Source organism: Mauremys reevesii, linkage group 1 (assembly GCF_016161935.1).
Source record: "Mauremys reevesii isolate NIE-2019 linkage group 1, ASM1616193v1, whole genome shotgun sequence".
Lineage (NCBI taxonomy): Eukaryota > Metazoa > Chordata > Testudines > Geoemydidae > Mauremys > Mauremys reevesii.
Window position 1 is genome coordinate 2,465,598 of NC_052623.1, and position 71,413 is coordinate 2,537,010.

Sequence of the window (71,413 nt, forward strand, 5' to 3'; positions counted from 1 at the left end):
GGCGTCCCTGATTGGTTGGTGAGGGCAGCAGGGGCAGAAGCAAGAGAGGCCCAGCTGCGCCTTGCTACATGTGGCGGCATGTTCAGGACCCAGAGCCAGCATGAGTGCGTGGCAGCCCAGAGATGGAAGGGACCCTGCAATGGCTGGCGGAGCAACAGGAGGAGATGCAAAAGGTGCTGTGAGCCTTCCAGAAATCCCACCAACTGGAGAAGCAGATCGTACTCTCCTGGCAGGTGGAACAGCTGAAAACCCTGCAGGACTTTATAAGGGAGCAAGACAATGTGCAGCAGCAGCTCCTACAAAACTGGTGAGTCCCACCTCAGCATCAGGGTTGGGACTGTGTAAGATGGGCCCCGCTGATGAGCCAGACTCCTTCCTCTGCACCTTTGAGTGGGTAGCCATGGGTGCCGGATGGGATAGGTTAACCCGGGCCCTGTGGCTGGCTCCCTATCTGTCCAGGCAAGGCTCAAGCGGCCTACATGACCTTCAGTAAGGACCTACCTTTATATTTAATATTTTAAATGTTTCTTTATTAACCTACCTTTATATTTTTACCATGGGCTTACTAAACAGTCTTCACTTTATAAAATTCCCTTTTTTCTAGCATTTCTCTTTTAACCTAACTTTATATTTAATAAACCTTCTAAAATTAGATTCTTTAATAAGAAGGCAAACTTGTCCTTTAAAATCATCTCTCCTTAATAAACCTAACCAAAAATATGTCTTTTCTTTAATAACTTGCCTCTTTTCTTTCATACTAAGCTTTTAAAAACAAAAATCTTTATTTTCCTTGAAGTTCTCTTTTTCCATTTTAATAACATTCCAAACTGGTCCTTACTAAACCTTACCAAACAATCTTTCTTCCATTTTATAACCAATCATAGAATCATAGACTTTAAGGTCAGAAGGGACCATTATGATCATCTAGTCTGACTTCCTGCACAACGCAGACCACAGAATCTCACCCACTCACTATTGAAACAAACCACAACCTATATCTGAGCCACTGAAGTCCTCAAAGCATGGTTTAAAGCCTTGCAGGTGTAGAGAATCCTCCAGCAAGTGACCCATGCCCCAGGCTACAGAGGAAGGCAAAAAAAAAATACCGAGGGCCTCCGCACACTGCCTCTACCAGCCTCTACAAATACAAAAACAAACACAAATAGCTACAAATACCTTCTCCTCTAACAGAACTCCCACTCAAACTCCCCTGTTTACAGCTCTGTTTGCTGGCTCCTGTGCCGCTGCAGCAGTCTGTTTCTGTTTTCCTTCTAAACCTAAAAAAGCATTTTTTTAAAAATTACCTTTACTTTAAGCTCTCTTTTTCTATTCTTCCAACCTTTTTCTCTAAATAATCAATTAAATGCTTCGAAGCACAAACACACAACAATCCCCCTCTTCAAACATAAAAAAATATTCAAAATGGCAAAACAGCGCCAAACCTCAACACCAATGGAAACAGGTACAGAGGGTGTTACATAATAGGATGGAGCGTGGAAACCTTTGAAAAATACAGTGTGATGAATGCTATTGAATTGTGTACTACTCCCTTTACTTTGAACAACCTTAGCTTGTGTTTGACTAAAGCATATTCCAAAAAGGCATCCAGGGCTAGATTCACAAAGGCACTTAGGTAATCACTGAACTTAGCTGCCATTTCCTTTCTCAAACCCTGGCTCATCTGCTGCCGAATTCTGTAGGAGCCTAAGGTTTTGCCAGTACTCTGCACAAAGCAACTTGAGTGCAGATGATGATCTACAGCTAATGAGCTCCTCAGAGTTTTCACTCAGACCTAAATTGTGGTGGGATTCTTCAATTAGATGTTCACCTGCCAATCTCCCCAGCATGTCTGATCTGTTAGGGGTTTTCAGACCTCACCTCCTGATGGGGCCTTGAAGGAAGGTACACATGTGTGTGTGTACATGTGCCTCCATATGTGTGTGTGTGTGTGTGTTTACATGTGTTTGTGTGTTTGCACACCCAGAGTATCCCATAGCCCAATGGTTTAGCACCTTCAACTTGAATATGAGAAACCCAGATTCAAATCCCTGCAGCACTGAAGGTTTGTTTTTACAAAGTGGAACAGCTCAGTCAGCCAGACTGAAAGCCCCACCAAGAACAGCCACTTTCCTGGTGCTCAGGGCACTCCCGTGATACATGGGAACCACTAGCTTTGGAGATTGTTTGGCCCATTCTTTTCAGTTTCCCCTAATAGAGCAACCTCAGCATAGCTCCCCAGGGACTCCAGTCACAATATTTAAAAATATTCTCTGTATTTTCCTTAACCTTGCTAGCCATTGATTTATCTCCGGTATCTTTTGCTTCCCATATCCATTTTCTATACTTCAGAACTTTTCGTTTCTGTTAATTGCTATCCAATTCCCCTAATTTAGTTGATGGATGATCTCTTCCTGTCACTGGACAGAGGGCAGACATCCATGCTCATCCTCCTGGACCTTCTTACATTATTTAACACTGTTGACAATGAGATACTGCTGTATCACCGGAGAGGCAGCAGGAGTCCAGAGGGATGCGCTAAAATAGTGTGAATACTTCTTGGATACACATGCCCAAGTAGTGGTAATAGGAAACTGCACCTCCTGTACTACACCCTTTTCTGGTGGAGTCCCAAAAGGGTCAGTTCCCTCTCTGGGGTTTTTCAACATCTCCGTGCGGCCTCTATTGGGACTGGTCATACAACATGTACTCAAATGCCAGCAATATGCAGGTGACACTGAGCTCCTCCTTTCCTTCTCATATGACTACATCACTATCACCAAGAAGGCCCAGTTCCTTGGCTGAAATGGAAGCCAAGCAAGACAGAGGTGATGCTGGTGGGCAGAGCAAAGCATTTTGAAGAGTTGGCAACCACGATGAATCCTTCTTTGACTGAAGGTTTGCACCCTCAACTGGGCAATTCAGTTCATAATCTAGGAGTGCTCTTTGATGCCTTGCTGATGCTGAGTTCTCTCATAACAGCTGTAACGAAGTGGGGGCGTTTCTTTGGTTTTTACATGTGGTCCAGTGGTTTGCATGCAGAGGGAGTGGGACTCAGTGTCCCTGGGTGTTACTGGTTTAATGAGGGGAGGGGAGAGGGAGTTTGTGGTTACAGAGGACCGGAGAGGGAGCTTGGGACCCCAGCCAATGGCCTGGAGGATGGATACCCCAGCGACTGGTGACCTGGTGACCCGGAGACACAGCTCAGGAGTCACAGCCAGAGTTCTGGACAGTGGAAAGACAATGGGCTGCGAAGAGAGGACTCCAGTGGCCTGACCAGCCACTTCCAGCCAGAGGGGCCAGTGGAGGGCTGAGAGGAGAGGAGTCCCAGGCCACCCTGTTTACGACCCTGTTTACCTAGAGAGAAGACAATGGACAGAGGCGGGGTTGGGGCTGGGGATATCGGAGGTCCAGCGGGGAAGCAGGGGGGCTCGGGGCTGGAGAGGGGGAGCAGGCAGAGCCCACCTGGATGCAGGGGGACTGGGATGTGCTGGGCTGAGGGAGGCCAGGCCTGAGGGTCAGAGAGTTTCCTGTGCTGGGTTCAACTCTCAATAAACCCTCCTGTGTTACGCTGGCTGAGAGTCACTCCGGGCTAGAGAACACGGGGCATCAACCCCTTCGGGGGTGAGGAGGCCCCGGGGGGTCCAGAGCGAGGGGACTCCCTGAGGGGTCCAAAGCGAGAGACAGACGTGCTAAGGCTCAGAGAGGTGCGGCTCCGGGAGGTGGAGGGGCCTGACTTTGAGAGAGAGTGGACCCCCGAGAAGGGCTGTCACACTAGAAGGGGCACCCCCCCACGGACTGCACAGGGCCACAAGTGGGCACGATCTGTGAGTCCGTGACAGCAGCATCGGTGAGTAGTGCTTTCTACCATCTCCGGATGTCTAGGAGACATGTTCTCATCCTAGTGGATGATGACCTGGCCTAAGTTATGTAGGCCTTTATCACTCCTGTCTAGACTGTACCAATGCAGTATACCTGGGCATGACGCCTTCACTGCTTACCAAACTCCAACTATTACCGAAGGCTGCAGAGAGTCTCCTCAGCAACACAGGCCACTGCAAGCACATCAGACCTGTCCTCCGCGCTCTACACTGGCTTCCCAGAGAACATCACATCAAGTGTAAGGTCTTGGTCCTGATCTTCCAGGTACTCAATGTCCTGGGGACTCACAGACCCTGAAGGTCCAGCAACAGCACTTCTCTGGCACAATGGGACTCTTGACAGCAGGGGTAAAGCTCGTCTGTGCAGGAGTCAGAACTTTCTCGGGGGACCAGAGCAAGGCTGCCCCAGGAATTCACTGAGCTCAGTCTCTTACCAAGGAGAAGGCTATGGAGTGAAGTGATTGCATTCTATACTTATAATGGGGAACAGAAATTTGATAACAGTGAGCTCTTAAAGCTAGCAAGCAAAGCTCTAACAAGAGTCAGTGGCTGGGGGTTTCAGGTGGACAAATTGAAATGCAACAAAGTGGAATTTTTTAACACTGATGGTAACTGACCATTGGAACAATTTAGCAAGAAATGTGGTGTGTCTCCATAACTGGCCACTTTTCAATCAAGGTGAGATGTTTTCCTCAAAGACCTGCTCTTGTTTAAACAGGAATGAATCCAGGGCAGTCCTATGGCCTCTGTGAGGCGGGGAGTCAGAGCAGGGTCCCACCTGGCCATATAATCTATAAATCTATATAGAGTCCCCTGCAAGGATAATATTTGTGTGAGCCTCATTCTGGGTCCTTGCCACACCGTTGGTACCACATTTCGGGTCTGGGCAGGGTTCAGAGGAATACAAGAAATTCAAAGCTCAGCAATGTTTGCTACTTAATGTGGCTTTTAATAAATGAACCAGACCGCCTGTGATTCTTTGTGCACCCCTACGTCTCTCTACATAACACTCCCAGCATCCTCCAGTGCACAAACCAACCCGTTGTGTGTCTGGTGCTTTGTATCTATTCATTCCATCATGAATTTGGGCTGAACTCCAGTGTGTGACTGAAGAATGGAATGTGTGAGCTCTGTATAAGGAGAAATGTTGGCCTCTTACTAAAACTTAGTGAGGAGTTTTGATTGGCCACCTCCCAGGGCCAAAAGGCAGGGTAAATGGAAAACCAGACCCCTGAGACTGACAGGCCCCTGGAGCAATGGGGAGAGGCCAATGCTCCTGTTCAGCATGATTTACAGGGCGGGCAGGCCAATGAAGAAGTCTAAGGAATGGGGGGTCTCATCCTCCATTTAAGCTGAGGCTGCCTGGGCCAGAGTGAGGCTGAGCTAAGGAGAGAGTGGGGCACAGAGCTGAGCTGGGAGCAATTCAGTGCTGGGAGCAGAGTGGGAGCGAGGACTCATATCCTTTCAATAGCCAGTTCCACCTGTTCGGTGTATAAACGAGGGAAGTTTCCCAAAAGAGGGGACCATTCCCCTACTTACATCTGTTCAGAATTATTCAAATGACTCTGTGACACTCTGTACGTCGGGGGAACATCCTGCAACCCCATGTTCATCCAATGCAAAGTTTGTCATATCGGGTGTCTTCAGAAGGCTCATGATGCGCTGAGCCTTGTTACTATAAGTAATGTTATAGGTTGTAATTTCATGTCTATAGTTATGAGGCTGAAAATGTGCCCTCATGGCTTAAAACAAGTCCAGGCAAAATTCTCCAGGAGCAGAGGGAGAGTTCACACCTCATCAAGGCATGTATGGGAGAAACCTATGCAGCAACAAAAGATTTGTTGGACTTTCAAGTGAGTCACCCCCCATTCCCTTGGTCAGTTTGGGACTATGATGAGGTAATGCTCATCTGACTCTGAGTGCAAAGCCAAGAGGGAAAAAAGAACATGATAAAAGGGAGAAACATTTACCATACTCTTTCTCTTCCACCTCCATCTACAGACACCACCACCAAGCATCTGAAAGAGGAGACCCTGGCTGAAGGATAAACAGGCAGCCTGTGGTGAGAAACATCTACCGTATTTTCCGGCGTATAAGATGACTTTTTATACTAAAAAACAACCCCCAAAAATCGGGGGTTGTCTTATACGCCGGGTATAAACAGCAGGCAGCCCAGAGCCCTCTGATTCCCGGCCGCGGCTGGGATTTAAAAGGCTCTGTGCTCCCCGCCGCAGCGGGCAGCCCAGAGCCCTCTGATTCCCGGCCGCGGCTGGGATTTAAAAGGCTCTGGGCTCCCTGCCGCAGCGGGCAGCCCAGAGCCCTCTGATTCCCGGCCGCGGCTGGGATTTAAAAGGCTCTGGGCTCCCCGCCGCAGCGGGCAGCCCAGAGCCCTCTGATTCCCGGCCGCGGCTGGGATTTAAAAGGCTCTGGGCTCCCCGCCGCAGCAGGCAGCCCAGAGCCCTCGGACTCCCCGCCGCGGCTGGGATTGAATAGGCTCTGGGCTCCCCGCCGCGGCGGGCAGCCCAGAGCGCTCTGACTCCCGCGCGGCTGGGATTTAACCGGCTCTGGGCTCCCCGCCGCAGCGGGCAGCCCAGAGCCCTCTGACTCCCCGCCGCAGCTGGGATTTAAAAGGCTCTGGTCTCCCCCCCTCGGAAGGGGGGGTAGTCTTATACGGCGAGTATAGGCCAAAACCTATGTTTTAACTGTAAAATTAGGGGGTCGTCTTATACGCCCAGTCGCCTTATACGCCGGAAAATACCGTAAGTTTGTAAGGGCACTGAAAGGGTTAAGATCAGCTTAGAATGTGTTTTGCTTTTATGTCTTTTGACCAAATCTGACTTCGTTTGCTTTGATTTATAATCTCTTAAAATCTATCTGTGTAGTTTTCCCCAACCTGAAGCACAGCAACACTAAATGAGAGCTGCTCTGACAGCTGAGAAGCGAGAGGTGACAGCTCTGTGGAAGCTTGTAATGTCATACTGTTACCGGTCAGTGGGGAATCAATTTGGAGTCGGTAAATCTACTGTGCGGTCTGCTGTGATACAAGTTGCCAGGGCAATCAAAAGAGTTCTGCTAAGAAGGACAGTGACTCTGAGCAACATGCTGGATGGAGTGGATGGTTGTGCCGTGATGGGATTCCCTATCTATGGTGAGGCTATAGAGAACGCATAAAGCAGGGACTTTCTTTCCAGACCGCAAAATAATTATTGGTGCTGTTGAAATGCCAATCGTGATCCTGGGAGACCCAGCCTACCTCTTGCTCCCATGGCTCATGAAGCCGTACACAGGCAGCCTGGACAGCAGTAAGGTTCAACCACAGGCTGAGCAAGGGCAGAATGGTGGTGGAATATGCCTTTGGATGTTTAAAAAGCCACAACATTGTTTGCTTTACTAGTTTAGTCCTCAGTGAAAGCTATATTCCCATTGTTATTGCTGCCTGCTGTGTGCTTCATAATATTTGTGAATCAAAGGGAGAAAAGTTTCCAGCAGGGTGGGGGGTTAAGGCAGATCACCTGTTGGCAACCAGTTTCAGCAATGACCCACAGTAATGTGACACTTATCTGTGTTGTTCCTTATGAAGCTTCCCCCTTCATTGCATGTCTTCCCCTGTAAACTACACCCCTGCTAACCACTGTGTGCTGAATGCATTTTCTCCCCTGTAAATTCCACCCTCACTAATCACAGAGACAGCAAAGAAAAGTAAGATAACCTGGAGCAAAAGAGCTGATAACACAGTGGGACAAGGACAGTTTGCTTACAATGGTACTGCAATAGCAATCAAAAGTGTGGGAATGAGGGGGCACCTTCTGATCCTTGTACCCTCCCCTGGAGTTGAGTGGAAGGGATACTGGACTTCTCCCCTCCCCACATACTAGGACATTTTGGAGAGGAGGATCTGGAACTTGGCAATGTTCAGCAAGTTCAGCATAGGCTGCAGCGGTACTCTAGAGTCCAGATGCCATTTTTGAACCTCAACCAGATGTCTCAAAATGTCGGATTGCTCCCTCATAATCCACAGCATCTCTTCCTGTGTGGCACGCTCTTGTTCCCTGAATGCTTTCCTGTCCTCCCTGTCCTCGTGCAGGTTGTCAGACAGTGTAATCCTACATAACATAAGAACATAAGAAAGGCCGTACCGGGTCAGACCAAAGGTCCATCTAGCCCAGTATCTGTCTACCGACAGTGGCCAATCCCAGGTGCTCCAGAGGGAGTGAACCTAACAGGCAATGATCAAGTGATCTCTCTCCTGCCATCCATCTCCATCCTCTGACGAACAGAGGCTAGGGACACCATTCTTACCCATCCTGGCTAATAGCCATTTATGGACTTAGCCACCATGAATTTATCCAGTCCCCTTTTAAACATTGTTATAGTCCTAGCCTTCACAACCTCCTCAGGTAAGGAGTTCCACAAGTTGACTGTGCGCTGCGTGAAGAAGAACTTCCTTTTATTTGTTTTAAACCTGCTGCCTATTAATTTCATATGGTGACCCCTAGTTCTTGTATTATGTATCCTCCATGTGCTGTGCTCCATCTTGTCACTCTTGGAGGTGCACATTAATGCATTGAACATGTCCTCCCGAGTCTTCTATTTCTGCCTTCTAATCTGGGAACGTCTCTGTCCTGTTGTGGAGGAGACGCCAATGGACAAGGTTTCAGCTGCAAAGAATACAAAGCACAAGGGTAGCGTTGACAGTCCACACACTGTTTCTGGTGCAAAGTTAATTCTTTTCATAAAAGAAACACCACTCAATGCACTTCCCTGCAAGCCACAACATCATGACAACTGCTGGCTACTGCAAGAGTCAGTTTGCTGGTCCAGGCATGGTGAGTAAGGCCATGAGGCATGGGTGAGAAGTCATGTGCTGCAGCTTTCGTGAAGACATTGTCGGAGAAAAACTCAGTTCTCGCTTCCACAACATCTAGAGCATTTAAAACTTCCTCCATTTCCCCTAGGTGACCATATGCAATATAACTCCTGCGCATAAGAGAGGCAGAAAGGGAGCAGATGCTGCAAACATCTGGGTGCATACCTGGTCCTTATGCTGCAATGTTGTGCACTGCAATGATGCCAGAAGAATTAATACTGGAGTGGTGTGGCAAAGAGACATGATTTGTTTTTTTAAGTGATACCAGATTTGGGTGATAAATGGACCTGGGGACATGAAATAGATTTAGACCATTGCAAGTTGTTTGACCTAGTACCAGATGACATTCAGATTAACAAATATCATTAGACAATATCAGCAGAGCACTCGTTAGACGGAGTGAGAAATGGCTAATTGATTGAACTCAGAAAGGAGATGTCCATGGGGAATCATGATCCAATGGGGGGTTTTCAAGTGGTTCACAAAGGTCCTTAAGCACCTAACTCCTGGGACAGTCCTGGAAAGTCTGACTCAGTCTGGAACATTTGATTTCAGTGCCACATAGGAGACACTGGGAGAAAATGAACAGAAAGGGAGAGAAGAAATCCAATGCAAACACTCATCCAGTCTCTATCCTTCCTATAGGACCTCCCTTGTTCCAGGGCAGCTTTGCGGGGAGGGTGAGGCCTCTGTTCCCAGGACAGAACTCCGACTGCCCTCTAGCTACAGGAACAATCGGTTGGTGTTGCTTATCCTGAGTCTGTTCTCTCAAAGCGACCCCAGTAACTGTGATGTGTTGGCAGGTTTCTCAGTGGGAGCGGAAGTGGAGTCCCGGAGTTCACACTTCCCAGGCGCGGGCAGCTCACAACCTCCAGCTGGTTCTAAAAACCTCAGATTCCCCTTGAGAGGAGAGTAAAGGCTCAGGCTCCCTCTTGCAGCCTTTCCTCTGTGTCACGCCCAACAAACATTCCCTGCCATAGCGAGAGACCATTTCCCTCTTGGCATGATGGAGAGATCATGGTTATGGCAGGGAAGTCAGGACTCCTGGGTTCGGATATGTTCATAGTGACTTTCCTTTGTTAGGAGATTTGAAGATCCTTCAATGAAAGGTGCTGCACAGTATGATAATAGTTACTGATCTCTGATCCCAAAGCAACAGCCCCATGTACTTGCTGAAAGTATTCATATCTCCTCTCAGACATCTGTCTTCAGATCTGTCTGTCTATTATCTACCCATCCCTCCTGGGCATTTACAGGGTATCAGACCCTATGGAAACACAGACATTATCCCTAATTTTCTTAATAATCAACTATAATTTTTAAATATACACAAATACACAGAGCAGCCAATTCCTCTCTGACTCAGTGGAGACCCCAATAGTTCTCATCTCCCTTTGGGAAGGGCCAGTAATTGCTGTTTACTCCTAAAGATGGATGAAGAGCACAGAAGAGCAGACAAGCCTGTCTCCAGCCTATTTGCATTCAGATGTTTGCTTCTCCCCTAGAGGTTGAGCGAATCCCACTGGGACTGCCAGAGCTATATTATAAACAGCGCACACCCCTGTGTTGGCTCTCGGCGTGGGACGCTGCTGCAGATGCTGGGCTGAGAGAGGTGTGGGACACGGCTACCTGAGGGGGATTCCCAGGGAAGACGCTTCCGTCTCAGGATTCACAGGTACCCCACTTCTTGCTGAGGAGCTCACCTGCTCGATAAATGCAGTGTTATGTGGGCATGATGGGATAGAGCACTGGTTTTCAAAAATTTTGCCTGGTGACCTAGTTGAAGAAAATTGTTGATGCCCACGACCCAGTGCAGCCAGGGATGAGATGTTTGGGGAGGGGCTCAGGGCTGAGGCAGAGTCTTGGGGTGTGGGGGTGATGGATGTGGGGTTAGGGTGTGGGATTGGATTCTGGGCTAGGGCAGGGGGTGGAGGTTTGGGAGGGAGTCAGGGCTCTGGGCTGCGGGTGCAGGCTCCGGGGTGGGGCCGTGGATGAGGGCTTTGGGGTTCAGTAAGGGGTTTCAGGTTGTGGGGCGGGTAAGAGCTAGGGCAGGAGATTGGGGTGTGGGATTGGGGTGCAGGCTTACCTCCAGCAGCTCCCGGTCAGTGGTGCAGCCAGGGTGCAGAGGCAGGCTTCCCGCCTACACGTGGCTCTTGCCCGCAGGCCCTTCCCCCCTGCTCCCGTTGGCAGGGTGGGGGCAGTACGCGGAGCCCTGTGGCCTCCCTCACCTAGTAGCTGGACCTACTGCTGGCCACATCCAGAGAGCAGCGCGGTGCCAGAACAGGTAGGAATTATCCTGCCTTAGCCGGGCAGCACCGCTGATGGGACTTTTAACAGTCCGGTGGGCGATGTCACTGGAGCCATCGAGACCCAGTCCCTTCCATTCTGTGACCCAATTCTGGGTTGCAACCCACAATTTGAAAACCACTGGGATAGAGAGTAGGACTGTGGTTCTTTCCACTCCGCACAGCCATGAAACATTCCAGGACCCATTCTACTGGTCAGAAGTTTGCTCCAGTAACATGGGCCAAAAGGTCACACTTTTCTGTGAACCCCCATCTGCTGGCCGATGACCTCAAGCCCCCAGGTGGCTGCATTTCAGTGGCAAAGTGGATCCTTCAGGAAGAAAACTGTTAATAGACGTACAATACTGAGGCCAAATTCTGAGGCCGTGGCCTGTACTTTGCTAAGACCCCACTGAGGTAAAGCTCCCCTGGGGGAAAGAGCTGACTAAAGACCTCAGTCATTGGCTATGTGTTAATGCACAGACACTGTCACCTCCTCCTCCTGCATTTCAGGGCTCTGTCTGTTAACAGGATGGGGAGTGGAGGCTGTTCCCTCACTTTTATCTGCTGGAAAGCATGGAGCTGCTAGGTCTCCTCACTGGAATAGCTTCATTTGAGAAGTCAGATGAACTGTTATGCCTCAAATTTAAAAAAACCAAACCAACCAACAAACAAACAAACAAAAACCCAATTTAGCTGAAAGCAGACACCTAGCGTGGGAAATTTCAGTCCAAATGCTTAAAATTTGGCAAACTTATAAGCAACTGATAATGAGGTCTCCTAATTGACTGTGTCAGACAGCCTTAAATACTGGTGGTGCCACCAGCACCACCTACAATGGCCAATCCATTTGTGAATCCCATGCAGCTAAACTCTTTGCTCCAATAATGCCAGTGCCAAGGAGTTCCACAGGCCAAATATGGAGTATGTATTTTTTTTCTTTTATCAGTGTTATATGTTCAGACTTTCAATGTAACAGAATGTTTCCTTGTTCGTGTTGTGACACACAGTAAATATAAATGCCTGATCTACTTTCTTTATTGATAGATTTATAGACCAGAAGGGTCCATTAGTTCATCCAGTCTGAATTCCTGTATAACAGAGGCCATTAAATTTCATACAATAACCCCTGTATTGAGCTTCATAACTTGAGTTTGACTAATGCCTGGTATAGACTAGGATTTTACATCACAGAGCCACATGGTGAGAAGGGAACACAGTGTCCTCTAGTCTAATCCCCCGCCAGATGCAGGATTTGTTGTGTCTAAACCATCCAGGACAGGCGGCTGCCCAGCCTCCTTTGGAAAACTTCCAGCAAAGGAGCTTCCACGACTCCCGAGGCATCTGTTCTGGCTCTCTCTGCCTCACTGGGGTTATGTCTACACTAGAGATGTTAGTAAAAACAACAAGGAGTCTGGTGGCACCTTAAAGACTAACAGATTTACTTGGGCATAAGGTACTCCCTTCTCTTCATGTGTCAGTATATAATGCCTGCATCTGTAACTTTCACTCCATGCATCTGAAGAAGTGAGTTTTTTTACCCATGAAAACTTATGCCCAAATAAATCTGTTGGTCTTGAAGGTGCCGCCGGACTCCTTGTTATTTTGTGGATACAGAGTAACCTGGCTACCCCCTGATACTAGAGGGCAGTTTCTTCTAAGATTTCATCTAAATCTTCTTGAACCCATTGCCTCTTGTCCTGCCCTCTGTGGCCAGAGAGAACAACTTTTCTCCATATTTTTATGGCAGCCTTTCAAGTACCTGAAGACCGCTGGCATGTCCTACTTAAGCTCCTCTTTTCCAAACTAAAAATACCTTGTTCCCTCAGCTTCCTCTTATGGCTTGTATACCATCCCTTGGATCATCTTTGTTTTTCACCTTTGGATCCTTTACAGTTTCTCTACATCCTTCCCATACATTAGTGACCCAAGCTGGACACAATACTCCAGCTGAGGCCTGATCAGCATGAAATAGAGAAGTACGATCACCTCCCGTGACTTGCATGCTAATGCAACACAAAACTGCATTTTCTCTTTTTACACTAGGAGAAATGTCCACACCCCTGACAGATGTAGCTATATGAAGGGCTTACACCAGTGTAAACAGCATGAGGTCGACGGAAGAATTCTTCCATCGTCCTTGCTACCACCTCTCAGGGAGGTGGATTACCTACGTTGATGGGAGAACCCCTGATGTCAGTGTAAGCAATGTCTACGCTGAAGCGCTATGGCAGAGCTGCTATAGCATTTTAAGTGTAGACAAACCCTCAAGTAGATTTTCCATAAAAGCATCCAGTCTGGATCTGCAGCCATGGGGAGTTGGAGAATCCACCACTTCCCTTTGCAGTTTGTTCCAACGGTTAATCAACCTCAGTGCTAAACACTTGGCCCTTATTTCCAACAGGTTTCAGCCATTGGGCCTCGCTCTGCCTTTCTCCGCTAGATTACAGACCCCATTGGCACCCATTATTTTCTCCCCAGGAAAGTCTCGCTTGATCATCTTTTTGATAATATAAATAGATAAGGCTCTTTATGTCTCTCCCAATGTCCGGCATATTCTCCAGCCTCCATTCATTTTTGTGGCTCTATTCTGTACCTTCTCCAATTTTTCAGCATCCTTTCAGAAATGTGGACCGCAGAACTGCACACAGTCAGTTTCTCCAATGCCACGTGCAGAGGCAAAATCCTTTCCCTGCTCCAACACTCCACTATCCTGTTTTATGCATCCAAGGATCACAACAGCCCTTTTGGCCACAGCATTGCACTGGGAGCTCACGATGAGTTGGTTGTCCACAGTGACCCCTAAATCCTTTTAGGGGTCCCTGCATTCCATAATACAGTGCCCTAGACTGTTTCACTATATTATAACATTTTGTTTGCATCGGCCCAGCTCACCAAACACTCCATATCAATCGGTATGGCTGCCCTGGCCTCATAATTTTAACCACTCTGCCAACCTTTGATCATCCGCAAATTTTATCTGCAATGATTTTCTATTTGCTTCCAGGTTCTTGATGAAAATATTGACTAGCATTAGGCCTAGAACTGATCCCTACAGAGCTCCACTAGGAACAACCCTATTTGCTGACAATGGCCCATTGACAATGGCTTTCTGAAATCTGTCAATTAGCCTGATTTTAGTTCATTTTACATGTGCTCTACGGATATTGTAAACTGTTCAATTTTTTATCTGAATATTTCCCCTACTAAATCAAATGCATAATTCCCTTTGATCAGCCAAATGTGTACTTGCCTTAAAGGATGACATTTGGTTTATTTGACAGGACCTTTTTTCCACAAACCATGTTGTTGACTGACATTAATTATATTCCTAGATTTTTTTTAACTAATCTCATACCAGCTATTCCATTGTTTTCGAACCTGGTCAAATCTTCTTTTTTTAATTTCCCTTAATTTTTTTAAAATAGTTTACATTTTAACACAGAACTGTCCTGTATTTGCCTTTTTTTTTTGGTTTGGATCTGCTGATGCATTATTGCATTCTGGTTCCAAATGAGATGTGTGGTTAATTGGTCAGTTCATAACTCTGGTGTTCATAATTCTAAGGTTCTACTGTCGATGCCGTTGTACATCTTGACAGCTAATGGTCTTGGAAATATTTACCTTATGTGATGAGTACCTCATACTGCTTCTTTCCAAATTCAGAAAAACCATATTTCTCAAACACATCTACCTTTTCTGAAACAATAATGAGTTTCCTTTCTCCATCTCATAATGGCCCTATACGTTTTCTAGGATTTATTTTGTTCTTAATATAGTTAAGAACCTCCTTTTTGTTATCCTTAGCCCTGAGAAGCATGAATTTTTCCTGGATGTCTTCAATGTCCCATATCAGTTTTTATAAATTCTGATTTGTATTGATTTCTATCTATTTTTTTCTTTTTCCCATGTATTATATATGAATTTTGCCCATCCTAATTGCTACCTGCCCTTTCCCACTGAACTTGGTTTTTAGCCAAATTCGTCCACACTCTAGACTGTGGAATCATGGCTTTTTGTCTTGAAGAAGTCACAATTTTCAATCTCATTTTTCTGTCTAAATATTTCCTCCCAATAAGTTTTGCTGATAATTGTCCTCAGCTTTGAAGAATTAGTCCTTTTGAAGAACTAAGTATCTATAGATATTACTGGTTGGGAACTGTTCTTTGTTTGTCAATTTGAATTTAATCAGTGTCATCCTTCATTTTCCTCTCTTCTATCATATTCCCCCTTCTTTGTCTCTTCTCTAATGTAAACAGTCCCACTTTTCTGTCTTTTGGCATATGGCAGCCTCCCTCATTGTCACAGCCCGTCTTAGAAATCCCCTTTCTGTCTGCTACATCCTTAATAGAGACTGGGTGACCAAAACTGAGCACATATCCAGAGCAGAGTTCTCCATTGCATTCCTTCAGGCATCCGAGCACTGTCTTCGGCCACTGCTGTGAATGAGCAGGTGTTTCCATGGAGCTATTATCAATGATGCCCAGGTCCTTTCCCTGAGGTGTGTTCTAGTTGGGTTGTTTGCCCCTGGGACATCTTGGAAAGGGTTTGGTCTTTTTCCACTCTCAGATCTGCCTAAGCATGTGCACGCAGTTTCTCATATTATCTTTGTCTCTCCATCCAGGAATTTGTCCTGCGACGAACACCATAGACTCTGGGCACATACAGGAAGTCAGTGGAACGTACAGTATATACAGGAGACACCGTTCTGCCTCAGAGTTGGACACCTTCTCCCCTACTCCATGTCAGATTCCAATACAACCGACTTCACCAACCCCTCCACCTTCATCCTGCTGGGCATTCCTGGCCTGGAGGCAGCCCATGTCTGGATCTCCATCCCCTTCTGCACCATGTACATCATAGCCATCTTGGGGAACTTCACCATCCTGTTCGTCGTGAAGAGGGAGCCGAGCCTCCATGGGCCAATGTACTATTTCCTCTGCATGCTGGCTGTCACCGACCTGGTCCTTTCTACATCCATTGTTCCCAAAACACTGAGTATCTTCTGGTTCAATTCCAGGGAGATTGATTTCAGTGCCTGTCTCACCCAGCTGTACTTCATTCACTGCTTCTCAGTGATAGAGTCTGGGATCTTCGTGGCCATGGGATTTGATCGCTATGTGGCCATCTGCCATCCCCTGAGACATTCCACCATCCTGACAAACCCTGTTGTGGCCAAGATCAGTCTGGTTGTGGGGCTGCGCGGTGGTATGCTCGTAATGCCACATCCCTTCCTGGTGAGATGGCGGCCATATTGCAGAACCAACATCATCCCCCACACACTCTGTGAGCACATGGCTGTGGTGAAGCTGGCCTGCGCCGACACTCGCGTCAGTAGTTACTATGGCCTCTTTGTGGTATTCTGTGTGCTCGGTCTAGATGTGTTTTTTATCACTGTTTCCTATATCCAGATCCTCAGGGCCATCTTCAGCCTCCCCACAAAGGATGCCCGGCTCAAGACATTTGGGACCTGTGCCTCTCACCTCTGTGCCATCTTAGCCTTTTATGTCTCAACGATTTTCTCCTCCCTTACATACCGGTTTGGCCAGAATGTCGCCCTGCATTTCCATGTTCTCATTGCCAATGTGTACCTCCTGGTGCCCCCCATGCTAAACCCCATCATCTACGGGGTGAGGACCAAACAGATCCGGGACAGGCTGCTCCAGATCTTTACTCATAAAGGGACCTAAAAGTTTTCTTCTGGTTCTCTGGCTCTCAGACCGAGCTCTGTACAGAGCTGGCTGGAGAAATGGTCCCGGGCCCTCTTCCCTGAATCCCTGACTGGTCAGTCAATGAATCATGAAACTCTTTCTGACTATACTGTGCTGTGTCAGGGTGACAAACTGGGGAATTGGTCTACGTACAACTCATTAATTCGTAAGGTTGCCACCTTTGTAATTACTGGTAACTGGACCACTGAAGCACTGCCCCCCACCCCGCCTCTTCCCTGAAGCCCCGCCTCTTTCTCTGCCTAGTCCCTCTGGGCCCTGGCCCTTTTGCTCACTCCTCCCCTCCATCTGTCACTCACTGGGTCATCTCCATTCCCTCCTCCCCTCAGCTGAGCTCCCCCTGCTCCTGCACTGGGAAGGGAGCAGCTGCAGCCGCACAAGGAGCCTGCAGTAAGTGTAATGAGCAAGCAGCGCTGGGGCTGACAGGCCAGTCAGGAGGAGAGAGGGAAGCCATGAAGCTGCGAAAAGAGCTGAGTGTTAGGAGTAAGGTTGTGTGGCCGATGGTCGAGATTGTACATTGTACAGCTCGTGGGCCCTAAGGCTGAGCTACAAAGTCCTGAGGGCAGAGACCCTTGTGTGGTTTGTTTCCTTAGTTTTCAGTTCCCTTTTGTTCCTCCTGGCTGGGATCCTGTAGCTGGTAGGGTCCCTGCAATGGGTGTGGGCCTCTGGGGCGTCTGGGGTAGGGCCAGGGATCAGTTTTGAGGCTAGGTGCACAGCAGCTGAGAGAGGTGGAAGGAGAAGCCCCTGCGCTAGCTGGGAAGGCGGCATGCTGGGCAGAGGCCGGGGTGGCTTTGATAACTCACGGGGAGGGAGATCAATGGCGCACGCCCCATTAGCCGGCTATTTACACATGTACACGGCACCTTATCTGGAAATACAGTATGTAGTAGGAAGAGAGCCTGAGACATAAGCCCTCGTGTCAGAGGCTTGCTGTGAAGCACGACCTGCTCACAGAATCTTGCAAAAACATGGATGATATTGGAGAAAAACACATTCCTAAGAAATGCCAGTCGCAGAGTACTCACACAAACACATCCTGATATTTTAAAAAAAAAAGTGGTACCAGAACATCCCGATATCAAGGATGGTACAAAAACATTCCCGAAGGATAACAGGAACCCACTGAGCCCTCCTAAAAGATAAGGTCCGGATGACAGCCTGTAATAGAGACATTTTAATCAAACATGTACATGATGATGGGTGATAATTAGCCACGTCAGGGGGCAGTAACTAACTTATCTGTATGTCTCGCAGAGGGAGTATCTTTGTCTGGCCTAGGGAGGAACAGAAATTCCTGCCATTCACTTGTGAGGGCATACATGATGTATTAGTGATCTCATATAGTCTGCGGGGTTCTGGTGCCATGCTTTGTTGACAATAAAGCTGACTTGCCACTTTCATCCCTTAAAGGACCTGGTAATCATTGGATGGTTCATGTGAGGTCTGCTGTGCAGCTGTCTACTCAGGGTTGGGATGGCACACAGCGGGAACACACGCCTGCAGTCACACATCTGTCAGTACAGGTTACCCAGGGGCTGAAGCGGAATGGTGAAGCTGAGTCTAACGTACGCTCTGAGTGATGCTTTTGATCATGACATGTAGAAGCTTTTTAATGCTTGGGCAGGGACATGGATGGTGTCCTTGGACTCTGTTTGCAAGAAGCTGGGAATGGGTGACAGGGGCTGGATCACTTGATGGTTCCCTGTTCGGTTCATTCCCTCTGGGGCACCTGGCATTGGCCACTCTCAGAAGACAGGATACGGGGCTAGACCTGTTATATTTCCTTCCCACCCTGGGAAAACCGATTTCCATCATTAGTCCTCTCCCACTGGGCTGCAAGGACCCTGCCCTCGGTCATGTCCTCCGGTTCTGCCAGCAGGGGTAGCTTCAAGTGCTGCCAGTGGCACATGATGGAGAAACGCTCAAGAGGTACTTTTTGGTCCCCTACCAGGGGGCTTAGTACCAGGTACACTATTCCTCAAGCCCCAGCAGGCTGCCGGCCCCATCATCACCAGTGACCCTTGTTGCCCTTCCTCCTTCCCTGCCTACCAATGCTCCCGCTTGGGCCCAGGGGGCAGCCCTACCTGTATGCCCAGATGAGCGTGTGAGCCCCGCCTTTGCTGTGTGGAGCACAGGTGTCAGCTATTCACCAATCCCTGGTGGACCCCAAATTCATCAACCCAGACGCCCAAGTAATGGTGCAACCTTTTAAGGCCAACTCTTAACTTGCCTACAGCCAAGTTGACTGTCCAGTACAAGGGCTGGTCAGGAATATGGACTTTTGCAGTCTGTGACGATTATCTGATTCTCATGCTGCTGTGATACTAACAAAAAGAGTGGGGGATGGTCACCCACAGCCAGGCTAAACAGGCCTCCACACCTAACTCCATTCCTGAGCCTCCTACAGGGACCCAGTGCGAGGTGGTGGAACTCAACCCCAGACCAGAGACTATGGCAGCAGTTGTAGTTCCAGTTCCTGAAACCCTACCAGAACCAGCCCAAGGATCGGAACTGACAGAGCAGTCAGCCCCAGAGCCCGGGCTTGCAACCCCACCAGAGTCAGGGGAGCCAGCACCAAAGGGCCATAGAGCCTGCAGCAGCAGCAGCAGCTAAACCGGCACAAGAAGCTCAACAAAAGCCTGAAATACAATCTAGTGCACCAGCAAAGAGCAGATCACAGTCAATGGGAACACCCACATCACCTGCATCACTTCCAGTGGAACCAAGCCCAAGTCCACAACCCAGCAAGGAGCTAATGTCTCCAGCATCAACGGAGAAGTTCCAGGCAGAGCAGAAAGTGGATAAAAGGCTCACGGGAATTTGGACAGCAGCAAGGAGTAACCCACCACCTCTCAGCTGTTCCAATACATCCAGGTTTGTTGTGGAAGGGGGACTCTTATACAAGGAAACCCTTATACTGTAAGCACTAAACCATTCATAAATGTTTTATTTTCACTGGGGCGAACAGGACCAAAGACCATTTGGGGAAGTCATTTCACTGGGAGGGGATGGGAAAGGACATTTCGATTTATGTCCGAGCTTGTGAGGTGTTCCAGAGGGTGGGGAAGCCCCAAGACCAGGTCAAGGCCCCTCTCTAGCCACTCCCCATTATTGAGGTTCCATTTCATCATGTAGCTGTGGCAGGGCCGGCTCCAGTCACCAGTCCAGCAAGCAGCTGCTTGGAGCGGCCAAGGGGAAGAGGCAGCACGTCCGGCTTTTCGGCAGAAATTCGGCGGTGGGTCCCTCGGTCCCTGTCAGAGGGAAGGACCTGCTGCCGAATTGCCACCGAAGAGTGGAGCAACGGCAGTAGAGCTATCGTGATTGCAGCTTTTTTTTTTTTTCTGCTTGGGGCGGCAAAAACCCTGGAGCCGGCCCTGAGCTGTGCATATTCTGGGTCCTTTCCATAAGAAAACATCCAGAGGAAAGCTATACCTACTGACCTGCATGGATTTTCCCACCCAATGGCCGGAAGCAGTAGCTCTAAGCAACACCGGGGCTAAAAACGTGAGCCAGGCACTGGCAAACATTTTTGCCAGGGTAAGAGCTAACTCCCAGGCAGGGACCATAAAATGTCTTTGGGAAGCTCATGGGGTAAACCACTTGGTTGCCACCCCTTACCACCATCAAACAAATGGCCTAGTGGAGAAATGTAATGGGACTTTGGGGGGCCATGATATGTAGATCCATGAATAGCATTCCAATGATTGAAACTCAGTGTTGCTCTTTGCCTACAGGGCTGTACCACATCGCAGTCTGGGGTTTCCACCCTTTGAACTTGTTTATGGCCACCAAGTTAAGGGGCCATTACAGTTGGTGAAGCATCAATGGGAGGAGGTTACATCTGCTCCAGAAACTAACATTTTGGACTTTGGGTATGTCAAGACTACGAAATTAGGTTGATTTTATAGAAGTTGATTTTTTAGAAATTGATTTCTATACAGTCATTTGCGTAGGTCTACACTAAGCGCATTAAGTCGGTGGAGTGCATTCTTATTACCGAGGCTAGCATCGATTTACGGAGCGTCGTACTGTGGGTAGCTATCCCACAGTTCCCACAGTATCTGCTGCCTACTGGAATTCTGGGTTAAGCTCCCAGTGCCTGATGGGGCAAAAACATTGCGTAGTGGGGTTTTGAGTACATGTCGTCAGTCATCCCTCCCTCCATGAAAGCAGTGGCAGATAATCATTTCGCGCCAGATATCAGTGTGATAAGAAGAGCATAGCATGGGGCGCTGCACATCAGAGATGCTTTGAAAACCAGTTTCATGACTGACCGGGCTTCGGTGTGACAGTTGTGTGTGTTTCTCCTTGATGCAAACCCACCCCCTTTGTTGATTTTAATTCCCTGTAAGCCAAACACGCTCCCTCCTTTGAAATAAAGTAACTATTGTTTTGAATACATGCATTCATACTTTATTAATTTTTTAAAAAATGAGATAACGGGCAAGGTAGCCCAGGTGGGGTGGGGGAGGAGAGAAGGACAAGGCCACATTGCTTATTGTAGCCACACTAAAAAATCAAACTGTTTGAATGACAGTGTTCTGTTGCTGGGTCCATCCTCTGCAGTGGAGTGGCTGGGTGCCCCGGAGCCTCCCCACTGCTGCGTTCTTGGGCGTCTGGGGGAGAAGGCTGTGGAACATGGGGAGGAGGGCAGGCGGTTATACAGTGGATGCAGCTGGGGGTCTGTGCTCTTGTTGGCTTTCCTGCAACTCCAACAGATGCTTCATCATGTCCATTTGCTCCCCCATTAGCCTCAGCATCGTGTCCTGCCTCCTCTCTTCACGCTCACTTAATTCTTTCCTGGCCTCTGCTACTGAATGGCTCCATGCATTAAGCTGTGCCCTATCAGTGCGGGAGGACTGCATGAGCTTGGAAAACATGTCATCGCGAGTGCATTTTTTTCACCTTCTAATCTGCGATAACCTCAGGGACGGAGACGATAGGGGGAGCATAGAAACATTCTACGCTCTACGATTCTGGGAGGACTGCATGGTCACCTATGCTGCTGAGTTCGCCACGCTGATCAAACTGGAAATGAAATTCAAAAGTTCCCAGGGCTTTTCCTGTGTACCTGGCTAGTGCATCGGAGTTCAAAGTGCTGTCCAGAGTGGTCACAATGGAGCACTCTGGGATTGCTCCTAGAGGTCAATACCATCGATTTGCATCTGCACTATCCCAAATTCTACCCAGCAAAGTCTATTTTAGCACTGGAGGAGTACCGAAGTTGATTTTAAGAGCCCTTTAGGTCGACGGAACAGGGTTGGTTGTGTGGACACAGTCATTCTTAAATCGACCTAATGAGGCTAAATGTGACCTAACCCTGTAGTGTAGACCAGGCCTTTGTAACAAACCTGCAAAACACCCTCCAGGACTTTCTAGCCCTTGCTCAAGAAAACCTACAGGGTGCTCAACAAGAGCGAAGGGCCTGGTATGATACACACGCCAGAGAGCGTTTCCTCCACAGTAGGGGACCAAGTCAGGGTCCTGAAAGCGCTCCAGGCCAATCAGATGGAAGTATCGTGGCAGGGGCCATTTATGAGAGCGCCCAGGAGCTCACAGCATTCCCAGACCCTACCCTAAAACCTGAAGTGTACATTAGTTCTCTAAAGCCCTTTTATTCCCTAGAAATCAAGGCTATCCAGTTTACAGCCCAGGAGAGAGATCACACTGAGTGGCCTGAAGGAGTCTACTATGAAGGAAAAAGCAGCGGTGACGTAGAAGAGTTGAGCCTTTGCATCACACTTGGGTGTAAGCAGTGACAACAAAACCAGGAGTTGTGCACCAGCTTTGCATCAGTGTTTTCAGCCACCCCAGGATGGATAGAACCATGTACCACTCCATTGACACAGGTGATGCTCACACGATTAGAGCCCAGTCCTACCGGATGGCTTCTCATGTGAAAACTGCAATAGTAAGGGAGATCAAAGACGTGTTACAGATGGGTGTAATCTGCTCCTCTGAGAGTTCATGGTCCTCTCCAGTGGTTCTGGTTCCCAAACCTGATAGGGAAATCCACTTTTGTGTGGAGTATCGTAATCTAAATGCTGTAATTTTCCCAGAAAACTATCCAATGCCACGCACAGATGAGCTATTAGAAAAAATGGGATGAGCCCAGTCCATCTCTACCTTAGACTTAACTAAGGGGTACTGGCAAGCACTGTTAGATAAACTCACCAAGGAAAGGTCAGCCTTCGTCACCCAGGCAGGGCTGTATGAATTTAATGTGCTCCCTTTTGGACTGTGAAATGCACCCACCACCTTCCAGAGACTGGTCAATAACCTTCTGGCTGGATTTGGGAAATTCACAGTCACCTACCTTGATGATGTGGCCATATTCTCAGAACACCTGTAGCATCTTCAAACTGTCTTTCAGCACATAAGGGACACAGGCTTAACAGTTAAGGCCAAAAAAATGTCAAATAGGCTTAAACAGGATAACTTACCTTGAACACCAGGTGGGTTTAAGGTACTATCAACCCCCTACAGGCTAAAGTAAATGCTATCCAAAATTGACCTGTCCCTGAGGCAAAGAAGCAGGTCCAATCCTTCTTGGGCTTGGCCAGGTATTACTGACGATTTGGGGAAAAAAACAGCCAAATGCAGTTCAGTGGTCTGAGAAGTGTCAAAAAGCCTTTAACCAGCTGACTCTGTACTAAGGGCCCCGGACTTCGACCAACCATTCGTTGTAACCATAGATGCATCCAAGTGTGGTGGCGGGGCAGTTTTAATGCAGGAAGGACCAGATCAACAATTCCATCCTGTCGTGTTTCTCAGCAAAAAACTCTTTCTGAGAGGGAAAGCCACTGGTCATTCTCAGAAAAAGACTACTATGCCATTGTGTATGCTCTAGGGAAGCTACAACCATTCATTTGGGGATGGTGTTTCCACCTGCAGACTGACCATGCTGCACTAAAGTGGCTTCACTCAGTCAAAGAAACTAACAAAAAACTTCTTTGGTGGAGTTCGGTCTTCAAAACTTTGATTTTGAAATACAACACATTTCAGCAGCCTCTAACAAAATGGCTAATGCACTCACCCAGAAAGGTTTCCCAGAATCAGCTAGATAAAAATGTCCCTGCATTGTAAGTCATTGTAGTTCTTGAAATGTGAAAAAGACTGTTTAGTTCTTCATGTGATTGTTACTAAAATTAGCGGTGCATGTATCTTATTAACTCTGTTTCCTAAGCCTCCAGGAAGAAATCGCAGCTGATGTGGACCCGGCCTATACCAAGCTTGCCAGCACTGTCTGTAATTTGGGCGATGTATGATAAATGAGTGGGGTGGGGGAAGCTCCCAATTATGGACGCTCAGTCAACCAGTTAGCTATAAAATCCCTGTTAGTAGCTATTCTCTACTTGCTTACATGTAAAGTGTTAAAAAAGTCCACAGGTAAAAGGAAGGGAGTGGGCAAATGACTAAAAGTGCCAATGGGAAGGCTAGAACTTTTAAAATTGGGGAAAAAAAACCTTTCCCTTTGTCTGTCTGTGGTTGTTCTCCGGAGAGTGGAGACACATAGCAGCAATGATATAAGAAGTTTTAAGCCAGGCATGAAAAATCATCAGATCATACCTAGATCATACTTATTTGAAACCCCCAGATACGTAAGGAGATCAGGAAATGTCCAGGAAGATGCAATTAGGTTTATTGATTTTATTTTGTAAAGCTTGTGGACTCCTCTGTGCTAGTCCCAGGTGCTTTTATTGTGCTTGTAACCTTCTAGCTGGACCTCAAGAAAGTTATTTTGATTCTTAATCCTCCAAAGTGGTTCTTTTTAAATCTAGGAAAAAGCCTAAGTTCCAAATGTATTTTCTTCTTTTTTGTTTTTTCATAAAATTTACCTTTTTTAAGAACAGGACTGGATTTTTGTGTCCCAAGAGGTTTGTGCATAGGTTGTAGAATTAGCTGGTGGCAACAGCTGTTTCATTTGTCTTGCATCCGATGAAGTGGGTATTCACCCACGAAAGCTCATGCTCCAAAACGTCTGTTAGTCTATAAGGTGCCACAAGATTCTTTGCTGCTTTTACAGATCCAGACTAACACGGCTACCCCTCTGATACTTCATTTGTTTTATTTCTCATCTCTTCCCTGAAGGAGGGCGAGAGGGCTTGAGGGTACCCCGGAGGGAGGAATTCCCAAGTGCACCTTCCCGGGTTTTCAAAAGGGTTTTTTTTGCACTTGGGTGGTGGCAGCATCTACCCATCCAAGGTCAGAGAGAAGCTGTAACCTTGGAAGTTTAATAGAAGCCTGGAGTGGCTGATATTAATTTTTGGAGTCCTTGCAGGCCCCCACCTTCTGCACTCGACGTGCCAGAGTGGGGACTCAGCCTTGACAAGGTCTGACACATGGTCAGAAAGGGTTTTGCAACTAGCAGGCTAATTGACCTACATTCAGTGTTTAAGATGTATTAGAGAACTATATAAATGGTAATCAGGGCTAATACTCATAAATTACTAACTTAGCCCTGGGAAATGGACTATAGCATGGAAATGCCAACCTGTATTGTTAGAGAATTAGAGGTAATACTAACTGGAGGTAGTTACTTATATCCTGTTAGATGTTAACCATGTAAACAAATGGTTCCTGTCTGTTGCTATATCTGTTGATTTAAAGATAAAAAGTAAATACCAACTTTTAAGTGAAACTTGGGTGTAATAATGTTATTGTCTATATGTCTCTTTGAAGTTTGTCGTAAACTGCCTGTGAACCACTTAATGGATAATTATCTTTCGCCGATGAATGGAACTAGTTAGCTGGATATATATAGAAAATGGGCAATTCTACCTCAGAACAAGTATTCTTCTCTATCATAGCTTGCCAGTGGTCTATAAAGGAATGCTTGGGCCTTGATCTGCTCATCTCAAATCTACTTAAGCTTCAACAGGGGAAGCTCAAGCCACAAGACTGAAGTCTCCAGTTCCATTCTGGATTACCCTAATATTGGACATCAACCTACGGCCAGAATTGAAAGAACTCTTTGCAACATTAAATCTCATCATCTCTACCATGAAACTGACTTAAGAACACTGTTCACGTTTGCATGTATAATTACCTTTTAACCAATACTCTCTCCCTTCAGATAAATCTTAGTTTCATTAATAAGAATAGGTTGTAAGCGTGTGTTTGGGTAGGCTCTGAAATATTCCTTGACCTGGGAGGTAAGTGTCCTATCCTTTGCAATTGGTAGAACTTGTTATATGGCGAACAAGCTTTTCAGTAATCCTCATCATATTGGACTTGGCTGTCTGGGAGGAACCCCAAGGCTGGTTTGCTTTAAGGGATCTGGTAGTGTCCAGTTACTGCAGGGTAGAGGGAGGCCTTGAGATATTAACTGGAGCCGCCTCCTACCTGCAGGCAGGCTCCTGGTCAGGCTGAAGCAGCTCCCAGCCCAGCCCTGGAGCAGAGGAAGCCCACCTTTTGTGGGAGTGGGAGGTCGAGATTGTCTTGAGATGTACCCCGAAGTGAAGCATAAAAGCTGTTGGAACTGCTGTTCCCCCTGACTATTCAGCTGTGTTGGCCTATCCCCCTGCCCTGCTGGTGATGCACAGCTAGCCCCTCCAGGCCCTGTTGTCACCCAAAAGGACAGCAGGAGGTACCACACACCCAACTGAGTTACCTGAGTTCTTTACCTAAACCACTCATGCACCATCAATGGGAGACCTAGGCCATTTCCCATCTCCCCAGCCTTGCACCCCCACTGGAGAATAAACCCAGAATTATACCATCTTGCCCTGCACAGGGACCCATATGGTGCAACCTCATTAAACAATTTGCTCCCCACTCGATGTGGGGAAGATATGCAACAGTCCTTGTTCACAGAGTTAAGATTCCCAAATACTTCACTCAAAAACACACTGGCTGAGATAAAACAGATTTATTAACTACAGAAGGATAGATTTTAAGTGATTACAAGTGACAACAAACAGATCAAAACAGGTAATCAGGAAATCAAACAAAATCACAATTTAAGATGTATGCAAACTAAATAGGATCTGAATCAGCAATATCTCACCCTGACTGATGATACAAGCAGGCTTGCAAATTCTGGAGCCACAGGCTGCATCTGCTTTTCAGCTTGGATTCCCCTCCCCCATTGCAAGCCCTTTGTCTTCCAGAGGATCTGTCACATGTTGAGTTGTGGGGGAGTGAAGACAAATCATTACGTTTCTTCCAGCTTGCTATGCATGTGACAGGAAGGGTCCACCTCCATTGGTCAAATATTCTCCATTGTCCCTGTGCACCCTTACACAGAGCACCCGTCTTAGTGAATTCTTCCCTAAATGGGTGTTGACGACGGCAACTAACACTGTCTGGCTACTCTGTTGTTCTACCTAAAAGGCTGGTTGAGGGTGTTCCCAGCCTCACACCATACTTTAGTAACTTACACATAGCACGATTTCATAACTTCATAGACAATGAAAGTGCTCCAACGAGGTATTAATGTTTAGCTGATCAAGACTTTGAGAACGATATTTCACAAGACATACTTTGTACAAAACACACCATAATTACACCACCATGGTAAATGAGGGGTGCTTTGAGGTGCAGAGATCATCCAGAGAGTGACAATGGAAGGGGAGGAGATGAGCGAGCAACAGGGGTGGGGTGCCTTGAGGGGAAGAGGCAGAGCAGGAGTGAGGCCTTAGAGGAATAGGTCGGGAAGGGTTGTGGGGCTAAAGAGGTCAAGTTACCAGCATTTAGAAAAGTGGCAAACCTATGAGTTGTACATAGACCTATTCCCCAGTTTGTCACACTGACACAGCTCAGTAAGGTCAGGAAAGGATTTAATCTCTCTTTGACTGTCCAGCAAGTCATTCATAGATTCATAGATTGTAGGACTGGAACGGAACTCGAGAGGTCATCAGGTCCAGTCCCTTGCCTTCATGGGGAAGATTGCACAGCACCATGTCACCATTCAGCTCTGTATGGAGCTCGGTGTGAGACCTAGAGCAACAGGGAAAACTTTAGGTTCCTTTATGAGTAAAAAGCCCAAGCAGCCTGTCCCGGATCTGTTTGGTCCTCACCCCATAGATGATGGGGTTTAGCATGGGAGGCACCAGGAGGTAGACGTTGGCCATGAGAACCTGGAAATTCAGGGCCACATTCTGGACAAACCGGGACATGAGGGAGGAGAAGAGAGCTGGGATGTAAAAGGCTAAAATGACACAGAGGTGGGAGCTGCAGGTGCCAAAAGTCTTGAGCCGGGCATCCTTTGTGGGGAGGCTGAAGATGGCCCTGAGGATCTGGTTATAGGACACTGTGATAAAAAACACATCCAGACCAAGCACACAGAATACCATAAAGAGGCCATAGTAACTACTGATGTGTGTGTCAGTACAGGCCAGTTTCACCACAGCCATGTGCTCACAGTGTGTGTGGGAGATGATGTTGGTTCTGCAATATGACCAATGCCTCTCCAGGAGGAGATAGGGCATTATGAGCATGCTACTGCGCAGCACCACAGCCTGTCCAATCTTGGCCACCACAGGATTTGTCAGGATGGTGGAATGTCTCAGGGGATGGCAGATGGCCACATAGCGATCAAAAGCCATGGCCACTAAGATCCCAGACTCCATCATGAAGAAGCAGTGAATGAAGTACATCTGGGTGAGGCAGGCACTGAAATCAATCTCCCTGGAATTGAACCAGAAGATGGTCAGTATTTTGGGAAGGATAGATGTAGGCAGGACCAGGTCGGTGACGGCCAGCATGCAGAGGAAATAGTACATGGGCCCATGGAGCCTCGGATCCCTCTTTACAATGATCAGGATGGTGAAGTTCCCCAAGATGGCTATGACGTACATGGTGCAGAAGGGGATGGAGATCCAGACATGGGCCTCCTCCAGGCCAGGAATGCCCATCAGGATGAAGGTGGAGGGGTTTGTGAAGTCAGTTGTGTTGGAATCTGACATGGAGTAGGGGAGAAGGTGTCCAACTCTGAGGTCAAATGGTGTCTGCTGCATGTGCCGTATGTTCTCCTGAATTCCTGTATGTGCCCAGGATCTAGGGTAATGGTCAGAATACAAATGCCTGGATAGAGAAACAATGTTAATATAAGACACTACATGCACTACTGGAGGCTGTTCTCATGGGTGAAGCAGATCGGTCGTTCTTGAAACACTGAAAAATTATGTTTTCATTCTTCAGATAAATGAATTATGAACAACTGACCCTACTAATGTTAATTCTATATCTGATGGTGCTCCATGCATCACTACTTCCTACATGTCTTGGCCTGGGAAATCTTAATAGGCACTAGCAGGAAACATGAGTGTTGATACTGGTAATCCAGAATTGTTTCTTAAAGCAATGAAGGTCAAGTTAGAGAGTCCATCATGTAGGAAGCTCCCCATTTACTCGGTTGCTCAAAATCGGAGAGTGGAGAAAAACCAAAGCTTTGCCAAGACACATGCCAAAAGGAAACATTGCAAGTAGGACAGACCTCAGGGAAAGGACTTGGGCATCATTGATAGAAGCTCCAGGGAATCACCTGATCACTCTCAGCAATGGCCCAAACAAAGCCAATATTCCAGTGCCTAAAAAATGGGATGGAGAATAGCCTGCTCTGGATAAGCTCAGTTTTGGTCACCCGGTCTCTATAAAGGATATAGCAAATGTAAAGGGGAGTTCTGAGGCTATGAGAATGGGGGAGGCTGCCATATGCAGAAAGATTTAAAAGTCTGGGAGTGTTCATTATATAGAAGAGACAAATAATGTTAATATGATAAAGGAGAACAAAATAAAAGAATGGAATTTATTACATTGTAATGGACAAACAGAGAACAGCTCCCAACCAGTAATATCTAAAAACACTTAGCCATTTTGAAACACTAATTCCCAAAAGCTGAGGAAAAATATCACCAGAACTGATTGGGAGGAAAAATTGAGACAGAAAAATGGGAATGAAAATTGGGAGTTCCTTAAGAAATGATTAGACAGCCAAAAATCCAAGATTCCATAGTCGAGAGCGTAGGGAACTTTGGACAAAACCATGGTTCAGTAACAAAGTGAAGGCAGCAATAAGTGGGGAAGGAAAGGAATATATAACAAGTGGGAAAAAGGGAAAATAGATAGCAAATCATACAAATTAGAAGTTATGAAAATTGAGAAGGGATGTGAAAAGCATCAGGGGAAAATCCGTAGTTGTAAGGGTCAAGGGTTAGAAACAGGAGATTATTCAGTGTATTAAGAACAAAAGAAATCCTAGAGAAGGTTTAGGGCAATTAATAGAGGGAAAAAAGGAAACTTGTTAGTGTTGCAGAAAAAGTAAATGTGCTCAAGAAATAGTTTTCAAGGGGGATATTAAACAGCATCTACAGTAGAACCGTAGAGTTACGAACAGCAGAGTTATGCATTGACTGATCCACCACACATCTCATTTGGAACCAGAAATACACAATGAGGCAGCAGTGGAGCCGGAAAAAAAGTAAATACAGGACAGTTATGTGTTAAACGTAAAGAATTAAAAAAAATTAAAGGTAAGTTAAAAAAAGATTTGACAAGGTTTGGAAACAACAGAAAAGATGGTTTGGGATTAGTCAAGAAAAAAGTCTCAGAATATAATTAATGCCAGACAAAAACATGGCTTATGGAATCCAGGTCTTGTCAAATAAATGTGATTTCATCCTTTAATGAGAATATGCATTTAATTGATCAAGGGAACTGCGCAGGCACAATAGATTTTTATTTCTCTGAAGCATTTGATTTAATAGGGGACATTCAGAAAAAAATGAACCCTATAAAATATCAGTAGAGCACACGTTAAATGGACCAAAAATTGGCTAAGTGACGGATCTCAGGAAGCAGTTGTCAATGGGACATTGTCAGTGAACAGGGCTGTTTTTAGTGGAGTTCTTCAGGGATCAGTTCTCGGCTCAATGCTATTCAGTGATCTGGAAGGAAATAGAAAATCACTGCAGATAAAATTGGAGGATGACCCAAAGACTGGCAGAGTGGTTACAATGAGGAGGTCAGGACAGGCACACGGATTGATCTGGAGTGTTTGGAGAGCTGGGCCCGTGCAAACAAAATGTTTTAAGACAGTCAACTGGAACATGGAAAACAGGCCCAACCCACAGAGTAGGGCACTGTATTAAGGAACGCAGGGACCCTGAAATGGATGTGGGGATCATTGTGGAAAACCAACCCATTGTGAGCTCCCAGAGCATAAACTGATCAAGTGGAGAGTTTCATGGGAAGAAAAGCATGGATAAGAATGGGCTCTGTAATCTAGCGGAGAAAGGCAGAGCAAAGCCCAATGGCTGGAAGCTGAAGCCAGACAAATTCCAGTTGGAAATAAGGACCAAATGTTTACCTCTGAGGGCGATTAACCATTGGAACAAACTGTGAAGGGAAGTGGTGGAACCTCCAACTCCCCATGGATGCAGATCCTGACTGGATGCTTTTCTGGACAATCTGCTTCAGGACTTGTCTACAGTTAAAATGCTCCAGTGACCCTGCCTTATCGCTGCAGTGTAGACACTACTTACTCCCATCATTGCAGGTAATCCATCTCCCCGAGATGTGGTAGCTAGGTTGATGGAAGAGTTTCTCCACTTATGTCATGCTGTCTACACTGGGGTTATGTTGATATATCACCTCCGAGGTGTGGGTTTGGGGTTGTTTTTTTTTTTTTTTTGCTGTATCAAAAAAGGCAAATGCAAAGTTAGGTTGCATTATCAGGGGCATATCATGCAAGTGATGGTAGGTGATAGTACTACTCTATTCAGCTCTGGTTAGGCCTCAGCTGGAGTATTCTGTCCAGTTTTGGTCATCAAGGCATAGGAAGGATGTAGAGAAACTGGAAAGGATCCACAGGTAAGTGACAAAGACGATCCAAGGAATGGAATACAAATCATATGAGAAAGCTGAAGGAACCAAATATGTTTAGTTTAGAAAAGAGGAGATTAAGGGGGACATGACAGTCTTCAAACACTTGAAAGGCCACCATAAATAAGGTGGAGGAAAGTTGTTCTCTCTTACCACAGGACAAGAGGCAATGGGTTCAAACTCCAGCATAGCACATTTAGATGAAATCTCAGGGAACATTTCCTAACTCGAAGAACAGAAGGACAATGGAACAGATTCCTTGGGACATTGTGGAAGCTTCTTTGCTGGAGGTTTTCCAAATGAGGGTGGATAGTCAACTGTCTGCAATGGTTTAGACACAACAAATACTGCATATTGGCAGGGGTCAGATTAGACGACCCTTTCGGTCCCTTCTCACCCTGTGGCTTTATGATTCTATGATGTAAAATCCTAGTGTAGACCAGGTCTTAATCAAACAGAAGATATGGAGCTCAATACAGAGGTAACTGTTTGAAATTTAATTATCTATGTCACACAGGAGGTCAGATTGGATTATCTAATGGTCTCTTCTGACCTTTAACCCTATGTATCTGTCAATAAAGAAAGTAGATCAGGCATTCATATTTAATCTGTCTCATAACACATGGAAAAGGGAACCTTCAATTACATTGAAAGTCTGAACATATAACACGGAGAAAAAAATTGTTTACATAATGCATATTTGGCCTGTGGAACTCCTTGCCAGAGACATTCACAGAAAATCAGGGACCTCAGGAGGCAGGGGCAGCTCCAGGCATTTTGCCACCCCAAGCACGGCAGGCAGGCTGTGCGGAAGGGCCGCCGAAGCCGCGGGACCAGCGGACCCTCCGCAGGCAAGCTGCAAAAGGCAGCCTGCCTACCGCCCTCACGGCAACCAGCAGAGCGCCCCCAGTGGCTTGCTGCCCCAAGCACGTGCTTGGCATGCTGGTGCCTGGAGCCGCCCCTGTCAGGAGGTCATCTAGTCCAACCCCCTGCTCAAAGCTGGACCAATGCCCAAATAAATCATCCCAGCCAGGGCTTTGTCAAGCCTGACCTTAAAAACCTCTAAGGAAGGAGATTCCACCACCTCCCTAGGGAACCCATTCCAGTGCTTCACCACTCTACTAGTGAAAAAGTTTTTCCTAATGTCCAACCTAAACCTCCCCCTCTGCAACTTGAGACCATTACTCCTTGTTCTGTCATCGGGTACCACTGAGAACAGTCTAGATCCATCCTCTTTGGAACCCCCTTTCAGGTAGTTGAAAGCAGCTATCAAATCCCCCCTCATTCTTCTCTTCTGCAGACTAAACAACCCCAGTTCCCTCAGCCTCTCCTCATAAGTCATGTGATCCAGCTCCCTAATCATTTTTTGTTGCCCTCCGCTGGACTCTTTCCAATTTATCCACATCCTGCTTGTAGTGTGGGGCCCAAACTGGGCACAGTACTCCAGATGAGGCCTCACCAATGTTGAATAGAGGGGTATTATTAGCCAGTATGGGTAAGAATGGTGTCCCTAGCCTCTGTTCGTCAGAGGATGGAGATGGATGGCAGGAGAGAGATCACTTGATCATGACCTGTTAGGTTAACTCCCTCTGGGACACCTGGCATTCGTAACTGTCAGTAGACAGATACTGGGCTAGATGGACCTTTGGTCTGACCCAGTGTGGCCATTCTTATGTTCTTATGGGGTCCTAGGAGGAAACAGTTCATTAAAATGGGGTTGTGCCAGCAAAAAGTTTGGGCTTGACCCCTTAGGAAGACCCAACAGGTGTCCTAGCTCTCCTCTTTATGACAGAGGCACCTGTATGTTTTGTATGGGTTAGTGGTTTGTGGATTCACTGGCTTGAATTTGTGACACCTTGGACAAATTCTACACTCTTGGAAATGTGGAATTTACCACTGCTCAGGATTGTAAATCTACACTGGCCAGTAATGGCTGAAGCTATGTGGCATTCAGAACAGAATGGCTGGAATGGCTAGTATGTATAGTGGATTAGTTGGGATTCAGTGCCAGTGTGATGTTAGGAATATATTGGATCAATTACTGCTGAGAAAATGCCACCTTGTTATGTTCCCATCAGCTGATTAATGATTGTTTTAATGGTTACTTACAGGAGCAGGAGGAAGCCATGCCATGGAACTGACCACACTCACCCGGCCACACCATGGCAGCTTCCAACTCAACCATGCCTCACCCCTCCACCTTCATCCTCCTCGGCATCCCGGGGCTGGAGGCGACGCACGTCTGGATCTCCATCCCCTTCTGCTCTGTCTACATTCTATGCCTCCTGGGGAATGGCCTCCTCCTGGCTGTTATCAAGACTGAGCCGAGCCTCCATGAGCCCATGTACCTTTTCCTTTCTATGCTGGTGTTCGCCGACCTGGTCATCTCGACCACCACCCTGCCCAAAACCCTCTGCATTTTCTGGTTCAGGGACCGGGCCATTCACACCAATGCCTGCCTGGCCCAGATTTTTTTGATCCGCTCAGTTTCTTGCATGGAGTCTGGGTTTATGCTGGCCATGGCCTTCGATCGCTTTGTCACTATCTGTAACTCACTATGACACTCGGCCGTCCTGACCAGTCGGGCTCAGTGTTGTGATGAGGGGAGTCCTGTTACTGGGTCCTCACCCATTCCTGCTGCAGTGGCTCCCGTACTGCAGGACCAATGTCATTTCTCATACCTATTGTGACTTCATGGCACTGGTGAAACTGGCCTGTGTGGACACGACAGTCATGACAGCCTATAGTCTGATTGCGGCATTTGTAACAGCGAAGTTAGGTTTTATCCTCGTTGTCCTATCCTACATCCTGATCCTCAGGACCATCTTCAAGCTCCCCTCCAAAGAGGCGTGTCCCACATCGCTAGGCACCTGTAGCTCCCACATCTGTGTCATCCTAGGGTTTTATATTCCAGCTTTTTTCTCCATTCTCACCCATCGTTTCGGTCACAGCATGGCTCCTCTTGTTCACATTATTGTAGCCAACATATATCTGCTGGTTCCACCCATGATGAACCCCATCATCTATGGGGTCAGAACTCAAAATATCCATGAAAGGGTCCTCAGAGTCTTCTCTAATAGGGGCTTTCAAGCTATTTCATATGGGGAAGCGCATCTTTACGGAGAGCATTTCAGAAACCCATCCCACCCATTTACCATCGCCTGTGGCACCTTCTCTGCTCTTTGTGATCATAATACATCACTAGAGCAACTACAGCAGTGAGTGGCATGGAAAAGCAACACTGGGAAAGTATGCTGTGTATTTTCAGCTTCCTGAAAATTACAGTTTAGTAGCTGGAGATTAAGAGGAGTTTAAGTGATGTGAGCAGACAGCTGTATGTGGACTGCTGGGACATGCTTTGCAGACCTCTTGTGGTCCAGCCTATGACAAACAACCCTATCAGTCAAGCAAGAGGGCTCCTCCGCTGCTTGCCAAAGACTATGCTGCAACCATCCAAGGTAGAGAAATGGACCCCAGTCCTGCATAAAGCTAAATCTCCACTGTCTATCTGCTTAGAAATCCTCCATCACCAGACAATCGGAATGCCACCTATTTAAAATCACAGTTATATATTTTTTCTCTTCCTCTTTCTCTTTCTTCCAAAGATGTAGGAGAAATAGTTAGATTAATGTATTGGCTTTTGGGGGGGGGGATGTAAGAGAGAGGGGGTTACTGAGAATTAATTTAAGGAGCTGTTTTGCCTTTAGTCTTGAGCATGGTGAAGCCTGTGGTCATTCTGATCTCCCCTGGGAGACAAGATAACAGACGAGGTCCAAATTCTGTCTCCCATTCTCATAAGCCATTCATATTGGGTCTCCTAACATCAGATATCTTCTTCTCTCAGTGTAGGTCCTTACAGACGTACTCATTTGTTCTGCTGTGTTTGTGAGGGGAAAGCAGGTATCTCAAACACAGTGGGCTGAAGGGGTTAATAAAACCCTTGTTTTACTGTCATAATATTAAACAGTTAAGTGTGGGCTAGAGTTTATTATATGGAGATATATCTATCTCATAGACCTGGAAGGGACCTTGAAAGGTCGTTGAATCCAGTTCCGCTGTCTTCACAGCAGGACCAAGTACTGTCACTGACAGGTTTTTGCCCCAGATCCCTAAATGCTCCCCACCCCCACAAGGGCTAAACTCACAACCATGGGGTTTAGCAGGCCAATGCTCAAACCACTGAGCTATCCCTCACCCCGTTCACACTGTTATTGCTGGCAACTCCCCCTGTAATGATCACAATAAAATACATGCTGGCATTTTATTAGTTACACAGAGAAAGAAGATTCCTGCATCTTGGCAAGGGGTTAGACTAGCAGACCCTTCTCACCTTATGGGTCTATGATTCTAAGAAAAATCAGTTACACAAATACAAGTTACAAAATGTATTGAAATAAATATTTGTTTTAAGGATTTTCCTTTTCCCTTTCTCTGTAGAGCATCTTTTAAAAAGAAGCCCCCGTTTGACAGTTTTTTAGTAGGTGTTGGAGACCTTGTTAAGTAGAAAGAGACTCAGGTTTAGGTGGAAGCTCTGGTGTTGCAGCTGAGTTTGGTTTTTCTCCAGACAACACAAGATGGACACGCACACAAGGAGAGAGAGGGAGGGAAAGAAGAATCAGGAGAAAGCTGGAAATGCAGCTTTCCTTTCTGATGCTTTCTTGAAGCATCCATGCAGCATGATTAGTCACTCTGAGACCTGGGAGACTTTTACCACAAAAAATGCTGATTTTGATAGCAGTATTTATCTAAACTCTCTGGACCTGCTCCCCCCACAGGTCCCTCTCCTGCCACAAAGCGGCTGCAGAGTGAGCAGATGTATCCTGAGGCTTGGCTTGTTTAGATTAACCAAATGAAGGCTGAGGGGGGATATGATTGCTCTCGATAAATATATTAGAGGGTTAAAGACCAGGGAGGAAGAGGAGTTATTTAAATTAAGGCACACAGACAAATGGCTAAAAACTTGCCATCAACAAGTTTAGACTTGAAATTAGATGAAGGTATCTAGCCATCAGAGGAGTGAAATTCCAGAACAGCCTCCCAAGGGGAGCAGTGGGGGAAAGAAACCTTACTGCCTTCAAGACTGAACCTGAGCAGTGTCTGGAGTGGTTGTAGGGTGACGCTGCCTACAGTGGTACAGCAGCATATCGCTGATCTGCGACTGATGGCAGCAAATATTTCCAGTGCCAGAGATGGGACACTAGATGGGGAGGGCTCTGAGTGACTACAAAGAATTCTTTTCAAGGTGTCTGGCTGGTGGGTCTTGCCCACATGTTCAGGGTTGAGCATGATTGGAGCATGTACAACAAACCCATCTTGTACCAGATAGAGACGGGCTATAGAGCTGCCTTGATAGTGAGAAATACCGAGATCTAACCTCCATAAGATACACACTGCCTGTTACCTGAGCAGATGTGACAAAGTGTGGGATTTTCTTAGCGTTTTGAATGAATACTGTAGGTCTCAGTTTTCCCTGTGTGTTGAGTGTTGAACTAGGTGGTGAAAGAGGGAGTTTGTTGTTACAGAGGACTAGGTGTGACCTTGCCTAGCCGTCGGGACACCGGACAACTGCCTGGAGATCGGGTACCCCAGTGAGCATTGACCTGGTGATCAGGAAGATCACCCCAGCTTGGCAGTCAGCCAGTTCTTCATAGTGAGAGGACAAACGGTTGAGTACAGAGGACCCCGGTGACCTGATCAACCAGTTCCTGCCAGTGAGGGAACAAAGGATGGAAGAGAGGAGGCCCAGGTGGCATGTTTACCTGGGAATGAAGACAAAGGACAGGAAAGGAGCTGTAGGGGGAGATGATATAGTACGGTTGTCTGGAAGGACGGGGCTTCTGGACTGGGAAGAGAGATCATCCAGCGCCCACCTGGATGCGGGAAGAGACCTAGATGTGCTGTGTTGAGGGATGCTAGGCCTGAGGGCCCTGAGCGACTCCTATACTGTGTTAAGAGGGTCAACAAACCCTTATGTTTTACGGTGGCTGAGAGTCACTCTGTGTGATGCTCTGTACCTCTGGGAAACACCCTGTACTGCCATGTTCATCCTTCTAATATGATTGTGTGGTATCCAATGCAAAGTTTGTAATGTCGAGTGTCTTTGGAAAGCTCATGAAACACTGAGCATTGTTGTTATAGTGATGTTATAGGTTGTAATTTCATGTCTATATTTATGAGGCTGAAAATGTGTCCTCATGGTTTAAAACAAGCCCAGGCAAAACTCTCCAGGAGCAGATAGGCAGTTCACACCTCATCAGGGCATGTATTGGACAAACTCAGCCCAGACTCACAGGAACAAAGGACACTGGCCTAGGCAGCAACAAAGGATCTGTTGGACTCTCCAGTGAGTCACTCCCTTCACTTGGTCATTTTGGGACTGCGATGAGGTGATGCTCACATGACTCTGAATAGGGGGGAGGGGGCAAAGCCAAGAGGGAAGAAAGAACATGATAAAAGGGAGAGACATTTGCCCTGTTCTTCCTCTCTCTTCCACCTCCATCTACAGACACCACCACCAAGTGACTGAAGCGCTGATCAAAGGGGCGAGCCGGGCTGAAGGGCAACCAGCCAGCCTGTGGTGAAAAGCATCTAAGTTTGTAAGGGTACTGAAAGTGTTAATCTGGCTTGTTGTGCTTTGACTTGTAATCACTTAAAATCTATCTGTGTAGTTAATAAATTGGTTTGTTTATTCTACCTGAAGCAGTGTGTTTGGTTTGAAGCATGTCAGAGACTCCCCTTGGGAAAACAAGCCTGGTACATATCACTTTCTTTGCTAAATTGGCAAACTCACATAAGCTTGCAGCGGTGGGCATTTGTGAGAGCTGTTTTGTTGCTGGCTTGGGCAAAATAAATAATTAAAGACATGGAACACTTTGTGTATGAGGAGAGATTTAAATGACTGGGACTTTTCAGCTTGGAAAAGACATGACTAAGGAGGGACATGAGAGAGGTCTATAAAATCATGATGGATCTGGAAAAATTGAATCAGGAAATGTTATTTACTCCTTCACATAACACAATAACTAAGGGTCACGTAATGAAATTAATAGGAAGCAGAGTTACAGTAAACAAAAGGAAGTATTTCTTCAGAGTCAACCTGTGGAACTCTTTACCAGAGGATGTTGTGAAGGCCAAAACTATAACATGGTTCCAGTAAGAACTAGATAAGTTCATGGAGGCTAAGTCCATCAATGGCTATAAGCCAGGATCAGCAAGGAAGGTATCCCTAGCCTCTGTTTTCCGGAAGGTGGGACTGGGTGACAGGGCATGAATTATTTGATAATTGCACGTTCTGTTCATTTCCTCTAAGCACCTGGAATTGGTCACTGTCAGGAGACAGGATACTGGGCTGGAGGGACCATTGATCTTACCCAGTATAGCTATTCTGATGTTCATATATAGACCCCAGATGAATCTGCCCCCCACCCCGCTGTAACCTACTGGAAAGCACTCCTCTCCCAGAGCTGAGATAGAACCTAGGAGTCCTGATGGGGTCTCTCTCTCTCTCTCTCTCTCTCTCTCTCTCTCTCTGCAGTTAGTAAGAAAGAAAAATAGACATTAAATTTTAAAACTTAAACAATGTCCCTTAAGTGACTTGCCACAAGATATCAGAACATGTTAGTATTAGGGCTGAGTGGGTCTAATAGTTATTTAATTTTCTTTCTTTTATATAGGAATTAGATACTGTGCTCCTGGCAGCTAATTTCTAATTTATCTGCCAATAAACTAGAGTTTTCAAGAGCCTAAGTAGCCCCTGGAATCACGGTTATGGTTGTCACCCCTACCAAAATCTGAGAACGCTCCCTTGTAGCTGCAGCTGGGGTGAGGGATGAGGAAATGATCCAGCAAGTGACAGGGGAGAGGAAGAGAGGACCGAGGACAGGGGCGGGGCCTTGGAGGGGAAGAGGTAAACCAATGGCAGTGTCTTGGCAGACGAGGCAGGGCAAGGGGTGGGGTTTCGGGGGTCCAGATACCAGCAATTTGAAAGGTAGAAACCCACTGAATTGTACATAGACCGATTCCTCAGTTTGTCACATGACACAGCACAGTGAGGTCAGGAAAGGAATTAATGTCTCTGTGACTGTCCAGTAAGTGATTCAGGGAAGAGGGCCCAGCACGAAGTCACCAGCCAGCTCTGAACAGAGCATGTTTGGAAAGCCAGAGCACCAGGAGAAAACTTTAGGTCCCTTTATGAGTGAAGAGCCGGAGCAGCCTGTCCCGGATCTGTTTGGTCCTCACCCCGTAGATGACGGGGTGCAGCATGGAGGGCACAAGGAGGTACACGTTGGCAATGAGAATGTGGAAATACAAGGGCACATTGTGGCCATACCGGTGTGTGAGGGAGGAGAAGAGATCTGGGATGTAAAAGGTTAAGATGGCACAAAGGTGGGAGCCGCAGGTCCCAAATGTCTTTAGCCGGGCGTCCTTTGTGGGGAGGCTGAAGATGGCCCTGAGGATCTGGATATAGGACATGGTGATAAAAAACACATCCACACCAGTCACCAAGAATGCGACAGAGAGACTATAGTAACTACTGACACGAATATCGGCACAGGCCAGTTTCACCACGGCGATGTGCTCGCAGTATGAGTGGGGGATAATGTTGGTTCTGCAATATGGCCACCGCCTTGCCAAGAAGGGACAGGGCAGTGAGAGCATGCTGCCACGCAGCACCACGGCCAGTCCAATCTTGGACACCACAGGGTTTGTCAGGATTGTGGAATGTCTCAGGGGATCACAGATGGCCACATAGCGATCAAAAGCCATGGCCACAAAGATCCCAGACTCCATTGCTGAAAAGCAGTGGATAAAATACATCTGGGTAAGGCAGGCACTGAAATATATCTCCCTGGAATTGAACCAGAAGATGCTCAGTGTTTTGGGCACGGTGGACGTGGACAGGACCAGGTCGGTGACAGCCAGCATGCAGAGAAAATAGTACATGGGCCCATGGAGGCTTGGCTCCATCTTCACAATGAACAGGATGGTGAAGTTCCCCAAGATGGCTATGATGTACATGGTGCAGAAGGGGATGGAGATCCAGACATGGGCTCTCTCCAGGCCAGGAATGCCCTGCAGGATGAAGGTGGAGGGACTGGTGAATTCAGTTGTGTTGGAACCTGACATGGAGTAGGGAAGAAGGTGCCCAACTCTGAGGCAAACGGTGCCTCTTGCATGTACCATACGTTCCTCTGACTTCCTGTATCTGCCCAGGGTGTAGGGTGATGGTCGCAGTACAAATGCCTGTATAGAGAAACAAAGTTAATTTAAGACACTATAGGCACAACTGGAGGCTGTTCTTATGGGTGAAGCAGATTGATTGTTCTTCACACACTGAAAAATAACATTTTGTCTGTTCAGAGAAATGAATTATTAACTCACCCTACTAATGCCAATTCAATATTTTATGGTGCTCTGTGCCTCAATAATTCCTACATAGCACTGTGTGGGAAACCGTTAAGAGGCACCAGCAGGAAACACAAGTGTGGGTAATGGTTATCCATGATTATTCCTTAATTTAATGAAAACCAGGCTAGAGAGACCATGCTGTAGGGAGATCCTATTCACCCAGGAACTGAAAATCTGAGTGGAAAAACCACATGTGCCAGGGTGAAACATTCCAGCTAGGACACACCTCAGGGAAGACACCTGGGCATCATTGATAGCATCTTCACAGAAACACCTGTTCATTCACAGCAGTGGCAAAAACAAAGAGAATGTTCGGATTTCTAAGGAATGGGATGGAGAATAACCTGCTCTGGATATATGCTCAATTTTGGTCACCCAGACGCTATAAAGTATATAGAAAATAGAAAGTGGATTTCTGAGACATACTATGAGAATGGGGGAGGCTGCTATATATGGACAGACTGAAAACTCTGGGACTGTTTAGTTTAGAGAAGAGACAAAGAATGGAAGGGTTTACATTCAAATAGACAAACAGAAAAGAGTTCCCAAGTAGTAACATCTATGGATACTTAGTGCTTCAAAAGGGCTAAGTCCCCAAAGCTGAGGAAAATTATGAACAAAACTGATTGGGTGGAAATATGTAGACCGAAAACTGGGAATTCAATTTGGGAGTTCTTTAAGGAGATTTTATTAGATAGCTAAAAAGTCACAATTCCACAGTCCAGAAAGTGGCCAACTTTGGAGAAAAACGCAGTTCGGTGTCAAAGCAAAGGCTGCAGTTGGGGGGAAGCAATACATAACAAATGTGAAAATGGAAAAATAGCAAGCAATACAAATCGGAGGTTATGAACATTGAGAAGAGACGTTAAAGGCATCAGGGAAAACTCCATGCTTGGTGGGGCTAAGGATCACAGAAAGGAGGATATTAAGTATATTAAGAACAAAAGAAATCCTAGAAAAGGTTTAGGCCAATTCCTAGAGGAAGAAAGGAAATTTGTTAATGTTGCAGAAAAGGTAGAAAAGATTCAGGAAATAGTTTTGTTCTGCATTTGGAAAGAAGCAGTATATTGCACTCATCTCACCTGAGGTGATGAAACACATTCACATTAGCAGTCAGAGAGGATTTTAAACATCATATAGAGTAGAAACTTAGAGTTATGAACACCAGAAAAAGCAGCAAAGAGTCCTGTGGCACCTTATAGACTAACAGACGTATTGGAGCATGAGCTTTTGTGGGTAAATACCCACTTCGTCGGATGCATGACGAAATGTATTCACCCACGAAAGCTCATGCTCCATGACATGGTTGTGAAATAATGGAAAAAACTTGTATGGGATTAGTTCAAACAAAAGTCTAGGAATATAAATTACGCCAGTCAACAACATGGTTTATGGAAAACCAGTCTTCTCAAATAAACCTGATTTCATCCTTTAATGAAAGTGCACGTTTGGCTGATCCAGAGAACCGCACAGATGCAATGCACTTCTATCTCTCTGCGGCATTTGATTTAGTGAAGAAAACAGTCAGATACAAAAATGAGCACTCTACAATACCAGTAGCACACACGTTAAATGGGCTAAAGGGCGGCTCAGTGACAGATCTCAGAAAGCCGTTGTCAGTGGGCCACTGGCAGTGAAGGGGGCTGTTTCTTGTGGGGTTCTGTAGGGACCAGTTCTAGACAGAATGAGATTCGTTATTTACATAAATGATCGGGAAGCAAATAGAAAATCACTGCAGATAAAAATTGTGGATGACACAAAGACTGGCAGAGGAGGCCAGGGAAAGCATATTGATCTGGAGCATTTGGAAATTGAGGCCCCTGCAAACAAAATGTTTTAATACAGTCACATGCGAAGTGATCCTCACAGAACAGGCGACGCAGGCCCGGCCCAGAGATTGGGGCTCTGTATTATGAAACGCAGGGACCCTGAAAAGGATTTGGGGTCACTGTGGAAAACCAACTCATTGTGAGCTCCCAGTGCGATGCTGCAGCCAAAAGGGGTGATGTGACCCTTGGATGTATAAACAGGGGGTTGGTGAGTTGGAGCAGGGGAAGCATTTTAGCTCTGCACAAGGCATTGGTGAAACTGACTGTGTCCAGTCCTGGGGTCCACATTTCAAAAAGGATGTTGAAAAATTGGAGAGGGTGCAGAAAAGAGCCACAAAAATGATTGGAGGCTGGAGAAAATACCGGACAGTGAGTGAGTAAGAGTGATTCATCTATTTATCATATAAAAAAAACTATCAAGTGAGACTTTTCATGGGGAGAAAAAAGTGGATACTAATGGGCTAGTGGAGAAAGGCAGAGCAAGGCCCAATCACTGGAAACTGAAGCCAGACAAATTCCAGGTGGAAGTTAGGGCCAAATGTTTAGTACTGAGGGTGATTAACCGTTCAATAAGAGTGCAGAGGGAAATGGTGGATTCTCCAACTACCCGTTCTTCATATCCAGAATCGATGGTTTTCTTTAAGATCTGCTTGAGGTCTTGTCTACATCTAAAATGCTAAAACAGCACTGCCATAGTGCTCCAGTGTAGACACTACTTACACAGACAGCAGGGGTTCTTCCATCACCATACGTAACCCACCTCCCTGACAGCTGGTAGCGAGACATGCTGTCTACACAGGAGTTAGGTTGATATAGCTACATCTGTCAGGGTTGTGGAAATTTTTGCTATTGCAGTCTGCTGAAAAAGAAAATGCAGTTTTGGGTTGCATTAACAGAGGCATGGCATGCAAGTCACAGGAGGTGATAGCATTCCTCTACTCAGTGCTGGTTAGGTCTTACCTGAAGTATTGTGTCCAATTTGAGTCAACAATGTATTTTCAGTTGCTTATACGTTTGACAAACTTTAAGTGTTTGGACTGAAATTTCCCATGTTTTTTTTAACATTTCAGGCATAACAGTTCAGCCGACCTTTGAATGAAGCTAGGAGAAAAGACATCTTGCTCATGTTGAAAAATTCTTATAATTTTTCCAGTGGCTACCCCTAGCAGCTGCATGCTTTCCAATAGATAAACATCAGATAACAGCCGCCAACCCCGTTAACAGCCAGAGTCCTAAGATGGGAGAGGAGGAGGTGAGAATCACTGTGCATTAGCACACAGCTGGCTCCTGAGGTCTTTACTCAGTTCTCACTCCAAGGGGAGTTTTGCCTCAGTGGGGCCTGAGCAAAGTACAGGCCACAGCCTCAGAATTGGGACTTGTATTGTACATCTACTAACACCTTTCTTCCTGAAGGATCCACTGTGCCACTGAAATGCAGCCACTTTGGGGCTGGATGCCACGAGCCAGGCCAGTACATACAAAAGAGTAAGATTTTGGCCAGTGATACTGGAGAAAACTCATCCCGTATGGCAAGGGCCCTGGGATGTTTAATAGCTACGCAGAGCAGAGAGGACCCCAGACTTACTGTCTATTCCACCACGCTCACCTTGCACTGGGTTTGTCGAGCAGGTGAGCTCCTCAGCGAGAGATGGTACCTGTGAATGCTGAGATGGAAATGTCTTCCCTGGGAATCCCCCTCAGGTAGCCGTATCCCACACCTCTGTGACCCAGCATCTGCAGCAGCATCCCACGCTGAGAGCGACACAGGAGTGTGCACCATTTATAATATAGCTCTGTGCAATCCCAGTGGGATTCATTCAGCCTCTAGGGGAGAAGCAGCATCTGAATGTAAACAGGCTGGAGACAAGCCAGTCTGCATTTCCTTGCTCTCTATCCAGTTTTATGAGTAAACAGTAATTAAAGGACCTTCCCAAAGGGAGATGAGAAATCATGAGCTCTCCACTGAGGCAGAGAGGAATTGGCTGTTCTGTGTATTTGTGTATATTTAAAAATTATAGTGAACTATTAAGAAAACTAGGGCTAATGCCTCGATCTCCATGGGGTGTGATACCCTGTAAATGCCCAGGATTGATGGGTAGATAGTAGACAGACAGATCTGGAGACAGATGACTGAACAGAGACAAGAATACTCATTGCAGACACACAGGGCTATTGCTAAGAGATCAGAGATCAGATCATCATAGTGTGTAGCACCTTTAATTGAAGGAATGTGAAAACACCTAGCAAAAGAAAGTCACTATGAACATATCCCCATTATACAGATAGGTAAACTGAGGCACGGGGTGACATGAATTGGTCAAAGTCACACAGAGAATGAGTGGCAAGATGACAGACAGAACCCAGGAGTCCTGACTTACCTACCATCACTTTGGTCTCTCCCTTACACCAAGAGAGAAATGGACTCCCGCTCTGGCAGGGGGTGTTCACTGGGTGGGATGCAGAGGAAAGGCTGGAAGAGGGAGTCTTCACCTTTGCCCTCCTCTCAAGGTGATTCTGAGGCTTTCAGGACAAGCTGGAGTTTGTGAGCTCCCCACTCCTGTGAGGTGTGGACTCCAGTGCAATGCTGTTGCCAAAAGGGCGAATGTGAACCTTGGATGCAAAAAGAGGGGAGTGGTGAGTTGGAGCAGGGGAAGGATTTTACCTCTGGAAATGGCATTTGTGAATCCGACCACATCCGGTTCTGGGGTCCATCTTTCAAAAAAGGATGTTGAAAAATTGGAGAGAGTGCAGAAAAGAGACACAAAAATGATTAGAAGCTTGAGAAAATGCCAGACAGGGAGTGAGGCTTAGAGCTTCATCTATTTAACAGATGATGTGCTTCTTGGGCTGAATCCTTCACCAAGTAGGGCTGCTCACAACTTGCAGTCCATTTCCGTCCATAGTGTTGCCAGTTGTTTCAGGGGATTGTCTGGGAATTAAACCATGATCTCCTCAGGGAAGAAACTGGTTCTTGTTTTGTTTTGGATGGTTTCTGGTCTACGTATGCTGCTATGCAGATGTATAATGGATACCAAACATTAATAACTGTAGTTTATAGGATTAAAGTATCTTACCTTTCAATAAGTTTGGGCCTTGTAATAGTGCTCAATGTGTTTTACATTTCAGAAGCCACTAGAAACCAGCCAGTTTCTGAATGCTGGATTGTGGGGTATATATAGCGGTTTGGGACCCAGCTGTGCCCATGTGATTTCTTCACATTATTTTTGTTGTACAACAAACTGTTGCTAAAAGCTGATATAAACCATTCAGAGTGATGGGTGATAGAGATCCACAGAGATCCCCACCAATAAACCATCCAGCACCCAGGCTGAGGGTATCATGGAAGCAGGGGGACGACGTTTCCCTCTCACATTTGTCCTTGGAGATACCACTGAGGTGATCTGACCAGATGCCTTCCTCAGGCAGGAAGGGAAGGTGGAGTCTACCTGGAGTCCATGGTGACATCTCTATGATCACATACCAATGTGAGTGATGGCAGATCATGAATGGGTCAGAGGCCATGGCGATGAATGTTTTACATTCCTGGATTAAATTGGACAGGCACACACTGCTCAGATTCCTTTCTGCTGGAAGACAAAGACAAATTAGAGGATTGAGCCAAAAGAAATCTGATGAGGTTCAACAAGGTCAAGTGCAGACTCCTGCACTTAGGACAGAAGAATCCCATGCACTGCCACAGACTAGGGACCGAATGGCTGGGCAGCAGTTCTACAGAAAAGGACCTAGGGGTTACGGTGGACGAAAAGCTGAATATGAGTCAACAGTGTGCCCTTGTTGCCAAGAAGGCTAATGGCATTTTGGGTTGTATAAGTAGGGGCATTTCCAGCAGATCGAGGGATGTGATCACTCCCCTTTACTCAGCACTGGTGAGGCCTCATTTGGAGTACTGTGTCCAGTTTTGGGCCCCACACTACAAGAAGGATGTGGAAAAATTGGAAAGAGTCCAGCAGAGGGCACCAAAAATGATTAGGGGGCTGGAGCACATGACTTATGAGGAAAGGCTGAGGAAACTGTGATTGTTTAGTCTGCAGAAGAGAAGAATGAAGGGGGCTTTGATAGCTGCTTTCAACTACCTGAAAGGGGGTTGATGGGTTGGATAACAGAAACCCCTTTGGGAACTGCCAACTGATGTGCCAAGACTACTTCTGCCCCTGCTTTCCCTGGCAGCTCGGGACCCCAGCACCCTGTGTTGCTGAGCCAGACACTCCCGTTTGCTCCAACATAGATCCAGGGTCTGAACCACTTGCCCCAAAGCTGCAGGTTTACCTGAAAGTAGCTAACACAAGTGTTCCAAATTAACAGATGCTTAATGACTTCTTTGTTTTGGTCTTCACTGAGAAGTCTGAAGGAATGTCTAACATAGTGAATGCTAATGGGAAGGGGGTAGGTTTAGAAGATAAAATAAAAAAAGAACAAGTTAAAAATCACTTAGAAAAGTTAGATGCCTGCAAGTCACCAGGGCCTGATGAAATGCATCCTAGAATACTCAAGGAGCTAATAGAGGAGGTATCTGAGCCTCTAGCTATTATCTTTGGAAAATCATGGGAGACGGGAGAGATTCCAGCAGACTGGAAAAGGGCAAATATAGTGCCCATCTATAAAAAGGGAAATAAAAACAGCCCAGGAAACTACAGACCAGTTAGTTTAACTCCTGTGCCAAGGAAGATAATGGAGCAAGTAATTAAGGAAATCATCTGCAAACACTTGGAAGGTAGTGAGGTGATAGGGAATAGCCAGCATGGATTTGTAAAGAACAAATCATGTCAAACCAATCTGATAGCTTTCTTTGACAGGATAACGAGTCTTGTGGATAAGGGAGAAGCAGTGGATGTGGTATACCTAGACTTTAGTAAGGCATTTGATATGGTCTCGCATGATATTCTTATCGATAAACTAGGCAAATACAATTTAGATGGGGCTACTATAAGGTGGGTGCATAACTGGCTGGATAACCGTACTCAGACAGTAGTTATTAATGGTTCCCAATCCTGCTGGAAAGATATAACAAGTGGGGTTCTGCAGGGGTCTGTTTTGGGACTGGCTCTGTTCAATATCTTCATCAACGACTTAGATGTTGGCATAGAAAGTATGCTTATTAAGTTTGCAGACGATACCAAACTGGGAGGGATTGCAACTGCTTTGGAGGATAGGGTCATAATTCAAAATGATCTGGACAAATTGGAGAAATGGTCTGAGGTAAACCGGATGAAGTTTATAAAGACAAATGCAAAGTGCTCCACTTAGGAAGGAACAATCAGTTTCACACATACAGAATGGGAAGAGACTGTCTAGGAAGGAGTACGGCAGAAAGGGATCTAGGGGTTATAGTGGCCCACAAGCTAAATATGAGTCAACAGTGTGATACTGTTGCAAAAAAAGCAAATGTGATTCTGGGATGCATTAACCGGTCTGTTGTGAGCAAGACACGAGAAGTCATTCTTCCGCTCTACTCTGCGCTGGTCAGGCCTCAACTGGAGTATTGTGTCCAGTACTGGGCATCACATTTCAAGAAAGATGTGGAGAAATTGGAGAAGGTCCAGAGAAGAGCAACAAGAATGATTAAAGGTCTTGAGAACATGACCTATGAAGGAAGGCTGCAAGAATTGGGTTTATTTAGTTTGGAAAAGAGAAGACTGAGAGGGGACATGATAGCAGTTTTCAGGTATCTAAAAGGGTGTCATCAGGAGGAAGGAGAAAACTTGTTCACCTCAGCCTCTAAGGATAGAACAAGAAGCAATGGGCTTAAACTGCAGCAAGGGAGATTTAGGTTGGACATTAGGAAAAAGTTCCTAACTGTCAGGGTCAGGGTAGTTAAACACTGGAATAAATTGCCTAGAGAGGTTGTGGAATCTCCATCTCTGGAGATATTTAAGAGTAGGTTAGATAAATGTCTATCAGGGATGGTCTAGACAGTATTTGGTCCTGCCATGAGGGCAGGGGATTGGATTCGATGACCTCTCGAGGTCCCTTCCAGTCCTAGAGTCTATGAATCTATGAATCTATGAAGGTGGAATGGCTGCAGTGCAGGAGCCAGGAATAGGTTATTTGTGACTCACTCTTCATGAGCTGTTAGCACAGGAGAGGTGAAGAGCTAATGCTGAGAAAACGTCGCCTTGTCATGTTCCCATTAGATGGTTAATGATTGTTTTAATGGTTAGTTACAGGGGCAGGAAGCAGCCGTGCCGTTGAACTAAACTCACCCAACTGGCCCCACCATGGCAGCTTCCAACTGGACCATGCCCCACCCCTCCACTTTCATCCTCCTGGGCATCCCGGGGCTGGAGGCGGCGCATGTCTGGATCTCCATCCCCTTCTGCTCCGTCTACATTCTGTCCCTCCTGGGGAACAGCCTCCTCCTGGCTGTTATCAAGACCGAACTGAGCCTCCATGAGCCCATGTACCTTTTCCTTTCCATGCTGGCGCTCGCCGAACTGGTCGTCTCCACCACCACCCTGCCCAAAACCCTCTGCATTTTCTGGTTCAGGGACCAGGCCATTCATATAAACACTAGCTTTGTCTAGATTTTTTTAATTCACTCAGTTGGACTCAGACTACCATGGAGTCCGGGTCCATGCTGGACATGGCCTCCATATTCAGCAGTCCTGACCAATCGGGCCATAGCCAAATAGGGCTGGGCATTATGATGAGATGGGACGTGTTACCGGGCCCTCACCCATTTCTGCTGAAGCAGCTCCCATACTGCAGGACCAATATCATTTCTCACACCTATTGTGAGTTCATGCCACTGGTGAAACTGGAATGTGCGGACACGATTGTCACAAAATCCTATATTCTGACCGTAGCGTTTCTCAAGGGGTGGGGTGGATTAGATTTTATCCTGATTGTCCGGTCCTATATCCTGATCCTCTGGGCAATCTTCAAGCTTGCCTCCCAAGAGGTGTGTCTCAAGTCTCTCAACACCTGCGTCATCCTAGTGTCTTACACACCAGCGTTTTCCTCCTTTCTCACCCATCAATTTGGTCACAGCATGGCTCCCATGTGTACATCATTGTAGCCAACATATCTGCTGGTCCCATCGTCCATGGGGTCAGAACCAAAAAGATCCACCGAGGGTTCTCAGGGTCCCCTAAACCAGGGGCTTTCAGGCTATTTCTTAGGGGGAAGAACATGTTAATGGAGAGATTGTCTCATGGACCCCTCTCCTCCCATTCACCATCACCAGGGAGACCTCCTTGTCAACTCAGCACCTCCAGGGGGACCTCCCCTCCAGTTCACACAGTGCATGCCTGTGGTGATGACAGCAATTGCTGAGAAGGAAAGGGAATGTCAGGGCAGTATGTTCAGTGCTTAATTTGTGCCAGGGCTTGTGCATCTCTGGCCTGGCAGTTCAGACACCAGGCGCCTCTCGCCTTGATGCATCAGTTATGAATATAAACAAATATATATATATAAATAAATTATACATTTTAAAATTGAACATAAAAAAATTCCTTGAGCCTGGCACCTCTTTCATTCCAAATTAAGCATTGAGTATAGTGTGTATTTTTAGTGGTCTGCCAATGCAATTTAGGGAAACAGCGGTGGAGACAGAACCGAGTGACCAGTTGGTGTTTGCAGACGACCAGTGAGTGCCCAACACACTTGAGGCTCACTGGCAGCTGGGGTGCCAACTTCCCCAGTTCCCAGGAGTGCTCGACCCTCATTCTGCCCCAGGCCCTGACCCCACTCCACCGCTTCCCTTAAGTCCTGAGCTCCTCCTCTCCCCTGCCCAACCTCTGCCCCATTACACCCTCACCCCCACCTCCAGCACCTCCTGCATGCTGCTGAACAGCTGATCACTGCGGTGGGAGGAGCTGGGGAGAGGGGCGGGAGCTGATTGACAGGGCTGCCCGTGGATACTGAGCACCCACTATTTTTTCTGTGGGTTCTCCAGCCCCGCAGCACCCATGGAGTTGGTGCAGACGATTGGGAGCTCTCCTCTTCTGGGGAACAGGTTGGGTACATGACCCTGTGCTAGCAAGCGCTCTCCCCCTGTCTCTCTAGAGGCTTTTCTACACTGTGGTATCCGAGTGCCTAAGCAGACCTTGCTCATCCCAGCTGTAGGCAACTTCATGCCAGGGCAGAGCAACCCCTGCTGCTGGTATCATCGGGGATGCCAATGTGGATGAAATCCGTGTATGTGCAATTACAAAAGGGCTCCCCAGACGTACGCACCGGTTGTCTGGTGAATTCATCAGGAGGCTCAGTCTGCACTGGATGGAGGGAGGCGTGAGTAGAACTAAAGCAGGTTACAAAAGCTAACGGAGAGTCACGCGCTCCCAGCTGTGTGTCTGCTGCAGCCACCACCCAATGGCCGGTTCTCGCTCGCCCCAGTCTAGTTCCCCGAACACGTGATCTGCTCTTAACGGCCCAGGACACACTTCCAACGGCCAGGGCCCGGCTGTGCATTTCTGCTGTCTCACGCCCACCCAGCAGCCTATGGAACCACCCGTTCTGAGTGCTGCTCCTCCCCCATCTCCCGCCTGCCCCCTCTCTGGTGTGTTACACTCAGTAGCTGGGTCTTGCTTTAATTTGATTTACAGCACTCAATCAACAGGAACATTCTGCTGGTGTTGGTTTTACTGAGTCTGTTCCCCTGAAGCGACCCCAGTGACTGTGATGCGTTGGCAGGTTTCTGAGTGGGAGCGGAAGTGGAGTCCCAGAGTTCACGCCTCACAGGAGCGGGGAGCTCATAAACTCCAGCTAGTTCTGAAAATCTACAGATTCACCTGGAGAGGCTGGCGAGGACTTAGGCTCCACTTGTCCAGCCTTTCTTCTGCATCCCACCCAACAAACAGCCCCTGTCAGAGAGGGAGACCATTTCCCTCTTCGCGTAATGTACAGACCATGGTTTCCTCGGGGAAGTCAGGTCTCCTGGATTATGTAATCCTGCCACTCAATCTCTGTATCAGAGGGGTAGCCGTGTTAGTCTGGATCTGTAAAAGCAGCAAAGAATCCTGTGGCACCTTATAGACTAACCGACGTTTTGCAGCATGAGCTTTCGTGGGTGAATACCCACTTCTTCGGATGCAAGAGAAGAAGTGGGTATTCACCGACGAAAGCTCATGCTGCAAAACGTCTGTTAGTCTATAAGGTGCCACAGGATTCAATCTCTGTGTGACCTTGGCCAAGTCACGTCTCCCTGTGCCTCAGCTTACCTATCTATATAATGGGGATATGTTCATAGTGACTTTCGTTTGCAAGGTGTTTTGAAGATCCTTCATTGAAAGGTGCTGCACAGTATGTTGATAGTTAGTGATGAGAATTACTGATCTCTGATCCCTTAGTGACAGCCCCGTCAGCCTGCAGAAAGTGCTCATGATTCCCCTAAGTCACCTTTCTCCAGATCTCTCTGTCTAATACCTACCCATCTATCCTGGGCATTTACATAGTAGCAGACCCTATGAATCCCTAGTTTTCCCTGCTAATGGGCCCTATGGATCCCTACTAATAAACTATAATTTTTAAATATACACAAATGCACAGAGCAGCCAATTCCCCTCTGACTCAGCACAGAGCCCAAGAGTTCTCATCTCCTGTTGGGAAGTTCCCTTCATTACTGATTACTCCTAAAGGTGGATAAAGAGCACAGAAGCGCAGACAGGCTTGGCTCCATTCTGTTTACATCAAGGTGCTCGCTTACCAGCTAGAGGCTGAGTGACCCCCCCCCCCCGGGAATGCACAGAGCTATATTATAAACAGTGCACACCCCTGTGTCAGCTCTCAGCGTGGGTTCTTGCTGCAGATGCTGGCGTGAAAGAGGTGTTGGAAACAGCTATGTGAAGGGGATTCCCAGGGAAGACGCTTCTGTCTCAGGATTCACAGGTACCCACCTCTTGCTGAGGAGCTCTCCTGGTCGACAACCCAGTGCAATGTGGGTGTAATAACATTTATCACAGAACTGTCCTGTATTTGCCTCTTTTTTTGGCTCTGCTGCTGCCTGATTGCCTATTTGTGATTCCGAATGAGATGTGTGGTTGATTGGTCAGTTCGTAGCTCTGGTGTTCGTAACTCCAAGGTTTTACTATAGATACTGTTTAACATCATCCTTGACTGCTAATGGACTGGAAAGTGTTTTGTCACCTTAGGTGACATGAGTACCTCGTACTGCTTCTTTCCATATGCAGAAAAAAATATTTCTTGAACACATCTTTTTCTGAAATATTATAAAGTTTCTCTTTCTCTTTTTATTGGCCTGATAGGGATCAATGCCCCCTCCCCCCGCCCCATTGCTGCTTGGCATAATTTGTAGGCCTTAACCCCTTGGCCTACTAGCATATATGAGCAATAGGTTTAATACTTCTGCAAAATATGTTTGTCTGCATAAAGGGCACCAGGGAGTAAAAGCAGAAAAGAGGAACCAAGCGGCCCTAAGATGCCCAGCTGTAATATGCAGAGTCTAGCAAGAGCTTTTGCAGAAGTAACCGCAAGCAGGGGTCCAAAGATAGGCAGACCATCAACGAAACTCCTAAAGTACAATAACAGGAAAAACCAAGTATGGAAAAGTACTGAGCTAGCTTGCTTAATTTGCCATTGATAATCCCAAATAAGGGAATCGAAGTAAGTATTAATTTGCGGTTTTAGCCTTTATAAGCTTGGTGAAATCTGTTAAAGACAGGGCAGTTAACCCCTTGCATGGGGCCATGCTGACCCTCCTTGCATGCATGCTTGTATAACAATAAAGGTGCCTCAGGCTGTCTGATCTAAAATCAACCGTGTGGTTACTTTTTCCACAACAGGCCTAAAACTTTTCTAGGATTTCTTTTGTTCTTAATATACCTAGGAAACTCTTTTGTGTTATTCTTAGCTGTGCCAAGCATAGAGTTTTCCCTGATAATTTTAACATTCTTTATCCATTTTCATAGCTTCCAATTCATATTATTTGCTATTTATTTACCCTTTTTCCCATTTGTTATAAATTGTTTCCACTCCCCCCAGCTGGTGCCTTCACTTTGCCACCAAACTGGGTTTTTGTCCAAAATTCTCTACTCTATTGATTGTGGAATTGTGGCTTTTTAGCTATCGAATAATCTCCTCTTGAAGAACTTCCAATTTTCATTCCCATTTTTCTGTCTATTTTTTTCCTCCCAGTCAGTTTTGCTGATAATTTGCCTTAGCTTTGGGAAATTAGTCTCTTTGAAGCATTATGTGTCTATCTTATTCCAGGTTGGGAACTCTTCTCTATTTGTCCATTTGAATGCAATCAGTTCCAGTCTTTATTTTATTCTCCTCTGTCATATCCCCCTTATTTATCTCTTCTCTAAACAGTCCCAGACTTTTCAGTCTGTCTGACTATGGCAGCCTCCCAAATTCTTAGTTTGTCTCAGAAATCTCCTTTCTATCTGCTGTATCCTTTAGAGAGACTGAGTGACCAAAACTGAGCGCATGTCCAGAGCAGGTTCCTCTACATCCCATTCCTTAGGCATCCGAACATTGTCTTTTTTTGTCCACTGCTGTGAATGAGCTGATGTTTCCATTGTGTTGCTATTAATGATGTCTGGGTCTTTTCCCTGAAGTCTGTTGTAGTTGGGATATTTCCCCCGGTGCATATCTTGGCAAATGTTTGGCTGTTTTCCACTCTCAGATTCTGAGCTATCAGGTGAATGGGGAACTGTTAGTATATAGGCTTGTTTTTCAGCCTGAGATAGAACTTTGCTTTGACGTTTTGATTTTCTTATATCTTATACTAATATGTGTGAAGAACAATGAACAAAGAGACTGTGTGTTGCATTTCCCACAACCAGATGGGGCTTTTTGTACAATGGGAAAAGATAAGGGATACAGCTAACATGTTACTGGGCACAGTGGGATACAATATACGAGCACACAGATAAAGACTCCTCAACTCCTTATTTCAAAGCAAGGTCAAGCAAGCAGTTAGGAGGTGCAAGGAGGGTGTGGGGCAGGCATAAAACACCCTAGAAGCTGAAGAAAGGCCTGGCCTTGTCCAGAACACAATCTCACTCCTCACCCTCCCATAGGAAACAAAAGGGGTGGGACGAAGACATCAGCTCACGACCCTCGAAAACAGAACATGACCATAAGTTGTAAGAGGTGTGACTAGGGGCGTGCACTGCAGGTATATTTGGGCCTGCTAAGGAGGAGGAGGTGGGGACAGGGAAATAGGAAGAGGGAATGTGGACTAGGGAAGTGGGGTCAGAGCTGGGAACTGAACACTGGGAAACAGACGCTGCCGGTGTGTCGCGCTCTGGATACGCTAGCTTGGAACTAACCCCAATAAGCACTGGATTGCCTACACTTCGGCTTGCACTTCGGAATGCGGGTCTTCTGCTTTCTGTCTGTGTAACAAGAACCAGGGAAGAAGGTGACAGGAAAGCCTTGTAACAGGAACAGGGAACATGGACTCTGTAGCCTTGGTTTCTTTGCATTAAGGAACAATGAGGGATAACCAGTATTCACACTCGTGTTTCCTGATGGTGCCTATTAATGTTTTACACAGGTTTTTGATGCATGGAGCACCATAAAATATGGAATTGGCATTAGTAGGGTCAGTTGAACATAGTTCATTTCTCTCAATAACATTTTTCAGTGTGTGAAGAGCGACCAATCTGCTTCACCCATGAGAACAGCCTCCAGTAGTGTGTGCAGTGTCTCATATTCATATTGTCTCTCCATCCAGGCATTTGTACTGCGACCATCACCCTAGACACTGGGCAGATACATGAAGTCAGGGGATCATACAGTACATGCACTAGACACTATTCTGCCTCAGAGTTGGACACCTTCTCCCCTACTCCATGTCAGATTCCAACAAAACCGACTTCACCAACCCCTCCACCTTCATCCTGCTGGGCATTCCTGGCCTGGAGGCAGCCCACGTCTGGATCTCCATCGCCTTCTGTACCATGTACATCATAGCCATCTTGGGGAACTTCACCATCCTGTTCATCGTGAGGACGGAGCCGAGCCTCCATGGGCCCATGTACTATTTCCTCTGCATGCTGGCCATCAGTGACCTGGTCCTGACTACATCTACCCTCCCCAAACTGCTGATCATCTTCTGGTTTAATTCAAGGGAGATAGAATTCAGTGCCTGCCTTACCCAGCTCTTCTTTGTTCACTGCTTCTCAGGGATTGAGTCTGGGATCTTCGTGGCCATGGCTTTGGATCGCTACGTGGCCATCTGTGATCCCCTGAGACATTCCACCATCCTGACAAATCTCATGGTGGCCAAGATCGGCCTGGCCGTGGTGCTGCGCAGTGTCATACTCGCATTGCCCTATCCCTTCCTGGCGAGGCGGTGGCCATATTGCAGAACCAACATCATCCCCCACACGCACTGTGAGCATATGCCCGTGGTCAAGCTGGCCTGCGCCGACACCCGCATCAGTAATTACTACGGCCTCTTTGCACTATCCTTTAGGGTTGGTCTGGATTTGTTTTTTATCACTGTGTCCTATATCCAGATCCTCAGGGCCATCTTCAGCCTCCCCACAAAGGACGCCCGGCTCAAGACTTTTGGGACCTGCAGCTCCCACCTCTGTGCCATCTCAGCCTTCTACATCCCAGGTCTCTTCTCCTCTCTTTCATACAGGTTTGGGCACAATGTGCCCCTGCATTTCCACATTCTCCTTGCCAACGTGTACTTATTGTTGCCCCCCATGTTAAACCCCATCATCTATGGGGTGAGGACCAAACAGATCCGGGACAGGCTGCTCCGGCTCTTTACTCATAAAGGGACCTAAAGTTTTCTCCTGGTTCTCTGGCTCTCAGACCGAGCTCTGTACAGAGCTGGCTGGTGACATGGTGCTGGGACCCCTTCCCTCAATCACTGACTGGACAGTCAAAGAGACATTAAATCCTTTCCTGACCGTACTGTGCTGTGTCAGTGTGACAAGCTGAGGAATCGGTCTGTGTACAACTCATTAACTTATAGGGTTTCCACCTTTCTAATTGTAATTCTAATTGTAACTGGACACCTGAGGACCTTCACCCTGCCCTGCCTCTTTCCCCAAGGCTCCACCCCACTCTGCATCTTCCCTCAAGGTCCCTCCCACTTCTCTGTCATTTCTCCCAAGGCCCTGCCCCTGTCATTCACTCCTCCCCTCCCCCCCGCGACACTCTCTGGATTATCTTTCACGGGTCCCTCCTAGGGTGCAACCTGGAACTGGGGTACAGCTGACCCCTCTGTCTTGACAATCTCGGATCCCTCTTGCACTGGGACATTGTGACAAGCTGCAGAGCACTCCAAGATTACACTCACACTGACATCCACAGGCAGAGACCCCACCCAGCTGTGTCCATGAATGCTCTTTCCAGCCACTGCATGAATCCACAATAGAGAGGCTACAGCCAAAATACTCCCAGCTCCCCAGCCTAAAACCCCAGAGCTCTACTGTCCTGCCATGGTCAAAACCCGACCCAGTCTGCCACTTCCACAATGGAAAGTGGATGTGCACCAACTCTTGTTCATGAGCTGAGATTTTTCCCCTTTGGACTTTAAACAACACATAGTGATTTAGGTAAAATATAAAATAGGCCAATTAACTATGTAAAGTTAGATTTTAAGTGATTATAAGTGATAGCAAACAGATCAAAGTAGATTACCATAAGAAATAAAACGAAACCACAATCTAAGGCTACTGTGCTAGTTAGTATTTGAATCAAGCAGGGTCTCACCCAGTTAGATAGTAACCAGCAGGTTTGCCTTTTCAGGCAGGCTTCCTTCTTTCCTGCCTCAGATCAGCACCTCCCCCAGTTCAGTCTTTTCCCTCCGGTACTTTCAGGTGTGTTGTTGTAGGGAGAACGAGGGTCCCATCATTATGTTATTTTCCCCTGTAGAGAGGTTAGCTGGGGCTTGTGTCTTTCCGGGGTGGTGGTGAACCACACCGCTTCACTACACCCCCTTTTATATCTTCTTCCAACTTTCTGGAAAGCCCTTTTGCTGTGACCTGTATCAAACAGCTCTGACTGTGTAGTGCAGTAGTTTTCAAACTTTTGTAATGGTGACCCCTTTCACATAACAATCCTCTGAGTGTGACCCCCTTAGAAATTAAAAACACGTTTGTATATAATTAACACCATTGTAAAGGCTGGAGGGAAAGTGGGATTTGGGGTTGTCAGGGTTCCCCCCACTCTGAACTCTGGGGTACAGATGTGGGGACCTGCATGAAAGACCCTCTGAGCTTATATTCTACCAGCTTAGGTTAAAAACTTCCCCAAGGCACAAATTCCTCAATGAGCTCAATTGCTTCACGAGAAGGTTATGGAGTGATGTGATTGCATTTATTCAGGACTTATAACAGAGAATAGAAACTTGGTAACAGCGGGATCATAAAGCTAGCAAGCAAAGGTCTAACAAGAGTACGTGGCTGGGGATTGAAGGCAGACAGATTGAGACTAGAGACAAAGTGGACATTTTTTAGACTGAGGGTAATTGACCATTGGAACAATTTAGCAAGGACCAGGTTGTGTCTCCATCACTGGCCATGTTTCAATCAAGATGGGATGTTTTTCTCAAAGATCTGCTCGAGTTCAAACAAGAATTTATCCAGGGCAGTCCTACAGCCTGTGCAATGCAGGAGGTCAGAGCAGAAGATCACCATCGTCCCTCCTGGCCATAAAATCTACAAATCTCTCTAGAGTCCCCTGCAAGGATAATATTTGTGTGGGCCTCAGTCTGGGTCCTTGTCACAGCCTGGGTGCCACATTTCAGGTCTGGGCAGGGTGAAGGGAACACAGGAAATTCAAAGCTCAATGGTGCTTCCTACTCAATGCTGCTGCTAGGAAACGAACCGACTCCCTGTGATTCTTTGTGCACCCCTACGTCTCTCTACATAACACTCCCAGCGTCCTTCAGTGCACGAACCAAACCGCTGTGTGTCTGGTGCTTTGTATCTATCATTCCAGGTGCACTGAATTTGGGCTGAACTCCAGTGTGTGACTGAGGAATGGGATGGGCGCCATCTCCTGCTCCAACCCCATTAATCTGAGTAATGAAGTCTTCAGTTAACTGTCCATAGTTGCATAGGCACCGACTCTGTGGGTGCTCTGGGACTGGAGCACCCACGGGGAAAAATTGCTCTGCACCCACCGGCAGCTTCTCGCCCCGCCCTCCCGCCCCAGCTCACTTCCACCTCCACCTCCTCCCCTGAACGTGCCGCCACATCCTGTATCTCCCAGCTCCCTCCCAGCGCTTGCACTGTGAAACAGCTGATTCACGCGGCAAGTGCTGAGAGGGAGGGGGAGGAGGAGGAATGCAGTACGCTCGGGGAAGAGGCAGAGCCGGGTCGGGGATTTGGGGAGGGGTCAATAGGGGCAGAGAGGGGGACGGGTCAGGGAGGGGCTGTGGGTGGGGCCAGGGGCACGAGCACCCACCGGTGCCAATGAAAGTTGGCGCCTGTGCATAGTTGCAGGTTGGTCTCATTAGCTTCAGCTCCATGTAAGGGGACTGTTGGCGCCTTCATAAAACTTAGTGAGGGTTTTTGGTACTGGTAGCTCCCAGTACCGAAAGGAATGGTCGATGGGAAAGAGGAGACTGAGACTAAGAGGCCCCAGGGGCAGTGGGGAGAGGCCTGGGGAGAAGCAGCCGGGGAGCTGGAGGCAGAGTAGCTGCAGCAGTGCTGAGGAAGAGTGGGGCTGGGGCTGGAGCATTCTGGGGCCACATGCTGTTAGCAGCTGAGGAGAGTGATGGCGACTCTCGGCAGAGGCAGCCAAAATGTCTTGCAGGCTGGACTGGGGGTCTGACGCTGGGAAGAAGGGTCCTGCCACCTGAAGCCTGATGGTGTGTGACCACCACCAGGGCAGCCCAGCCAGGGCCCGGCAGGGAGGCCTGGCACATGTGAGGAACAGGCTTTGAACTCCCCTTGCATTCCAGAGACGGCTGCTTGTGATGTCCCTTGCCCACAGAGCAGGGTTTTGTTTGCCTTTAAACTTTGTCATTTTTCCTCATTTGCAATTGATTTGTGTTTAATAAATTGTATTGGATTGAACATTGTATATGTGATGATCAGTGGGCCAGGGAAGTGCCCAGAGCGGAGAGAGCACCCCAGAGTGGCGACACCCTAGCCCCTCTCCCAAGTGACCATGACAAGATTGAGCCCCCAGGAATCCTTGGGGTTATGAGCACTCTGCCGCACAGGAGAGTGGGGGAGCCCTCAAGGGCAGGGAGGCCTCTGGGGAAAGGGAGTGGGAGCAAGGACGTAGATCCTTTCGCTTGCCAATTCCACCAGGGTCATGTATAAGCCAGGGAAGTTCCCCACAATAGCGGGACCTTTCCACCACTAACATAATTGGCATCATGAAGAGAATCCTATCCACAGGGTCCGCCCCAATGGTTTACTAGTTGAATTCTGGTAGCACTGTCCGGGCCTGGTCAAGAACCCTACTATGTCTGGAATTGAAGAACTACAGACCCAGTTTGCCGAACTTCAGTGCAGATTATCAGAGGAAGCTGAGGTATTACAACAAGCTAGAACTGAACAGAGAGAAACCTTGTCACTGGCTAAGGCAGTATTAGGCCAACAGGCAGCAGAAGCTAAGAAAACCCCTACTATTAATGTCCCGCGGGAGCAGAAAGCCACAGAATTTGATGGCTTTACAATTAGACCAGGAGACATTACGGTAGAGGAGCAGGTCAGTCTGTGAAGGCGGCTATGGGTACCTGAAGAAGATTTTGTGGACTCATAGAGGAGCACCTCAAGAACCAGGAGAAGGCCACGTAAAGTCCATGGCCATGGCAGACAAGAAAGAAGTGGAAAAGATATTTTAACTCCTCCTAGAAGTGTACGGAGACAAGGTACCTATTGGAACCCAACTAAAGGATTTCTTTGAGAGAAAGCAGAAGCCTGGTGAAACCGTCCAGGCATACGCCCATGACCTCCAGGAGAGAATGAGCAAGGTAGGGTGATGAGACTCTCATCGAGTTCCAGACCCAGACATGGTTCTGAAAGGGCAGTCAGTGCTGGCATTCAGGGATGATTCCCTCCACCGTGAAATGAAAAGGAGGTTTAAGGAAGAGCCCAGTAAGAAGTTCCATGAATTTATGCAGGCTGCTATTATGTGGTCCGATGAAGAGGAAGTCCCTGTGGAACAGATGGCCTAGCCCAATCCCCGTACACGAGGAGGGGGCCTAGTGAATGCAACTACTGTGGAAAAGACCCTCCTCCAAACACCATTAACATAGGAAAGTTTAAGTGAAGCTTTCCAAAAACTGGTGGTCCAACAGGAGGAGATGCTGAAAGTGATGAACGAGGTGATGAAATAAAAAATCCCAATTAGTATGCCAAAGTATCCAAGAGCACCAGTGTAATGGGTTGGGTCACAGAGATCCCCTTGGGACTGCCAGCTGATGTGCTGAGACTACCTCTGAGCCCATTTTCCGTGTCAGCTTGAGACTTCAGAACCCTGCCTTTGTGAGTCAAACACGCTAGCCTGCTGCAAACACAGACTCAGGTCTGAGCCATGTCCCCCAAACCTGCAGGCTTTAACTGAAAACTACTTAGCAAGTGCTCCTGTCTCCAGCACCCAGATTCCCAGTTCCCAATGGGATCCAAACCCCAAATAAATCCATTTTACTCTGTATAAAGCTTATACAGGGTAAACTCATAAATTGTCCACCCTCTATAACACTGATAGAGAGATATGGACAGCTGTTTGCTCCCCAAGGTTTTAATTACTTACTTGGGGTTAATTAATAAACAAAAGTGATTTTATTAAGCATAACAAGTAGGATTTAAGTGGTTTCAAGTAATAACAGAAAGAACAAAGTAAGTTACCAAAAAACAAACAAAAAAACACACGCAAGTCTAAGCCTAATACATTAAGAACCTGATTACAGATGAAATCTCACCCCCAGAGATGTTCCAATAAGCTTCTCCTTCCAAGTCTGGGTCCAGCAATCACTCACACCCCCATAGTTACTGTCCTTTGTTCCAGCTTCTTTCAGTCATCTCTTTGGGGTGGAGAGGCCATGTCTTGAGACAGCTGAAGACAAAATGGAGGGGATTCCAGGGCCTTTTATAGTCTTTGTCTTGTGGGCAGAAACCCCTTTATTCTCTTATGCAGAATCACAGCAACAAGATGGAGTTTGTAGCCACCTGGGCAAGTCACATGTCCATGAATGATTCAGCTTTTTGCAGGCCAACGCCATTGTTTATGTTAGTTTGAATGTTCCCAGGACACCTCACATGTTCATTGAGTTCCTGGGGCAGCCTTGCTCTGGCCCCCGAGAAAGTCCTGTCTCCTGCACAGACAAGCTTTACCCCTGCTGTCGAGAGCCCCATTGTGCCATTGCTGGAACTTTAGAGTCTGTGAGTCCCCAGGCCATTGAGTATCTTGCAGATGATCTTGAAGATGAGAACCAAGACCTTGAACTTGATGTGATGTTCTCAGGGAAGCCAGTGTAGAGCGTGGAGGACAGGTCTGATGTGCTCGCAGTGGCCTGTGTTTCTGAGGAGACTCTCTGCAGCCTTCGGTACTAGTTGGAGTTTTGTAAGCAGTGAAGGTGTCATTGTGACGTTCCCGTGCTGCTATCAAGGCTGGTGATCTGCTAGGCCACTCCAATCCTTGACTCTGGGAGCCAGCCTTACCCTGCTCTGCAGTGAGAACCCCACTCCTGGGCTGTTCACGCACAGCCTCTGCCATGTAAGCTGCTTCCAGCTACTTGCAACCAAATGACACTAGCCAGTATCTCCAGTCCCAGACAAAACCATAGGAACCTCCGCCTTGCAGTGTCCAGTTATGCCCTCTGGACACTGCAAGCTTATATGAGTTCATCAATTTAACAAAGAAATTTATTTGTACCAGGCTTGTTATCCCAAGGGGAGTCTCTGACATGGTTCAAACCAAACACACGGCTTCAGGTAGAATAAACAAACAAATGTATTAACTATGAAAGATAGATTTAAAGAGATTATAAATCAAAGCATAACAAGTCAGATTTGTTCAAATGAAATATAAGCAAAATGCTTTCTAAGCTGATCTTAACACTTTCAATATCCTTACAAACTTAGATGCTTCTCACCACAGGCTGGCTGGTTGCCCTTCAGCCCAGCTCTCCCCTTTGATCAGCACTTCAGTCATTTGGTTGGTGTCTGTAGATGTAGGTGGAAGAGAGAGAAAGAGCATGGCAAAGTTTCTCCCTTTTATCATGTTTTTTCTTCCCTCTTGGCTTTGTCCCCCTCACCACCCCTTCAGAGTCAGGTGAGCATTACCTCATCGCAGTCCCAAACTGATTAAAGGAAGGGGGGTGACTAACTTGAGAAGCTAACAGATCCTTTTGTTGTTGCCTTGGCCAGTGTCTTTTGTTCCTGTGAGGCTGGGCTGGGTTTGTCCCATACATGCCCTGATGAGGTGTGAACTGCCCCTCTGCTCTTGGAGATTCTTTTTTTGCCTGGGGTTGTTTTAAGCCACGAGGACAGATTTTTCAGCCTCATACCGATATATATGAAATTATCACCTATAACATCATTATAACATTACTGTAACAATAACATCAGTAGAAGACAAACAAATTGGAAAGAGTCCAGTGGAAGGCAACGAAAACGATTAGGGGGCTGGGGCACATGACTTCCAACACTAATCTTCTATGATTCTATGATTTTATATTGTCATACTATGAATTTATAAACTGGCAATATGATATTTTCTGTCTTATTATCTATCCTTTTCTTAATTGATTCCAAACATTCTGTTCGATTTTTGGTTGCCACTGTACATCTAGAGTATTGCATCAGATTCCCGCGCCCCCCCCCTGGATAAAAATGATAAGGGGGCTGGGGCACATGACTTCTGAGAAGAGGCTAAAGGAACAGGGCTTACTTAGTCTGCAGAAGAGATATATTAGGGGGATCTGATAGCAGCCTTCAACTACCTGAAGGGGGGTTCTAAAGAGAATGGATCTAGGCTGTTCTCAGTGGTAGCTGATGACAGAACAAGGAGTAATGGTCTCAAGTTGCAGTGGGGGAGGTCTGCGCTGGATATTAGGAAACACTATTTCACTAGGAGGGTGGTGATCACTGGAATGGGTTACCTAGGGAGGTGGTGGAATCTCCTTCCTTAGAGGTTTTTAAGGTCAGGCTTGACAAAGCCCTGGCTGGGATGATTTAGTTGGTGTTGGTCCTGCTTTGAGCAGGGGGTTGGACTAGGTGACCTCCTGAGGTCTCTTCCAACTGTAATTTTCTATGAATCTATGATGCTATAACAACCATGCTCAGTGCATCATGAACCTTCCGAAGACACCCAAAATGACAAACTTTGAATTGCATATCACACAACCATTTTAAAAGGATGAGCATGGTTGTGCTGGGTGTTTCCCCGCGGTACAGAGCATCACAAACTCGCCTTACTTTTCTCTTCTAAGGTGTAACTTTTACCCTTGGAATGTTTTGCTATTTTGCACTACACAAGGCTCTTCACATTTCTGCAAAACATGTAATAACCGGCTCTCCGCATGACTGAGGCACTGGCTACACTACAGAACTTTCTGCAGCACAGCTGCAGCATCTCCGCTGTACTCACTCTATGCCGATGTGAGAGATCTCTCCTGACGGCATAGTTAAACCATCCCAAGCGAGTATCTCCTGATGACATAGTGATGTCCGCACCGGCCCTTTTGCCAGTCAAAGGGGTGTTTTTTCACACCCCTGACTGACAAAAGTTTTACCGACAAAAGTGCCAGTGCAAACAAAACCTGAGTTGTATGACAGTAAAGAGGCCCTCAAGTCCTGCAATTTTGGAGAAGATTGCTGTTTTCTCCTGGTCTTTCTCACCAAACCCAGCTGCTTGCATAGACATATCTCAAAACTCTGTCTGAGTCTTTTCCCAGAGTCTGCTGCATTACCCAAGAGTCTCAACTCCTTGGGGGCTTTCAGTTGTTTGATCTCCAGGATGGCTTCAGCACAGTTCCAAAAGCTAACACAGAGCCAAGCGATTCCAGCTGTCTGTCTGGTGTAGCTGCGGCTCAATAGCCCATTCTCGCTAGCCCTAAGCTAGTGCCCCGGAACATGCACTCTGCTCTTAACGGCCCAGGACATGCTTCTCAGAGCCAGGGCAGGGCTGTGCATTTAAAATCTCTCAGACCCACCCAGCAGTCTATGGAACCAGCCGTTCTTACTGCTGTTACTGCTCCATCTCCTGCCTACTTCCTTTCTGGTTTGTTACACACAGGTTGACAAGCTGCCCCTGTTTGGCTCAGACAGGAGAATTCATTCAGTCGCCTTTCAGGGCTTAAAAGCCCAAGTGGCTCGCATGGGAGGAATACCCTCAATGGGCCAGGGGCGCAGGCAGCGAGTTCAGCTGTGGGAATCCAAGCGCCCTCCAGCCGGGGCAGTGCTGGAAAGTCTGACTCAGCCTGGAACATTCGATTTCAATTCCACCTGGGAGAGACTGGGAGGAAATGAACCGAGAGGGAGAGAAGAAACCCAGTGCAAACACTGATCCAGTCTCTATCCTGCCTAAAGAGCCCCCGTTTTCATGGAGCAGCTTTGGGGTGGAGGGTGAAGCCTTTGTCCCCAGGACAGGCCCCCGGCTGCCCTCTGTCCACGGGAACATTCTGTTGGTGTTGCTTTTACTGAGTCTGTTCCCCCAAAGCGATCCCAGTGACTGTGATGCGTTGGGAGGTTTCTGAGAGGCAGCAGAAGTGGAATCTCGGAGTTCACACCTCACAGGAGTGGGGAGCTCACAAACTCCAGCTAGTTCTGAAAGCCTCAGATTCACCTTGAGACTATGGTGAAGGCTCAGGCTCCTTTTTCCAGCCTTTCCACTGCGTCCCAGCCAATGAACAGTCCAAGCCAGAGCAGGAGTCAATTTCCCAGAATATTGGTGTAATGGACAGACCATGGTTATGGCAGGGAAGTCAGGACTCCTGGGTTCTGTCTTGCATCCTGACACCCAATCTCTATATGATTGTGGCCCATTCATATCTCCCAGTACCTCAGTTTACCTATCTGTATAATGGGGATATGTTCATAGGGACTTTCCTTTGATAGGAGTTTTGAAGACCCTTCCATGGAAGGTGCTGCACAGTATGATGATAGTTACTGCTGAGAATAATTAATCTCTGATCCCTGATTGACAGCCCTGTGTGTCTGCAGAAAGTGTTCACATCTCCCCATAGTCATCTGTCTCCAGATCTGTCTGTCTACTATGATCCGCGCCATCCTAAGTATTTACATGATTCAGACCCTATGGAGATCCAAGAATTATCCAAAGTTTATTTTTACTAATCAACCGTAGTTTTTAAAAATACACAGATACACAGGCAATTCCTTTGGGACTCAGCACAGAGCCCAAGAGTTCTCATCTCCCTTTGGGAAGGTTTCTTAATTACTGTTTACTCCTAAAGAAGGATTCAGAATGCAGCAGCAGAGAAAAGTTTGTCTCCAGCTTGTTTACATTCAGATGCCTCTAGAGGTTGAGTGAATCCCACTGGGATTGCACAGAGCTATATTATAAATGGTGCACACCCCTGTGTCGGCTCTGGGCATGGGATGTGGCTGTAGATGCGCTGGCAAGAGAGGTGTGGGACACGGCTACCTGACGGGGATTCCCAGGGAAGACACTTCCGTCGCAGGATTCACAGGTACCGTCTCTTGCTGTTCTTAATGTTAGGAAGTTTTTTCCTCAGATTTCATCTAAATCTGCTGTGCTGTAGTTTGAACCCATTGACTCTTGTCCCACCCACTGTGGTGAGACAGAACAACTTTTCTCCATCTGTTTTATGGCAGCCTTGCAAGTAGCTGAAGACTGTTGTCATGTCCCCCTCAATCTCCCCTTTTCCAAATTAAGCATATCCAGTTCCCTCAGTCTTTGCTCATCTGGTTTGTATTCCATCCCTTGGACCATGTTCGGCTGTCACCTCTGAATCCTTTCCAGTTTCTTTACATCCTTCCTGTACACTGGTGACCCAAACTGGACACAGTGCTCCTGCTGAGGCCTAACCAACACTGAGTAGAGGAATACTCTCACCTCCCATGACTTACATTCTATTCCTTTTATAAAGAGCCCTTTATTACCCATTTTTTCTGACCAGGAACGTCTCACTTGATTGTTCTTTTGTTTTTTTTTAGAAGATAAATAGATGAAGCTCTTGAAGTCTCTTACTGTCCGGAATTTTCTCCAGCCTCCACTCATTTTTGTGGCTCTTTTCTGCACCCTCTCCAATTTTTCAACATCCATTTTTAAATGTGGACCCCAGAACTGGACACAGTCGGTTTCACCAGTGCCATGTGCAGAGATAAAATACTTTCCCTGCTCCAACTCACCACTCCCCTGTTTATGCATCCAAGGATCACATTAGCCCTTTTGGCCACAGCATCATACAAGTAGATCATGATGAGTTGATTGTCCACAATGACTCCAAAATCCTTTTGAGGGTCCCTGAGTTCCATAATACGATGCTGTAGTCTATGGGTCGGGCCTGTATTCCCTCTTCCAAGAATCAGAGGGGTAGCCGTGTTAGTCTGGATCTGTAAAAGCAACAAAGAATCCTGTGGCACCTTATAGACTAACAGACGTTTTGCAGCATGAGCTTTCGTGGGTGAATCAAGTCTTGCATCCGAAGAAGTGGGTATTCACCCACGAAAGCTCATGCTGCAAAACGTCTGTTAGTCTATAAGGTGCCACAGGATTCTTTGTTCCTCTTCCAAGAGGATCACTTTGCATGTGACTGTATTAAAATATTTTGTTTGCATGGGCCAAGCTTATCAAATACTCCTGATAAATCTGTCTGCCTGCACTGGCCTCCTCATTGCACACACTCTGCCAATCTTTGAATCATCCACAAATGTTATCTGCAGTGATTTTATATTTGCTTCCATATCGTTCATGAAAATATTGAATAGCATCAGGTCTAGAACAACACCACTAGAAACATTCACTGACAATGGCCTATTGACAACTGCTTCCTGAGATTTGTCACTCCATTTTTAATCCATTTTATGAACACCCTACTGATATTGTGCAGTGTTCAGTTTTTATCTAAATATTTTCCACTACTAAATCAAATGCATGAGAGAAATTGAAGTTTCTTGCATCTACATTGTTCCCTTGATCTACCAATCATATACGCTCATTAAAGGACAAAATCAAGGTTTTTTTGACAAGACAAGTTTTTCATAAACCATGTTGTTGACTGGCATTAATCATATTCCTAGACTTTTTTTTAACAAATCCCCTAAAACTTTTCCATTGTTTACTAAGCTTCTCAATTTTTTTTTAAATTGACCTTAAATTTAAAGTATTAAAAAATTTTAAATTGACCTTAAATTTAAAGTATTAAAAAAATTAACACAGCCCTCATGTCATAGGAGTGCCTCATACTACTTCTTTCCAAATACAGAACAAATCTATTTCATGAACACATCTAACTTTTCAGTTTAGGGCCGGTTTCAGCTTTTTTGCCGCCTCAAGCGGTGAAGCGGGAAAAAAAAAGAGATGAAGCCGATCGGCGGTACTTCAGCGGCAGCTCAACCATGCCGCTTCATTCTTCGGTGGCAATTTGGCGATGGGCCTTCGCTCCCTCTCTTCCTCCTCAGCCGCACTTCGGCGGCAGCTCAAAGAAGAAGAAAGGGACTGAGGGACCCGCTGCCGAATAGCCGCCAAAGACCCGGACGTGCTGCCCTTTCCATTGGCCGCCCCAAGCACCTGTTTCCTTGGCTCGTGCCTGGACCCGGCCCTGCCCTTAGCCTTGCCAGGCATAGATTTTCTCTGATGTCTTTAATATCCCTTATCAATTTTCATAACTTCCAATTCGTATTGCTCGCTGTCTATATTCCCTTTTCCCCATTTTTATATACTGCTTCCCCCCACCCCAAAAAAACTGTGGCTTTCCCTTTGCCACAGAACTGGGCTTTTAGGTAAAGCTGTCCACTTTCTTGATGGTGGAATCATGGATTTTTAGCTATCTAATAAACTCTTCTTGAAAAATTCCCAATTTTCATTCCCATTTTTATCTCTAATATTCCTCCCAGTCAGTTTTGCTGATAATTTGCCTCAGCTTTGGGGAGTTAGCCCTTTTGAAGCAGTAAGTGTCTATAGATAGTACTGGTTGGGAGCTGTTTTCTCTTTCTCCGTTGGAATGTAATCAATTCCATTCTTTTATTTTGTTCTCCTCTATCATATACCCCATCCTTTCTCTCTTCTCTAAACTAAACAGTCCCAGATGTGTAGGAATTATTAATGCTAGGAGCACCATAAAATAGGGAAATGGCATTAGTAGGGTCAATTTTTCACATTTCATTTCTCTGAATAATGAAAGTGTCATTTTTCAGTGTGTGAAGGTGACAAAACTGCTTTACCCATGAGAACAACCTCCAGTTGTGCATGTAGTTTCTCACATTAACATTGTCTCTCCATCCAGGCATTTGTACTTCGATCATCACCCTAGAGCCTGGGCACATACAGGAAGTCAGTGGAACATACGGTACATGCAGGAGACACCGTTCTGCCTCAGAGTTGGACACCTTCTCCCCTACTCCATGTCAGATTCCAACACAACCGACTTCACCAACCCCTCCATCTTCATCCTGCTGGGCATTCCTGGCCTGGAGATGGTCCATGTCTGGATCTCCATCCCCTTCTGCACCATATACACTATAGCCATCTTGGGGAACATCACCATTCTGTTTATTGTGAAGATGGAGCCAAACCTCCATGGGCCCATGTACTATTTCCTCTGCATGCTGGCCGTCACGGACCTGGTCCTGTCCACGTCCATTCTGCCCAAAACACTGAGCATCTTCTGGTTCAGTTACAGGGAGATTGATTTCAGTGCCTGCTTCATCCAGATGTACTTCATTCACTGCTTCTCAGTGATAGAGTCTGGGATCTTCGTGGCCATGGCTTTTGATCGCTACGTGGCTATCTGCGATCCTCTGAGACATTCCACCATCCTGACAAACCCCATGGTGGCCAAGATCGGTCTGGTTGTGATGCTGCGTGGAATCGTGCTCATACTGCCCTATCCCTTCCTGGGCACACGGTGGCCATATTGCAGAACCAACATCATCCCCCACTCGTACTGTGAGCACATAGCCGTGGTGAAGCTGGCCTGCACCGACATTAGCGTCAGTAGTTACTATGGCCTCTTTGTGGCATTCTTGGTGAGGGGTCTGGATATGATTTTTATCGCTGTGTCCTACACTCAGATCCTGAGAGCCATTTTCAGCCTCCCCACAAAGGATGCCCGGCTTAAGACTTTTGGGACCTGCAGCTCCCACCTCTGTGTCATCTTAGCCTTTTACATCCCAGGTCTCTTCTCCTTCCTCACGCACCGGTTTGGCCACAACGTGCCCCTGCATTTCCACATTCTCATGGCCAACGTGTACCTCCTGGTGCCCCCCATGCTGAACCCCATCATCTACGGGGTGAGAACCAGGCAGATCCGGGACAGGCTGCTCTGGCTCTTTACTCATAAAGGAACCTAAATCTTTCTCCTGGTGCTCTGGTTCTCAGATTGAGCTCTGTGCAGAGCTCACAAGGGACATGATGCTGGGCCCTCTTCCTGAATCTCTTGTTGAATAGTCAGAGAGACAGTAAACCCTTTCCTGATATTACTGTGCTGTGTCAGCATGACAGACTGGGGAATCAGCCCATTTACAATTCACTGGGTTGCCTCCTTTCTAATTGCTGGTAACTGGACACCTGGAAAACCCACCCCTTGCTCCACCTCTTCTCCCAAGGCTCTGCCCCTGCTCTTCCTCTTCACCCCAAGGCCCCACGCTTATCACTTGCTACTCTATTGCCCTCCCCCTGTCACTCGCTGGATCATTTCCACCTCCCTCCTCCACCCCAGCTACAAGGGAGCCATTTCAGATTTTGGTGGGGGTGGCAACTTTAACCGTGATTCCAGGGGCTACTTAGACCTTTGAAAACTCTAGTTTTTTGGCAGATAGCTGAGCAATCACCTGACAGGAGCACTGTGTATAACTCCTGTAACAAAGAAATAAAATAAAATATATATTACACTCACTCAGCTCTAGTACTTACTTTTTCTCACATCCTGTGGCAAATCACATAAAGGACACTGGTTTGGTTTACAAATGTTAATGTATATTCTTACTTTGTTCATTACTTTGTGGAGATAGTGACCCTATCAGGACTCTTGGTTCTATCTCAGCTCTGGGAGGGGAGTGGGGACAAGTTGGTACAGCAAGGGGCAGATACATCTTGTTGCCCGATCTCTGGATTATATATTAATAATATTGATTATTTAAGAATCCCCAAATATCACTTTGAGGGTTGACAGATTCTTGCCCTAAGATCAGGCCTGGTATTATTCAAATTATTATATTGTCGAGAACCCTGATGTGCGCAGTTGCAACACTCAAACTATAGGAATTCTTTATTTTTTACAAATATACTTTATTAATACATTTAGCACAGTCACAAACACCCCAGCTCAGTAAGGTAGATAGAGACACTACAGAATGTACATCTGCACATCCATATACTCACACCTTCTCCTGTACAACAACCTGAAATGTTGGCCATCACCTTCCTCATTACCATTTGTGATGTTATTGGTCTAATCTGGTACCATATAGATCATTGTTGCAACCAAAGTCCTGTAGTGGCACCAAATCTTCTATAAAGAGGGTCAAATAGGGTG

General features: G+C 46.7%; 5 protein-coding genes and 1 pseudogene across 5 annotated transcripts; 4 read left to right on the plus strand and 2 right to left on the minus strand.

Annotated features, from left to right (window-relative positions):
* Positions 1-15,772: 15,772 nt before the first annotated feature.
* Positions 15,773-16,720, plus strand: LOC120386887 (olfactory receptor 52M1-like). Its single transcript, XM_039506890.1, has one exon. The coding sequence runs from the start codon at positions 15,773-15,775 to the stop codon at positions 16,718-16,720; it is 948 nt and encodes a 315-aa protein (XP_039362824.1).
* Positions 16,721-27,720: 11,000 nt separating this feature from the next.
* Positions 27,721-28,668, minus strand: LOC120399051 (olfactory receptor 52K2-like). Its single transcript, XM_039526926.1, has one exon. The coding sequence runs from the start codon at positions 28,666-28,668 to the stop codon at positions 27,721-27,723; it is 948 nt and encodes a 315-aa protein (XP_039382860.1).
* Positions 28,669-33,747: 5,079 nt separating this feature from the next.
* On the plus strand, positions 33,748-34,807 carry LOC120374566 (annotated as a pseudogene).
* Positions 34,808-39,763: 4,956 nt separating this feature from the next.
* On the minus strand, positions 39,764-40,717 carry LOC120376419 (olfactory receptor 52M1-like). The gene has a single exon (XM_039496979.1). The coding sequence runs from the start codon at positions 40,709-40,711 to the stop codon at positions 39,764-39,766; it is 948 nt and encodes a 315-aa protein (XP_039352913.1). The 5' UTR covers positions 40,712-40,717.
* A 14,884-nt stretch (positions 40,718-55,601) lies between these two features.
* On the plus strand, positions 55,602-56,549 carry LOC120395376 (olfactory receptor 52R1-like). Its single transcript, XM_039519732.1, has one exon. It carries the CDS (start codon positions 55,602-55,604, stop codon positions 56,547-56,549), a length of 948 nt encoding a protein of 315 aa, XP_039375666.1.
* Positions 56,550-69,281: 12,732 nt separating this feature from the next.
* Positions 69,282-70,229, plus strand: LOC120372567 (olfactory receptor 52R1-like). Its single transcript, XM_039489778.1, has one exon. It carries the CDS (start codon positions 69,282-69,284, stop codon positions 70,227-70,229), a length of 948 nt encoding a protein of 315 aa, XP_039345712.1.
* The last annotated feature ends 1,184 nt before the right edge of the window (positions 70,230-71,413 follow it).

What these genes read in the sequence shown, in the direction of transcription:
- LOC120376419 (XM_039496979.1), bottom strand. Translation starts at nt 40,711, where the DNA reads ATGTCAGGTTCCAACACAACTGAATTCACCAGTCCCTCCACCTTCATC.
- LOC120372567 (XM_039489778.1), top strand. Translation starts at nt 69,282, where the DNA reads ATGTCAGATTCCAACACAACCGACTTCACCAACCCCTCCATCTTCATC.
- LOC120399051 (XM_039526926.1), bottom strand. Translation starts at nt 28,668, where the DNA reads ATGTCAGATTCCAACACAACTGACTTCACAAACCCCTCCACCTTCATC.
- LOC120395376 (XM_039519732.1), top strand. Translation starts at nt 55,602, where the DNA reads ATGTCAGATTCCAACAAAACCGACTTCACCAACCCCTCCACCTTCATC.
- LOC120386887 (XM_039506890.1), top strand. Translation starts at nt 15,773, where the DNA reads ATGTCAGATTCCAATACAACCGACTTCACCAACCCCTCCACCTTCATC.